Raw genomic sequence first — 60,948 nt, forward strand, 5'->3', positions numbered from 1 at the left:
TTTTTAAGGAAAATGCCAAACTGTCTTTCAAAATGGCTGTATCATTTTGCATTCATATCAACAATGAATGAGAGTTTCTGTTGCTCTACATCCTTGCCAGCATTTGGTTTGTCAGTGTTTTGGATTTGGGCCATTCTAACAGTTGTGCAGTCATATCACATCGTTGTTTTAAATTGCAATTCCCTAATGACATATGATGTTGAACATCTTTTCGTATACTTAATTGCCACCTCTATATCTTCTTTTGTGAGGTGTCTGTGCAGGTCTCTGGCTCATTTTTTAAAAATCTGGTTCTTAGTTTCCTTATTTTTTAGTAGGTTGGTGCAGATATGATTGTGGCTTTTGTCATTACCTTCAATGGCAAAAATCGCAATCATATCTGCACCGACCTAATGAGAGTTCTCAATATATGTTAGATAATAGTACTTTATCAGATGCAAATTTTTTCCCCAGTATTTGGCTTCTCTTCTCATTTTCTTGACATCATCTTTTACAGAAAGTAAGTTTTTAATTTTAGTAGATTCAATCTTCTCAATTTTATTCATGGATCATGCCTTAATGTTTTATCAGAAAAGTCATCTGCATACCCAAGATCATCCAGGCTTTCTCCTATGTTGTTTTCTAGAAGTTTTATAGTTTTGAAGTTTCAACTTAGACCCATGATTTATTTTGACTTAACTTTGGTAAAAGGTGTAAGGTCTATGCCTAGGTTTATATTATTGCATGTGGATGTCCAGGTTTTCTATCACCATTTGTGGAAAAAGGCTATCTTCACTTCATTGTGATGCTTTGCTCCTTTGTTAAGTATCAGCTGACCATATTTATGTTGGTCTATTTCTGGATTCCCTATGCTGTTCCACTGATCTATTTGTCTATTCATTTACCAATACCACACTGTCTTAATGAATAGCTTTATAGTAAGTCTCTAGGGTAGTGTCAGTTTTTGATTTTGTTCTTCAATATTAATGTAACTATTCTAGGTCTCATTAGAATTGGTTTGTTGATATCCACAGAATTGCTTGCTGGGATTTTTATTGTTTTGTACTGAATCTCATAGATCAAACTGGAAATAACTGCCATCTTGACAATACGGTGTCTTCCAGTCCATGACCACAAATTATGTTTCCATTAATTGGTTCTTCTGTGGTTTCTGTCATCTGAATTTTGTAGTTTTCTTCATACAGATTGTGTACATATTTTGTTATATTTTATTTTTGATGGAAGCTAATGTAAATGATAATGTTTTTAATTAGAAATTCGACTTGTTCATTGCTAGTATATAGAGAAGTGATTGACTTTTGTATATTAACCTTGTAATCTGCAATTGTTCTATAATAGCTTATTAGTTCCAGAAAATTGTTGTCATTTCTTTTGGGTTTTCTACCTATATTATCATGTTATCTGCAAAAAAAGAGTTTTACTTCTTCCTTCCCAGTCTGTATACATTTTATCTCATGTACTTGCCTGATTGCACTAGCTGGGACATACAATGTTTAAAAGCCATGATAACACAAGGAACTCATTGATTTGTTCCTGATTTTTGTGGAAATAGCGTCCAGTTTCTAAGCATTATGTACGGCATGTTTTATTTTTTTAGATGTTCTTTATCAAGTTGAGGAAGTTCTCCCCCTTTACCTAGTGTTCTCAGTGTTTTTTTTTTTATCATTAATGAAAGTTGAAATTTGTCAAATGTTTTTTCTGCATCTATTGATATAGTCATGTGATTTGTCTTCTTTTGTCTGTTGACATGATAGATTGATTTTCAAATGCTGAACTAGCCTTGCATACCTGGGATAAATCCAACATGGCTGTCATATATAATTTTTTTCATGTAATGTTTTTGTCTGGTTTTGATATTAGGGTAATGTTGACTTCATAGACTGAATTTGGAAATATTCCCTCTGCTTCTACCTTCAGGAAGAGATTGTGTAGAATTGATACAATTCATTCCTTAAATGTTGTCAGTGAACTCATCTGGTCCTGATGCTGTTTTGGAAGATTATTATTAGTTATTGATTCAATTACCTTAATATATATAGGCCTTTATCCATTAAAGAAAGGCAGGTATAGGACTATTTATACTGTTGATTTCTTCTAGTGGGAGTTTAACAAATTGTGTCTTTCAAATAATTGGTCCATTTCATTCATTTAACTAATTTGTAGACATAGGGTTGTTAATAACATTCTTTCATTTCCTTTTTAATGTCATTGGGATCTGTAGCGATGTCTTCCGTTTCATTTCTGACATTTGTAATTTGTGCCTTCTTTTTTCTTAACCTTTCTAGAGGCTTATCAATTTTGTGAATTTTTAAAGGAACTAGATTTTAGTTTATTTTATATATATAGATATATATAATTTAACTTGGAGTTCTTGAAGAAAAAATAGATCAGAACATATACGTAAGATTTTCAGTCAAGAAAACTTTTCCATTTATAGAAAATAACATAATAGAATCAACATACCAAAAGGTATACTAATCTTCAGAGAATAAAAATAATTTGGGTTACCATTCATTATAGTTGCATGGGGGAAAGAGCAACTGACATGAGATATCTATGCAGAAACATTTTCTAGTAGAAGAAAATAGAATAACGCTTTTAAGATACCCAAGGGAAGAAAATATGAGCCAAGGACTTTATGCCCAGCCAAATTGTACTTCACGTACCAAAAGCAATGCACAAACTATTAGAAACTGGCAAGAACTCAAGACACTGCTTTCATAACCACTTTTTGAGTAACTTAAGAGAATGGTGTCCCAAGCAAATAAGAAATAACTGGAAAAGCTTCACTATAAATTCTGGTGGATTTCACTAAACATACTTCATTGTAGGAAGCAAGTTTAATACAGAGATAAGGGAACAAGTGTATGTGTACTGCTTTATATTTTGCAAAGCACATTTATATACTCAATTTTAGTTTATATTTCCTAATAGTTTTGAGAGAAGGAAAGTCAAAGATTAGAAACATTACATTTGACAAATGAGTAAATATAGTAAACCAGGTAAAATGATTTTCCTAAGTTTATATAACTGGAAAGTGGCTGAGTCAGAGTTTGAACTCAAATCTTCCTTTTCATAAGTAAAGTTGTGAAGGCGAATAAAAAGTAGGTTCGGGGATGGTGAATAAACCACTTGGAAAGTAAGCAAGATTTGCACAGATAAGATGTAGGAAATTATTTTTTAAAAGTAAACTGAACCCAAATATTGAGAGCTTTGATAACTAGGAAAGCCCTAAAATATCTAAGCAGAGAAGTGATATGGTTGCAGGGATATTTGAAGAAATTAAGTCTAAAGTCAGCTTGCAGAAATAAATGAAAAGGGACATTAGAGAGAAGAAGTCTTATGAGAATGCTTTTACCATTGTGTCTATCTAAATGGCCCAGTTTATGGGTTAAAAAGTAGTGGTGTAAAAGGAAAGCAGAAACAAATGTCAGAGCCACTTTGTCATGAATTTATTAAATCTCTACCAAAATAATTCTCAATTGTGTGGCAGAGAATCTATGAACCAGAAACTCTTGGAGAAATGACACAGAAAAGGTAACTCTGATAAACACCTAAGTTTGAGAACCCATGAACTTTATATTGTGGCAGGAATAATTAATTTTAATGACTAATTGAACACAGAAGTAAGGATGCATATAAAATCAAGACGATTCCAAATTTTTAAGCCTGGGATACTTTATCCCAGGAAAATGAGAATAACTCTGTCATTATTATTATTACCAAAAATAATCTATCAATTCTGCGAATTCCTGTTGTGTTAAATTTAAAATTCACTGAAACATAATGCCTAGATGTTAGAAAGTTTATAACAGATGCAATTAAAACATTTATTGGCATATATAAACTCAAGGAAATGAGACATGGCAATTTAAGGGTCATGGCTGAGTAATTAAAATGGATTACTATATATCTACCTAAAATTACAGAAAAAGATAATTTTAAAAGTAGAAAAGATGCAATACTTGAAGAGGTAATAATTATAAATTTGTCAGGATTAATGAAAGACAAGAGTTCCTTTACTCACTGCAAACACCTATGAGGCAATGAACGAATACTCTAGCCATTAATTTCCTATTTCTGAAGTCTATGAATTTTTACCTTGTCAAAGCATATAACATTGGCATACCGTTAGCCTTGTTCTTATCATCTGAAAATAAAATGAAATAAAGTATAAGAACATGCTTTGTAAAACACTACACAATATCAATTCGTCTTATTTTAATATTTCTTTCTAATTCCCCTGTCATTCAAGGCACACTTGTTTTTTTCTTATAATAATATATTTAGTCCAACATATCCAAAATATTATCATTTCAATACATAACAAATACAAGATAATCATTAATGTGATATTGCACATTCCTTTTCTGTACTAAGTCTTTGAAATACACTATTTTACACTTAAAGTACATTTTATTTATTTTTTCTTATTTTTTTATTTTATTATTATTATACTTTAAGTTTTAGGGTACATGTGCACAATGTGCAGGTTTGTTACATATGTATACATGTGCCATGTTGGTGTGCTGCACCCATTAACTCATCATTTAGCGTTACATATATCTTCTAATACTATCCCTCCACCCTCCCCCTACTCCACAACAGTCCCCAGAGTGTGATGTTCCCCTTCCTGTGTCCATGTGTTCTCATTGTTTAATTCCAACCTATGAGTGAGAACATGCGGTGTTTGGTTTTTTGTCCTTGTGATAGTTTACTGAGAATGATGATTTCCAGTTTCATCCATGTCCCTACAAAGGACATGAACTCATCATTTTTTATGACTGCATAGTATTCCATGGCATATATGTGCCACATTTTCTTAATCCAGTCTATCTTTGTTGGACATTTGGCTTGGTTCCAAGTCTTTGCTATTGTGAATAGTGCCGCAATAAACATACGTGTGCATGTGTCTTTATAGCAGCATGATTTATAGTCCTTTGGGTATATACCCAGTAATGGGATGGCTGGGTCAAATGGTATTTCCAGTTCTAGATCCTTGAGGAATTGCCACACTGTCTTCCACAATGGTTGAACTAGTTTACAGTCCCACCAACAGCGTAAAAGTGTTCCTTTTTCTCCACATCCTCTCCAACACCTGTTGTTTCCTGACTTTTTAATGATGGCCATTCTAACTGGTGTGAGATGTATCTCATTGTGGTTTTGATTTGCATTTCTCTGATGGCCAGTGATGATGAGCATTTTTTCATGTGTTTTTTGGCTGCATAAATGTCTTCTTTTGAGAAGTGTCTGTTCACGTCCTTTGGCCACTTTTTGATGGGATTGTTTTTTTCTTGTAAATTTGTTGGAGTTCTTTGTAGATTCTGGATATTAGCCCTTTGTCAGATGAGTAGGTTGCAAAAATTTTCTCCCATTTTGTAGGTTGCCTGTTCACTCTGATGGTAGTTTCTTTTGCTGTGAAGAAGCTCTTTAGTTTAAGGAGATCCCATTTGTCAATTTTGGCTTTTGTTGCCATTGCTTTTGGTGTTTTAGACATGAAGTCCCTGCCCATGCCTATGTCCTGAATGGTAATGCTTAGGTTTTCTTCCAGGGTTTTTATGGTTTTAGGTCTAACATGTAAGTCTTTAATCCATCTTGAATTAATTTTTTATAAGGTGTAAGGAAGGGATCCAGTTTCAGCTTTCTACATATGGCTAGCCAGTTTTCCCAGCACCATTTATTAAATAGGGAATCCTTTCCCCATTGCTTGTTTTTGTCAGGTTTCTCAAAGATCAGATAGTTGTAGATATGCAGCATTATTTCTGAGGGCTCTGTTCTGTTCCATTGATCTATATCTCTGTTTTGGTACCAGTACCATGCTGTTTTGGTTACTGTAGCCTTGTAGTATAGTTTGAAGTCAGGTAGCGTGATGCCTCCAGCTGTGTTCTTTTGGGTTAGGAGTGACTTGGTGATGTGGGCTCTCTTTTGGTTTCATATGAACTTTAAAGTAGTTTTTTCCAATTCTGTGAAGAAAGTCATTGGTAGCTTGATGGGGATGGCATTGAATCTACAAATTACCTTGGGCAAAATGGCCATTTTCATGATATTGATTCTTCCAACCCATGAGCATGGAATGTTCTTCCATTTGTTTGTATCCTCTTTTATCATTGAGCAGTGGTTTGTAGTTCTCCTTGAAGAAATCCTTCACGTCCCTTGTAAGTTGGATTCCTAGGTATTTTATTCTCTTTGAAGCAATTGTGAATGGGAGTTCACTCATGATTTGGCTCTCTGTCTGTTATTGGTGTATAAGAAAGTTTGTGATTTTTGCCCATTGATTTTGTATCCTGAGACTTTGCTGAAGTTGCTTATCTGCTTGAGGAGATTTTGGGCTGAGACAATGGGGTTTTCTAGATATACAATCATGTCATCTGCAAACAGGGACAATTTGACTTCCTCTTTTCCTAATTGAATACCCTTTATTTCCTTCTCCTGCAGAACTTCCAACACTATGTTGAATAGGAGTGGTGAGAGAGGGCATCCCTGTCTTGTGCCAGTTTTCAAAGGGAATACTTCCAGTTTTTGCCTATTCAGTATGGTATTGACTGTAGGTTTGTCATAGATAGCTCTTATTACTTTGAGATATGTCCCATCAATACCTAATTTCTTGAGAGTTTTTAGCAGGAAGCATTGTTGAATTTTGTCAAAGGCCTTTTCTGCATCTATTGAGATAATCATGTGGTTTTTGTCTTTGGTTCTGTTTATATGCTGGATTGCATTTATTGGTTTGTGTATGTTGAACCAGCCTTGCATCACAGGGATGAAGCCCACTTGATCATGGTGGATAAACTTTTTGATGTGCTGCTGGATTTGGTTTGCCAGTATTTTATTGAGGATTTTTGCATCAATGTTCATCAAAGATATTGGTCTAAAATTCTCTTTTTTGGTTGTGTCTCTGCATGGCTTTGGTATCAGGATGATGCTGGCTTCATAAAATGAGTTAGGGAGGATTCCCTCTTTTTCTATCGATTGGAATAGTTTCAGAAGGAATGGTACCAGTTCCTCCTTGTACCTCTGGTAGAATTCGGCTGTGAATCCACCTGCTCTTGGACTCTCTTTGGTTGGTAAGCTATTGATTATTGCCACAATTTCAGAGCCTGTTATTGGTCTATTCAGAGATTCAACTTCTTCCTGGTTTAGTCTTGGGAGGGTGTATTTGTCGAGGAATTCATCCATTTCTTCTAGATTTTCTAGTTTATTTGCGTAGAGGTGTTTGTAGTATTCTCTGATGCTAGTTTGTATTTCTGTGCGATCGGTGGTGATATCCCCTTTTTCATTTTTTATTTGATTCTTCTATTTGATTCTTCTCTCTTTTCTTATTAGTCTTGCTAGTGGTCTATCAATTTTGTTGATCTTTTCAAAAAACCAGCTCCTGGATTCATTAATTTTTTGAAGGGTTTTTTGTGTCTCTATTTCCTTCAGTTCTGCTCTGATTTTAGTTATTTCTTGCCTTCTGCTAGCTTTTGAATGTGTTTGCTCTTGCTTTTCTAGTTCTTTTAATTGTGATGGTAGGGTGTCAATTTTGGATCTTTCCTGCTTTCTCTTGTGGGCATTTAGTACTATAAATTTCCCTCTACACACTGCTTTGAATGTGTCCCAGAGATTCTGGTATGTCATGTCTTTGTTCTTATTGGTTTCAAAGAACATCTTTATTTCTGCCTTCATTTCGTTATGTACCCAGTAGTCATTCAGGAGCAGGTTGTTCAGTTTCCATGTAGTTGAGCGGTTTTGAGTGAGTTTCTTAATCTTGAGTTCTAGTTTGATTGCACTGTGGTCTGAGAGACAGTTTGTTATAATTTCTGTTCTTTTACATTTGCTGAGGAGAGCTTTACTTCCAGCTATGTGGTCAATTTTGGAGTAGGTGTGGTGTGGTGCTGAAAAAAATGTATATTCTGTTGATTTGGGGTGGAGAGTTCTGTAGATGTCTATTAGGTCTGCTTAGTGCAGAGCTGAGTTCAATTCCTGGATATCCTTTTTAACTTTCTGTCTCGTTGATCTGTCTAATGTTGACAGTGGGGTGTTAAAGTCTCCCATTATTATTGTGTGGGAATCTAAGTCTCTTTGTAGGTCACTCAGGACTTGCTTTATGAATCTGGGTGCTCCTGTATTGGATGCATATATATTTAGGATAGTTAGCTCTTCTTGTTGAATTGATCCCTTTACCATTATGTAATGGCCTTCTTTGTCTCTTTTGATCTTTGTTGGTTTAAAGTCTATTTTATCAGAGACTAGGATTGCAACCCCTGCCTTTTTTTGTTTTCCATTTGCTTGGTAGATCTTCCTCCATCCTTTTATTTTGAGCCTATGGGTGTCTCTGCACGTGAGATGGGTTTCCTGAATACAGCACACTGATGGGTCTTGACTGTTTATCCAATTTGCCAGTCTGTGTCTTTTAATTGGAGCATTTAGTCCATTTACATTTAAAGTTAATATTATTATGTGTGAATTTGATCCTGTCATTATGATGTTAGCTGGTTATTTTGCTTGTTAGTTGCCTCAATGATCTTTACAATTTGGCATGATTTTGCAGTGGCTGGTACCAGTTGTTCCTTTCCATGTTTAGTGCTTCATTCAGGAACTCTTTTAGGGCAGGCCTGGTGGTGACAAAATCTCTCAGCATTTGCTTGTCTGTAAAGTATTTTATTTCTCCTTCACTTATGAAGCTTAGTTTGGCTGGATATGAAATTCTGGGTTGAATATTCTTTTCTTTAAGAATGTTGAATATTGGCCCCCACTCTCTCCTGGCTTGTAGAGTTTCTGCCGAGAGATCCACTGTTAGTCTGATGGGCTTCCCTTTGTGGGTAACCTGACCTTTCTCTCCGGCTACTCTTAACATTTTTTCCTTCATTGCAACTTTGGTGAATCTGACAATTATGTGTCTTGGGAGTTGCTCTTCTCGAGGAGTATCTTTGTGGCTCTCTGTACTTCCTGAATCTGAATGTTGGCCTGCCTTGCTAGATTGGGGAAGTTCTTCTGGATAATATTCTGCAGAGTGTTTTCCAGCTTGGTTCCATTCTCCCCATCACTTTCAGTACACCAATTAGACGTAGATTTGGTCTTTTCACATAGTCCCATATTTCTTGGAGGCTTTGTTCATTTCTTTTTATTCTTTTTTTCTCTAAACTTCCCTTCTCGCTCCATTTCATTCATTTCATCTTCCATCACTGATACCCTTTCTTCCAGTTGATCGCATCAACTCCTGAGGCTTCTGCATTCTTCACATAGTTCTCGAGCCTTGGCTTTCAGCTCCATCAGCTCCTTTAAGTACTTCTCTGTATTGGTTATTCTAGTTATACATTCGTCTAAATTTTTTTTCAAAGTTTTTAACTTGTTTGCCTTTGGTTTGAATTTCCTCCTGTGGCTCGGAGTAGTTTGATCGTCTGAAGCCTTCTTCTCTCATCTCGTCAAAGTCATTTTCCGTCCAGCTTTGTTCTGTTGCTGGTGAGGAACTGCATTCCTCTGGAGAAGGAGAGGCACTCTGCTTTTTAGAATTTCCAGTTTTTCTGCTCTGTTTTTTCCCCATCTTTGTGATTTTATCTACTTTTGATCTTTGATGATGGTGATGTACAGATGGGTTTTTGGTGTGGATGTCCTTTCTGTTTGTTAGTTTTCCTTCTATCAGACAGGACCTTCAGCTGCAGGTCTGTTGGAGTTTGCTAGAGGTCCACTCCAGACCCTGTTTGCCTGGGTCTCAGCAGGGGAGGCTGCAGAACAGCGGATTTTTGTGAACCGTGAATGCTGCTGCCTGATCGTTCCTCTGGAAGTTTTGTCTCAGAGGAGTACCCGGCCGTGTGAGGTGTCAGTCTGCCCCTACTGGCTGGTGCCTCCCAGTTAGGCTGCTCAGGGGTCAGGGGTCAGGGACTCACTTGAAGAGGCAGTCTGCCCATTCTCAGATCTCCAGCTGCGTGCTGGCAGAACCACTACTCTCTTCAAAGCTGTCAGATGGAGACATTTAAGTCTGCAGAGGTTACTGCTATCTTTTTGTCTGTGCCCTGCCCCCAGAGGTGGAGCCCACAGAGGCAGGCAGGCCTCTTTGAGCTGTGGTGGGCTCCACCCAGTTCGAGCTTCCTGGCTGCTTTGTTTACCTAAGCAAGCCTGGGCAATGGCGGGCGCCCCTCCCCCAGCCTCGCTGCCGCCTTGCAGTTTGATCTCAGACTGCTGTGCTAGCAATCAGAGAGACTCCCTGGGCATAGGACCCTCCGAGCCACGTGTGGGATATAATCTCCTGGTGTACCGTTTTTTAAGCCCATTGGAAAAGTGCAGTATTAGAGTGGCAGTGACCTGATTTTCCAAGTGCCGTCTGTCACCCCCTTCTTTGACTAGGAAAGGGAACTCCCTGACTGCTTGTGCTTCCCGAGTGAGGCAAAGCCTCACCCTGCTTCGGCTCACGCAGGGTGTGCTGCACCTGCTGTCATGTGCCCACTGTCTGGCACTCCCTAGTGAGATGAACCCAGTACCTCAGATGGAAATGCAGAAATCACCCGTCTTCTGCATCGCTAACGCTGGGAGCTGTAGACCGGAGCTGTTCCTATTCGGCCATCTTGGCTCCCTCCCCCACAGTTGGGTTTTTAGACTATTTTTTGTTAATGCCAATCATTAGGTCCTTTGTTCACTGATATGCATTTCTATTTATATAGACTTCAACTGTCAAAAATGGTGATGCATTTTTTGAATCAATTTCAATTTGTAATCTCTCCTCTTGTCACTTACCTAGAGAATAAATACACTAAGGTAGTGAATTTCACCTTATTACCACTCCTGCCAAAAAAGAAACTACATCTAACAAGTACCCAATGTTTGATGGCTTTATTGATTTTCTTCGGAACTGTTTCCATTAGACTTTCCCATAAAAAATGTGGCAGGATTTATGTCATTGTTCCAACTGCAGGTGTCACTGACTGACTTAGTTTGTCAGTTCTGTTCTTGGTTATTCTTTCTTAACCTGGAAGTGAACAGAATACTACACATCATGAATCATCCTGAAGAAAAAGCTGGATAAGTAGTTCCTTTGAGGGAGCAGTTTCATGTGGGAAACCATTTTCCCTTTTTATCTATTGTGCTCCTAGGAGTCCAGCCAGTACCACATCTGTTTAGTTTATTTGATAGATCTTAGTGTCTACCATGGTGATGTGAATATGTAGATATTTGATAAATAATGTATCATGATATCTGTGGCTATCATCATTAGGCTGATTATGTAACCTATTCAAGGGTGTTGAAGTTTTGACTTCATGACATGATTTGTTTTGTTTCTAGATTTCTCTTTATTAATGGAGGCCTTGAATGAATTACATTTGTTTAAGCATTCAGAAAGTCATAAGAAAGACCTATAGAGGTCACCAGTCTATATATATTATTTCACACAGGAAGGATTTTGAAGAACAGGGAGGTTTGACTTGCTCAATATAAAGCATGTAGTTAGTTTCAGTTCTAAGACTTAAAAAGTAGGTCTTCTGATCCTAAACACAGTATAATTTCCACTATACTAAAATTAGAAATTGCCTTTGCTATTACATAAATGGTAATGTACAGCTCTGATTCAAAATTGTGTTTTAGAATTTTGCTTTAGAATTCACAATGAACGACAAAGAATAGAGAAGTGAAAATCACTTGATGTATTTCTTCCCAATTTAGAGATTTTGACAGAGTGGGTGGGTCCATCCCATTTTATCAGGCATTATGGAATAGCAATAAAATCCTCAGCTAAGAGAATACAACGAAATTAAAGCTAGTTGGGTAGCCAGTTTCAACCTCAGCTGACAAAGGAAACTGACAGAATGTAAGTGAAGAGAACTTCAGGGTGTGTGTTAATACTGGCTGAGGGGAATTTAAAAAAAAAAGAGAGACTTAACTCCCTGTTGAGATGGCTAGTGTTAAAAGCGAATGTTCTTTATAGTGATCTGGATATCAATTTCTGTTGGGGCTCAGAAAAATGATTGGGGACTTCAAAACATACAATATCATGTATATTCTGACATTAATGATTTTCATCAACTGAGGTAAAGAGATGGAGTATAAGATTAAAATCCTATACATCCCAAAGTCAGCATGATGCACAATGCAGCTACCATAACAAACCTCAAAAGACATTTTTTCATGTGGTTAATTTTGTAGCCAAATGTTTTATTTCATAATTCTGGAAGTCAACCAATTCTCTGTTCCCTTACTACATTTCAACACTGAATAAATACAATGCTGGACCTGGCCCACTGAAAATGACCTGCTATCACTCATACAGGCAAAGCCATGATTACGAATTGATTTGGTCCTCCTTCTCGATTGTGGTAGGGAAAATAAATGCATGTGGTGACTTATGACTGTTTCTTCAGGTGACTTGCACCTTGGCTGACTTGATTTGTGCTGATGGGACCACAGAGAGACCTTTATCTGCTTCCCAGCCACCAAAGGTCAAGGTATTTTCATGCTTTGCCATCTCATTTTCCTTCCTTCTGGGATTGGTACTGTTTTTGCAGGCTCTATATTATTGTCACATCTACTTTTTTCAACCCATATTTACTTTTTGATTATTGTAAGTCCCTCTTATAGTATAAACCTATGTAATTATTTTATAAAGGAAGAATCATTATGTAAGGCCTTTACTTTCCCTCTGATATCAGCCAAGCTGAACTGCTTGCTATTCTCCAAAGGTATGACACCCTTTCATCTCTTTTTGCTTTTGTGTATGCTGCTTCATTTGCCTAGAGTGGTCATTCTTTTCTTCTGTTCCTGGCTAATTTCTATTACCCTTCAAGATTTAACTTAGCTACCACTCCACCAGAAAATCTTTCCTGACCCATTCAGTCTGAATTCAGCGTCCCTACATTGCACTTGCAAAGTAAATGCTATCTTGACTTATTATTCTATTTCTTGCACTATATTGTTATTGCCATTTTATTGCTCTCACACATCCCTCCAGCACTCTATAAGCCAACTCAGAGCAATTACTGGCTTCTTTTTCTTTTGCCTGGGCCAAGCACAGGGCGTGGGACACAGTAAGTATATAACACATGGCAGATGAATAAATGCATGGACATTTAGAACAAGATTCAGCTGTTCGTCACTTATTTTTAAAAAAATACCGAAGTTATTGGTATAGATAGAAGAAAATTATATTTAGAATCAGAAGACATGAGGTATGACCTAGACAAATCTTAGCTTCTCTCATTTTAATTTACTCATATGTGAAATAAAGCTATATGTGATTTATAATAATAAAAACAATTCTTAGATACAGATTGCACTTTTTTCATCATAAGAGACAGTGAAGTGGTGTGACAGTTTATCTGCAATTGAACACCACATATTAAATCTCTAATAAGTGTTTGTCAATATATAATGTTGATAGCACTTTTTAAAAATTATTCAGAGCTGAGCTAATAATAATAATAAATATTCACATAAATAATCACATAAATAAATGTTGTAACCTTAACAAAACCAGTTTGGTGGAGACCACAGGTGACATGCCAATGTCTATAGAGAAAGGAAACTATGACTCAGGATGATCCTAGGGAGAAGTGCTATAGAAAAGGAATTTAAGGGCTGAGGACCAGCAAAGGCTAATTTAATTATAAAACCAAATGGGTTCTTAGGGTCACCAATCTCCTTTGATTTAGAACAATTTCAGTTGAGGTTTGATGAAGTGTACCAAATCAAAGAACTCACATAGTCTTTCCCTGGGATTAAAGTTTCTCAATCTGATACTCTTCTCACTGTAACATCTGACCTGCAATATAATAAACTAAGGCTACAAGCTAGTACTAACAAAGCACATTCAAAGCCAAAGGTAGAGGGAAAAAAGTAGAGCACATGTGAATACTCCATACCTAAAGAGCACATGTAGCCTCAAAACTCCAGCTAGATATTTTAGACAAAATTTGGGCATATATTTCAAATGCTATGTGAAGTAAATGTCTACTTTTATTTTTTTCACCCAGTATCACTTTATTATAAGAAAACTCTAATTTTACTCAATAAACTGTCTCTTCCAGCCTCAGTCTTTATAGTAATAGCTTGGGTCAGGAGCTTCTTGATCTAGGAACAACCTTGTTGCTAATCTGTGTATTTCTAAATTTATTGCCCCAGATTCATGGACAGTTGAAGAGTAAATGTTCTAAAGTGGGTAAAAGAATATATTTCTCCTGTCTAACTTTTGGAAGCTCTGAGATCTGACCTATTGGTGATTATCATCTACTCTATAATAGATGATATTTATATTATAAATATAGCATGCTTATGTCAAATACAGTTGACCCTTGAACAACTCGGGTTTGAATTGTGTGGGTCTACTTATGCACTGATTTTTTCAATAAATATATTGGAATTTTTAAAAGATTTGCAACAATTTGAAAAAACTTGCAGGTGAATCTCAGTAGCTTAGAAATATTGAAAAAAAAGAGAAAGATATGTCATGAGGGCATAAAATATAGATACATATTAGTTCATTTTATCATTTACTACCATAAAATATGCAAAAGTCTGTAATAAAAAGTCAAAGTTTATCAAAATACATACACACAAACACAGACCATACATGGTGTCAGTTGTAGCTGAGAGAAATGTAAACAAATATAAAAATGCAGAATGAAATCATAACAGAATAAGATTAACTGTAGAACATATTATAATACTGTAATAATTTTGTAGCCATCTCCTGTTGCTATTGCAGTGAGATCTGTGTAAGATGCCATATGATGCTAATCATCTCCAGTAAATTGCATATCATAGAAAAAAATGATCTCACAGTTCTTGTGTATTTCACATTTTTCATCATGCCTAGTGCTGTACTGTAAACCTTGAGTAATGCCATTGGATCCCTATGAAGTGTCACTAGTAATGCTGGAAGCGCTGCCAAGAAGCAGAGAAAAGTCATTACACTACATAAAAAAGTTGACTTGCTTGACACGTGCAGCAGGCTGAGATCTATAGCTGCAGTTTCCCACCATTTCAAGAGAGATAAATTCAACATGTGGCACATTGTGAAAGACAGGAAGAGAGAAGAAGGGAGGGAAGGAAGAAGGGGAGGGGAGGGATGGGGTGGAGGGGAGGGTGAGAGAGAGAGACAGAGAGACAGAAAGGAAGAAAGAAGAAAGAAAGAAAGAAAAAGAAAGAAAGAAAGAAAGAAAGAAAGAAAGAAAGAAAGAAAGAGAAAGAAAGAAGAAAGAAAGAAAGAGAAAGAAAGAAAAGAGAAAGAAAGAGAAAGAAAGAAAGAATGAAAAGAAAAGAAAGAAGAAAGAGAGGAGGGAGGGAGGAAGGAAAGAAGGAAGGAAGGAAACAAAAAGAAAGAAAGAAGAAAGAAAGAAGAGAAAGAAAAGGGGAGGGAGGGAGGAAGGAAAGGAAGGAAGGAAGGAAGAAAGAAGGAAGGAAAGAAGGAAGGAAAGAAGGAAAGAAAAGGGGAGGGAGGGAGGGAAGGAAGGAAGGAATTCATGAAGCTGTTGCTTCATGAGTAGCTGTGTTAGCAAGTATAAAAACCTTGCACTTTTTGCAAAATACTTTTTAATCTCATACTGAAAATTCAGTTTATATGTGGGTGCAGGATTACTATAATAAAGTATACCTATAGTCTCTAAATTTATTTTTTTAAAGGAAGTCATTATGCAGCATCTTAAAATGAAAGTTTCTAAACCTGGAAAATTTAATGCCAGCAACGGATGGTTTGATAATTTAGGAAGAGGTTTGTCTTAAAAAAAAAAAAAAACTCAAGATAACAGGAGAAGCAGCTTCAGTTAATCAAGAGGCTGTAGATGAGTTCCCAGAGCTGTCATTAAGAAAATTATTGAAGGGGCTGGGCACGGTGGCTCACGCCTGTAATCCCAGCACTTTGGGAGGCTGAGGTGGGCAGATCACAAGGTCAGATCGAGACCATCCTGCCTAACATGGTGAAACCCCATCTCTACTAAAAATGCAAAAAATTAGCAGGAGGAGGTGGCGGGCGCCTGTAGTCCCAGCTAGTTGGGAGTCTGAGGCAGGAGAATAGCATGAACCCGGGAGGCAGAGCTTGCAGTGAGTCGAGATCATGCCACTGCACTCCAGCCTGGCCCACAGAGAGAGACTCCGTCTCAAAAAAAAAAATTGAAGAGAAATAATATTTGCTCAGATTTTTAATGTGGACAAAAGTGCTCTATTTTGGGTAAAACAATGCCATAAAGAAAATTTACTAGGAAGGAAAAGAAGCAAGTACCAGGACTTAAGGGAAGAAGAAAAAGGTTAACTCTACTGTTTGTTGTGCAAATGCAGTCAGGTTTATGATCAGGACTACCCTTATATATAAAGCCACTAAGCTCTTACCCTTGAAGGAAAAAGGGAAACACCAGCTACCAGTCTTCTGGTTATAAAAGAAGACCTGAAAGAGATCCTTTTACTGGATTGGTTCCATTGATTATTTGTCCCTGAAGTCAGGAAGTACGTTGCTAGTAAGGGACTGCGTTTTAAAGTTCTTTTGATATTGGACAATGTTCCTGGCCACTCAGAACACCATGATTTCAACAACAAAGACACTGAAACTGTCTACTTGTCCCCAAACACATCTTTAATTCAACCTCTAGTTCAGAGAGTCATAAAAACCTTTAAGACCAATTACACATGGTGCTCTATGGAAACGATTGTCATTGCTACGGAGGAGAACCCTCAGAAAGAGCATCACGAAAGTCTTAAAGCATTACACTGAAGATGTCATCATTGTTACAGAAAAAGCTGTGAAAGCCATCAAGCCTAAAACAATAAATTTCTACTGGAGAAAACTGTGTCCAGATGGTACACATGACTTCACAGGATTTATGACAGAGCCAATCAAGGAAATCATGAGAGAGATTGTGGATATGGCAAAAAAAAAAAAAAAAAAAAGACAGGCGAAAAGTTTTAAGATATGAATCTTCAAGAAATTTGAGAGCTAATAGATACCACGCTAGAGCAATTAACAGAAGACAACTTAATGGAGACAAGTGGCTTTGAACCAGTTCCAGATGATGAGGAAGATGTAGAAGAAACAATGCCAGGAAACAAATTGACATCAGACAATCTGGCAGGAAAATTCTGATTATTCAAGACAGTTTGTGACTTTTTTTAGACATGGATTCTTCCATGATATGAGCAACAGTGGAAGAAGGATTGGTACCATATAGAAAATTTTTTGAGAAATGCAAAAGCAAAAATATCAGGCAGAAATTATGATGATGATTTCTGTAAAGTTACAGCTATTGTAACCTGCCTCTTCTGCCTCCCTTTCCACCCCCCAACCTCTTTCACCTCTGCCACCTCTGATACAGTAAGACCAACCCCTCCTCTTCTTCCTCCTAACACTACTCAATGTGAAGACAATGAAGATGAAGACCTTTAAGATAAACTACTTCCACTTAATGAATAGCAAAAATATTTTCTCTTCCTTAGAATTTTCTTAGTAACATTTTCTGTTCTCTAGCATAATTTATTGTAAGAATACAGTATGTAACAAACAAAATATGTGCTAATCAATTGTTTATTTTCAGTGAGGCTTATGGTCAACACTAGGGGTTAGTTAAGTTTTGAAGATCCAAAAGATAATACAAAAATTTTCGACTGTGAAGGGGTCACTACCTCAACCCCTGCATTGTTCAAGGGTCAATTGTATTTATTGAAAATTTTTTCCACCTCTGATGCTTTCAATCTTTGCCTTTACCTGCTAAGGTCATCTCTAAGATATGTAAACTTCATTCTCAATTCCCCTACATGCAAGGTTTCCATCAAAAAGTTTCTGATAGACCATATTCCACTCAAACTCTTATTCACAATCCCAAATTACCAATAGTAATAGTCTGATTTTCCTCCTCCTTAATTGTGCTTTTAAAACATTGCCTCTCTTTACAGAAGAGTGCTGGCTCTACAGATGAACATCTTTGGGTTAGAATGTTGGCTGAGCCACATGTTAGCTATATAACCTTGGGAAAACTACTTAACACTTCAAAGCATAATTTTATTCATCTGCAAAATATATAATAATTTATATGTACTGCACATGAATTTTGTAGGGCTAATATAGGTTATGTAACACATTTAGCAGAGTTCATGGTACTTAGTAAGCACCCTATAAATATTAGATATTATTATCATTATTATTATTTTAAAGCAGTAACTTTGGATACTCTTTTCCACGTAAGAGTCTTACATACTTATTAATACTAAGACTCTTACATACTTAATGCAACTGTATTCTTTACTGGTCATTTGGTGATAAAACAAATATTTGATTATCCCTAACAACTCTAAGCATTTCAGAGAGAGAGAGAGAATGTTGGCATGTCTAGTCTATGCCACTAGATTTCACCCTCTTTCTTAAGGAAGAACTGAGAGCTTCTGCGTCTTATTATCCCTAGCTCCTAGCATAAAACCTGGCACTCAGAAAGAAAGGAGAAGAGACAACAAAGAATTTCATCACAGTATCTTACAATTTTTTCACTGTGAATTCTAGAAAACTTTTTAAACTGGTATATAAAATTATATATATTTCTCTATATAATCAAAATGTAAATAAACTAGCCAGATTTCTTACCTGATTAAACATGTCAAATATTTCTTTAAATAAAATTATCAACTGAGACTTTTTAAAAGGTGTGTCAAAACAGACATATTCCTTTGTGTAAATAAATTTTATTCATTTGACATAAGATTATTGACCACCTATTATGAGGCAAGTAAAATGCCAGATGCTGAGAATGTGAAGACAAATAAAATATAATCTCTGCCTTTCAGTGGATTGTGGATTAATGAAGTAGAATGACTAGTAGGTAGATACACTGTGATATAACATGGCAAGTGTGTGATATGGTGAAGTTGTAAGTTAGTATGGATCCTGAGGATAAGACAACACAATGGGATGCTGAATGGTTATCCGAACACTAGCTCTTGGTTCTTTTTGATGGAATACAATGTACTCATTTGTAAACTTAAAAAAAATTATATTTTTTCACACATCTGAGGTTCTGAAGGTGACTAGGTGTGTTCTCCCTGCCTTCCCTTTTCAGGGGCTCATATTTTCTTCTCTAACTTAACTCTCTGACTTTTACCTCTATTATTTTTCTTCTCCCAAAATTGGATAGTAAGGGCACAGCCAAGGACAAAGGCAGGACTGGAGACATAAGATTGTTGGTATACAAGTGGAGATAGTGTATATTACCCTTTTAGTGCAGTGACAGAAATTCAACTCAAACTTGCTTAGACAAGAAACGTGAGGTATTATCCTTCACTACAAACTGTTGCTGGGGACTACTGCTGCTAGGGAATTTGAATGCTGACAAGATTCTCTCACCATTTCACATATGTACTACTTCTATGTCTATTTCATTCTCTCAGACATTCTCCATACAACTGAAATGATGGTTGCTAGTAGCTTCCAGGCTTTCATGATACAGCAAGGGGCTGTACTGTTAATATCTATTTTAAAACATCTTTAGAAAAATTGTAATTGGCCAGCAGTGACCAGGAACAATAAAATGTATCCAGGGGAGTAAGCTCTAAAAGAAGACTTTGGCTGTCATTCAACCATGCAGTGGAGGGAGAGTAAGAAAAAACCCATTCTAGAAGAAAGGGGATGAGGGGGTAGGGCAAACAGAAGCAACCATACATAGATGCTGGCATTCAGCAACTGTCTACTGAGTTCCTAATGTGCCAAGCACTGGACTTGGTGCTATAGCCTAGTATAGGAGAATAATACTAATCAAATAATCTATAAACATATCCTCTCTATGGAGAACAGGAGCAGCTTCCCTGTTCCACCTGAATTCCACCATCTGGCAGCTTCCTGATCCTGACTACAGCCAGTGCTGTCAACCCAGAATCAGTCAGGAAAACAGAGCTATCCTAACTCTTCCAAGAATAAAAGGTTTCGCTCAGAAATTAGGTTGTACACAGATGTTGGAAGAGCTGGAGAGGGAAGGTCAGAGCATTGCCGTGGTAAAATTGGGACTGCTGAAGCTGGAAAGTCAGGGATGCTGGGGAAAATCTCTGCCATCTGCCGCAGTGTGGATGGTTCTCATGTGCTCACTGAGTAGCTGCTGTCTCTCATGCCTGCCTACAAGTTTGGTCACAACCATATCCAGAGAATGAGAGCTTTTTCTCTTTTGCTGTCTAAATCTCATGCAACTTCCTCTCAATGGGAAATTCTACCCGGAAAATAATAGGGAAGGGGAGTTTGGAGAATGCAATTTTCAGACCTTTGAAGGGTGTGGTAATGATGCCAAGTTGACAGTAGACAATCCAGCCCAGCAGCCTTACCCACTTTCAGATATTAGTATGTTGGTCAATCATTACATTGATGACCCATCCTGACAGTCCCTGTGCTCAGTATGTTGTATTTCCTTAGCCTTACAGCAACCCTAATGCTATTGCGTGTGGTGTGGGAAGGGAGCAGGAAGGGGAGGGAGCTTTTTTCCTGCATGTACAGATAAAATTAAAGCAAATCAGGGTAATTGATCCAGGGTTCCACAGCTGTAGTAACAGTGGAGCTGAGGTTCAAATACAAATTTGCCTGATATAAAGCCTGATTTCTGAACTATACACACTGTTGCCCCTCTATCTCTTCTATATAATGTGGGTTGAGACTAAGGGAGCCAAAGTCAGTTCATTTTCCCATGTAATTTCACTGTGGATGGTACTTCTAATTCCAATTACTCCTATAAAACAGTCTGGTATCCAGAATAATGTAATTTATAGGGGGCAGTGTTCAAAGGGCTTAAAGGAAGAAGCCTTCCATCTCTCTACAGTTCTTCTCTATGATCCCTCACTCTCCAATTTCTGCTTGCTAATTTGACTTCTGAATACTTTGATACTGGAAATGAGGTATTTTTTACAGTAAAAATGATTTTTTTGATTACTGGAAAGTTATGTTCCAATATAAATACATATATCTGAAAATTGCTTTATAAATGCATTTCAGATGCATATATAATCAAATTTCTCAAGACTTTACTGTATAACTAGTATATTAAAATCTTGGACATAGAGAGCTGAAAGCCACATACCAGACCACTAAGATGACTCCACTAGCAACTCCATGGATTTCATCATGATATGGCCTGCAGGCCTGTCTTCCTATGTCTAGAAGAGGAAAATACAAGGGTATTTCAGTCCAGCTGAAGTTGAGAAAATTGTCTCAAATATGTGCCAACTGGGAGTTAGGGTGCTGTATTTCTTGTTTCTTAGCTTGTGTAAGGAGGATGTTAAGAGTCTGCCTCCCTTTAGTATCTGTGAAGATTTAATACCATTTTTATAAATGGTAGCCAAACTACTCTTTAAGTGCAGGAGAATGTAGTTTTAATTAACGGTAAAGGTCATTTTGGGAAGATAGATTCAATAAATGAAATTAACCTTTTTTTAAAAAAAAGTCATGAGGCACAAACAATAAATTGACTATAATGAAATGGTATTTTTTAACCCTATTGGTCAAATTGACTGGTATTTGCACATTTTAAGCGATAGCATCATCAAATGTAAGGTAATAAAAATGTAATAATCTGCTAATTCCAAACATTTTTCTCTCTAAGTTTTGAGAATAGATAAGAATGGCACATTTAGAAGCGACATGCGCCATTTAGTGGCTCATAATAACTCTATTGAACTATTCAGAGTTCTCAAGGGAAAAAAATCTTTCATTATTCCTAGATATTTTCTTCAAAGACTTTAAGCTTCTTTCTATTCAACAGGTAAAGGCTGCATCATGCCAACCTGTCATCATTCTATCACCTCTCACCACCGAAATTCAAAAGAAAACTCTTGCTGAGGTGGCTTGGAAGGAAACAAAATTGTAAAATGCCTTCAGTAAATAAAGCCCCTAGCCAGCAGTCAGACAGCATGCATTCACTGTGAAACTCAGTGCACTTACAATCACCTCTGCTGTCTCTTCCTAGGTTGGCTTCTATGTGGTAGCTGGGAAAATGCAAAATATAAATAAACAGAAAAAACCAGGTGTCATGGGGATTTGGTAAAGCAACCTTTCATTTCTGGAAGTCTGTGTGAAAAATAATGCCAAAATCAAAATCCAAAAGTGTTGGGTGGAGTGAACCCAGTCTCTGGGTATTTGGCTGTACAAACTCAAAAGCCCTAAGCATTCTGGCCAAGAGGAGCATGATTGGCAGCTTGCAGAGGTGGCTGGGATGAAAACAGCAGGCATGTGGATCAGGGCTGAGGTGAGTGAACAAAAATGCCTGGATCCCTGGGGAAAGAGTGTAGAGGGAGGATAAATGATATTTTGGCATTTAGGGAAGTTTCTGGCATATCATATTGAATAAAAGATAATGTGCACTTGGCAATAGAAATGAAACTTAATGACTCATTAGTTGAGATAAATTTGATTCCTCTTGAAAGAAATTGTCTCAGGTTGCAGATATAAGTAATTATATATGTCATGAAGTGACTTATTTAATTTTAAATCAAAATGGGGATGACTTTGAATAGTAGCAAAAAGAAAAAAGAAAATTAATGATGATAATGTCTTTAAGCAATGTATTAGTACTTAGGCAGGAGTTATAAATTGCTGAGGTCTGCACATAACAGTTTACAAACATGTAATATACAGCCCTGATGCATTGATATCTATTTTAATTGAGTTGGTGTTTTTACCAGTAAATAATCTACCAGCCAATTCCAAAAGGAAAAAAAAAAAAACCAAACACATAAACCTAAACCTTCAGCCTGTATAAAAATTCAGGCTTTAACATTGAATCACTAATATGTGGTAACAAATAAGACAAATATGTAGGAGTATTAAATAGGATCCGTAGCACCCAATTACCAAGTTCTAAGAATACTCATTTATTCTGCCAATCTGGAATTTGACATTTATTTTACATATTCACAGAAAAATATCTTTGAAATGAGGAAGCTATGATGGAGAAAGGTGTTATATGGCACAATCCTAGAGCCAGAAAGACATTATAACATGTTACAGAAACGTAAGAAAAGGGGAGAGGGAGGAAAAAAGGAAGAAGGAACGGGGGAGGAAGGTAGGAAAGTCAGGAGGGATGGAGGAAAGAAAAGGAAAGAGGAAGGATACAAGCAAGCAAGCTGGCTGCTACTACTAATATTATATATATGGTATAATAATAATATAAAAATATATATTAGAGAACCCATATATTATGATTCAGATAATTAAAAGTTAGAACAATAGAGTGATAATCATAAAGATTTCCAAGATGTACATATTCCATAAATTTAGAAATACAGGGAAAATGAGAGAGGTGTGCTCTAGGGAATTATAGTAAAGTAAAGGTAGATAATCTGTACTGTAATGAGGTACCACAGAAAGTTTCTATGGAGTCAGTGTTCTAGTCACGTTGACATTGATAAGCAGTACATTTGTGAAACTGTGTAGAGGCTGGTGCTTCATATAAACCAAATATAAATGGACACATTTCAAAGTTCTACATGGATTATTTCTAACAGAACTGTTCAACTGTAGTTTTGTTTCTCATTATATAAGAAATATATCTTTGACCATAGAATGTGTTTCAATAGGCTTACCTAGGGTTAGCTGCAGTTTTCTGATGGCTGGTGAGCTCTTGTTCATTCCTTTTTATCCAACAAGCTAGACTGGAAAGCAACCAATGAAGAATAATATTGTTATGGAAATTATCTTATATTTGCTTCTCTTTTTTGTGAAGAGATACATATCATATTCCTTTATTTAATTTTAAGCCCTCTTTTAGTTTTGTTCCACACCATTTCTTTTTTTCTCTAATTTTTTATATTGTGGTAAAATATACATAACAAAATTTACTATCTTAATCATTCTTAAGTGTACAGTTCAGTGATATTAAACACATCCATATCATTGTATAGCCATCACCACCATCCAACTCCATAATACTTTTCATCTTGTAAAATTGAAACTCTATACCTATCAAACAGTAAGTCTCCATTTCTCCCTCTTCCCCATCCCTATCACCATTCTACTTTCTATGTCTATGATTTTGACAACTCCAGGTAATTCATATAAGTGAACTCATACAATATTTGCTTTTTTGTGATTTGCTTATTTCACTGCCATAATGTCCTCAAGGTTCATTCACATTATGGCAGATTGCAGAAGTTCCTTTCTTAAAGGCTGAATAACATTTCATTGTATGGATACACCACATTTGTTTACTCTTTCATCCATTGAAGGACGCTAGGGTTGTTTCCACATTTTTGCAATTGTGAGTTATGCTACTATGAATATGGATATGCAAATGTATCTTCAAGACCCTGCATTCAATTCTTTTAGGTATATACACAGAAGTGAAGATGCTGGATCATGCGGTAATTCTATTCCTAATTTTTTGAAAAACCACTCACTATACTGTTTTTCACAGCAATTACACAATTTTCCATTCCAACCAGCACTGCACAAGTGTACAAATTTCTCCACATCCTCATCAACACTTATTATTTTTATAGTAGCCATTGTAGTCTGTGTGAGGTGGTATCTCAATGCAGTTTTGATTTGCATTTCCCTAATGATTAATGATTTTGAGCATCTTTTTATGTGCTTATAGGTCATTTGCATATCTTGTTCAGAGAGATGTGTATCCAAGTAGTTTGCCCATTTTTGCATTTTGTTATTGTTGTTGTTACTGAATTTTAGGAGTTCTCTACATATTCTGGATATTAATTCTTTAGATGTATGATTTACAAATATTTTCTTTCATTCTATGGGTTTTCTTTTTACTCTGTTGATAGTGTCTTTCGAGGCACAAATTATTTTAATTTTTATGAAGTTTAATTTGTGTATTTTTTCTTTTGTTGCCTGTGCCTTTGGTCTCATATCCAAGAAATCATTGCCAAATCCAATGCTGTAAAGCCTGTGCCCCATGCTTTCTTCTAACAGTTTTATTTCTTTTGGTCTTACATTTATGTTTTTGATCCATTTAATTTTTGTATATGTTGTTATATAAAGTTCCAACTTTATTCCTTTGCTTGTTAATATCCAGTTTTCTCAGCATCGTTTATTGAAAACTGCCCTTCACCCAGTGGATGGTCTTGACAGTCATGTCAAAAATCATTTGACAATATATGTGAGGGTTTATTTGCAGGCTCTCAATTTTACTGGTCTGTATTTGTACCTACACCATACTGTTTTGATTACCATAGCTTTGTGGTAAGTTTTGAAATCAGAAAGTGTGAGTTCTCCAGCTTTGTTCTTTTTTTTAAGACTGTTTTGGCTACTCAGTTTCCTTTGAAGTTTCATACACATGTTAAGGTGAGTTTTTCTATTTTTATAAATAAACATTATTGGGAATTTATTACTGTATTGAATCTATAGATTTATTTGGGTAGTACTGATATCTTAACAATATTAAGCCTTCCAATCTATGGTCATGGGATGTTTTCATTTATTTATGTCAACAATTTCTTTCACCAGTGTTCTCTAGTTTTCATTGTACACGTTGTTCACCTACTTGGTTAAATTAATCCCTAAATATTTTATTCTTTCTGAAATGACTGTAAATTGAATTGTCTTTATAATTTCCTTTTCATATTAGTTATGTTAGTGTATAGTAATGCACCTAGTTTTTGCATGTTAACTTTTTGTCCTGTTATTTTGCTGAATTCATTTATCATTTATAACAGTTTTTGATTACTGAAGTTATATTAATTCAATCTCCTTACTCGTTATAGAAGTTTATTCAGATATTTTATTTCTTGATGATTTAGTTTTACAGGTTTTATGTTTCTAAAAATTTGTCCATTTCATCTAGGTTATCCAATTTTTTGACATGCAATTGTTCATAGAACTCTCCTAGAATCATTTATCATGCTGTAGAATCAGTAGTAACATCTGCACTTTTATTTCTAATTTTAGTAATTTGAGTCCTCTTACTCTTTTTCTTAGTCTAGCTAGCTAAAGGCTTGTTGACTTTATTCGTCTTTTCAAAGAACCAACTTTTCGCTTTATTGATTCTATTTTTTTCTATTATTTATTTCATTTATCTATGTTCTACTTTTCATTATTTCTTACTTCTGCTAGCTTTGGGCTTAGTTTGTTCTCTTTTTCTAGTTCCTTAAGGTGTAAAGTTAAATTGTTGACATAGGACCTTTCTTGCTTTTTAATGTATTTATAAATTTCTCCATTAGTACTGCTTTCACTGAGTCCTATAAGTTTTGGTTTGTTGTGTTTTAATTCATCTTTAAATATTTCCTTATTGGCCTTGTGGTTTTTCTTTGATCCATTGGTTGCTTGAGAGTTTGTTGTCTTATTTTCACAATTTGTAAAGTTTCCAGTTTTACTTCTGTTTTTGACTTCTAGGTTTATCTTACTGTGGTCAGAGAAGATACTTTGTATGATATGTATTTTGAAATATACTGAGACTTAACTTTTGGCCTGGAGAATGTCCCATATGCACTTGAAAAGAATGTGTACGACATCGTTAAAGAGAGTGTTCTGCATATGTCTTTTATATCTAGTTGGTTTATTGTGCTGTTTAAGTTCTATATTTCCACATTTTCCTTTAGTTCTTTGAATCTCTTTAAGACAGTTGTTTTAAAATTTCTGTAACTTAGTTCTGTCATTGGGTGCTTTTGAATGACAGTTTCTGCTGACTTATTTATTTCCTTTGAATAAATATTAGTTTCCTGAATCTTTATATGCCTTATGATTTTTTGATTGAAAATGGAATATTTGAATCCAATAATGTGGTACCTGGAAATTTGATTCTTCTTCTTCTCCTGGTTTGCTATTTGCTGTTGTTTTATATTGTTTTTGTATTTTAGAAAAATATTTGCAAATTGTCTCTGTACTGAGAATCAGTCTGAGACCCTTAAGGTCTTTTCAAGTCTCTTTGAGCTTGTGCCTTTTTCTGAGCATGCCCAGTACTTTCCAATTTTTCTCCTATATGCAGTTGTTTTTGAGTGTCCTAGCCTTTAAGATCTGGCTTCTAAAAGGGGGAAAAGAGAAAAATGAAAAGGAGGGGAAAGGGCACCAGCCCTTTAAATACTCTGGAAGTCACTGTAGCTGAGGGAGAAGCACTTTCATTGCTGGTGGATGGTGCCATAACAACGGTTATCCACCTTATTGTTTGCACCTCTGTGATCAGAGGGAGCAACCAATGATCATAGCACCGATCCCCAATACTGAAAGACAGGGTGCTTTTTGCCCACCCTTACTCCTGCAAGCTGTGGCAAGTTGCTCACAGAAGTGTGCACAGCTGGCTGCCCCTGGCTGGGGGTGGGGGATAGGAAGCCTATATTATACTAACAGCAGAGACTGATAAAAATTAACTGCATTTTACCATCCAAGCCTTCTCCTGAAAGTTGCAAGCCTTCAATAGCTCCAGAGTTTCAAAGTAATTATACCAGACAGGTATTGCCAGTGCAATTGTTGTCTAGGTAGGGATATAGATTCATGGTTGTTCCTACTCTGCCATCTTCCCAGAATCCTCGCATTTATTTTAAAAGAAGAAAAATAACCTGCAAATTTAAGTTATTTTCAATATCACATTGCTTGGACATACTTTATAATATACCAAGGTATAGCAAATTTACTCTTAGAACCACTGTAAATGGTAAAGGACTCTTTAAAAATTTAAAGATAAAAGGGCCAAAATCCATTAGAAAACTGAGCAAAGCACATAAATACAAAATTCACAAGGAGTGATATGTAAATAACTCAAACATATGAAAACATGTCCATATTTAGTTTTTGTCCAGGAATTCCATGTTTAGTAACTTAACCTGATGATATGTCCTCCCAAATACGAAAACATATGTTGAAGTTTATTCATGGCAGCATTACTTACAATATCAAAATATTGAAAATGACCTAAAAGTCTATACATACGGGAATGATAGAATAAGCTATGGTAATTTCCTATAATGGAAGGCTAATACATTATTTAAAAAGTGAGGAATATGTCTATGAACTGATATTGAGAAACTTCATAGGATGTATACATTAGATAAACAGAAGCAACAGGGAAAGGGCATCTATTGAACACTACCGTTTGTGTGAACACAAGCTCATATGTATGTTTGCATACTTACTTCTATATATCTATCATCACTCTATGCTCATTTTTCAAGACGACATGCAGTAAGGATAAATTAGCCACTAATAAAATTGTTTACTTACAAGAAGTGATTAAGAATCCAGAGAAAGAGATTGGGAAGGAAATTGGATTCTGAAACATGTTAATATTTTACATAAGCATAAAATAAAACTATCTCAACAAAGATAAGGGGAGAAATCCTAAAATTCAATATAAACAGAAATGGCCTATAACTATATATCAAGGAAATAACATATTCACTTAGATAGACAAAAATTTATCGAAATAAATTTTTCATGCAACAATTTAACTGTATAATTCCAATGGTATATATTCTAAGGACAAAAAATATTAAGATATCTTGAGCTTTCCTTATTAAGTTTATTATTTGCAGTGGTGCTAACACAGAAATTCCAACACTATTTTATATTTATTGTAGAACTGAGAAAATAAGTTATTATATATTGATATTGTTGATAAATTAGGATTTTTTTTGCTGTAGAAGAAGAAAGATACAATTATGGGATAGGAGAAAAAGAAGAAACATACTGTGGTGCTAGAATTGGAATTGGAAGTATCTGTCTACAAAAAGGATCTAACAAAATGGCACCCTAGTAGCAATAATAATTCGTAGCTTACCAATATCACTTTTGACATATCATTTTACACTAAAAGGAACAAGAGCTCCTTGGAGAAAAGGCTGATTCCATATCTAGAGCAGGAACGTTATAGTGTGACCCTGAAATATCCTGTTGTTCCAGGAAATAAGAAGAACCTGGAGAACTAATAGAGAAATATCCTGAGGAAACCGGCATTAAGAGTCTTTCACTGGCCAAACTTGGGACAATTTTTTGCTTCAAAATAAATACTTACAGAAATAGAATTACACACAAAAAAATCTACAAATTGATACTGATTTTAAAATAGATGAATTGGGAACGGATAATTTGAGTAAATGATTTTTTAAAGAAGACAGACTAATAAATGTTGAAGAAACTGTACTTATCAATTATAAAATGCAAATTAAATCTTTACCACGAAGAAATTGTATCTTAACTAATCAAACTTAACATAAACAGTTATGGCGAAGAGTGACATCATGTTCTCCCAATGTGATAAATTGAGAAAGATCAAATATTACTAACATAAAATTTCTGCCAAAAATGTTTCTGCTTACTAGGAAATTACCTAACAAGGCCAAAATATGTGTCATTCTGACCTTGATTCTTCAAAAATATCAGTTTCAAGAAAGATATAAAAAATGCTGATGTCTTCTAGATTATAGAAGATTACAGACATCACAAATAAAATGCATGATTCTTGACTGGTTATTGAATTAAATGAAAAAAAGCTTTTCCCTAAAAATTGGTGGAGTCAAGGCTTTTAGTGTGTCTCACCCAGTTGGAAATAACAAGATTATACATGAAGATCAACTCTTGAGTTTTAATTTAAGAAGAAAGACACGAATCCACCAGATTAGGGGTATCATGAAGATACCCCTAATCTCAGGGAGAACAACAGGGACAAAGAGCCCCTGTGATGGTATCCAGCTGATAAAAGCAGATCTCTAGGCACTGGCAGCACATTGTCACCTGGATCAGCGGCATGAGCCACCCCACTCTTCATGTGCATACATCGTGGTGCAGTGGGGTGCTCTCCACTACATGACCAGGAAGATATCCAGGCATTCAGAGCAACTACTTTCCTAGTTCAGCAGCCTGAGCCACTCTACCTATCCTAGACATATATCATGGTGTGGTGGAGCCCTTTCTGCTTCATGGCCAGGCAGATCTCCAGGCATTCAGAGTATCTGCTCACTTGGATAAGCAACTAGAGCCACCCCACCCTTCCTGTGCATAGATCATTGTGCAGTGGGGTCCACTCTGCTCCATGCCTAGGCAAATCTTCGGGCATTTAAAGGAGTGGCTTGCCCTACAATTCCTGTGCAGAGATCCTGGAGCCAGGGTGGGGTGGGGCGGCCCTCTCTTCTTCATGCCCTTGCAGATCTCCAAGCATTCAGAGTACCTGCTCACCTGGATAAGCAGCCGCACCCTTCCTGTGCATAGATCATTGTGCAGTGGGGTCCACTCTGCTTCATGCCCAGGCAGATCTTTGAGTATTCAAAGGACCAGCTTGCCCCACAATTCCTGTGCAGAGATCCTGAAGCCAGGGTTGGGAGAGGGGCCCTCTCTTCTTCATGCCCTTGCAGATCTCCAGGCATTCAGAGCACCTGCTCACAAGATTCACAGTCTGAGCTGCGCTACCTTTCCTGCACAGAAACTGTGGTGCACCAGGGCCCTTTCTACTCCATGCTCAGGCAGATCTCTAGTGATTCAGAGCACCCACCTGCCTGGATGAGTAGCCTGTGCCACCTATTTTTTCTGTCCAGAGATTTTGATGCACTGTGGCCCTCTGCACTCCACCCTCAGGCAGATCTCCAGGCATCTAGAGTGCCCACCCTCCTGGAATAGCAGTTTAGGCCACCCAACTACCTGTGCAAAGAACTAAGTAGGTTGCCCAGCTCCATGCCTAGACATAATTCTGAGTGCTTGATGGCACACCCACTGGATTCTCTCTCAGCACTGGTGCTTGTGCTTGCCGTGAGGGAATACGTAGGTGGTCCTGCCCAGTCTAACCCTTGCCATCTTGAGCCCCACTCCTTTGGGCTGAGCAGGGAGCTCAGACCTTTGTGCAAACCACAGATCAGCCTGTGGCCTGAGACAACAGATAGTTCTACCTGGTAAACAAGAATCAAGTACATACCTAGCCATGTTGGCTTCAGCTGGCTCTTACCCATAAATGTTATGTATTGACTTGCAGGATGAACCATACAGCCTAATATAAAACCTGCTGAAAAAAATACTGCATAGGGCTATAAAAGCAAAGCCAAAAGACCCTAATCAACGTTCTCTAAAGTCACCTCTCCCAAGGGAGGGGCTGGGGTGAAAGGTAAAGGAAAAAATATACTGAAAGAAAAAAAATTCTCCTCGCACAAAAATAATTACCAAAATTAGAAGGGCCAGAATATCCAGATGAAAAGGAATCAGTGCAAGAATTATGGCACCATGTAATACCTGAAAAAAAAAAAAGGATCATACTAGGTCTCCATCAGGAAATCAAGGAACTGATATATATCTTTAAAAGAAAGCAATTGGAGATTTTGGAATAGAAAAACTCATTTAAGGAATTTCAAAATATCAATGAAACTTTTATCAATAGAGTGGACAAAGCAGAAGAAAGTATTTCAGAGATTGAAGGCATGTCTTTCAAACTAATTCAGTCAGACAAAAAAAAAAAAGAATAAGAATAAAGCACTAAAAAAATGAAAAGTCTTCAAGAAATATGAGATTCTATAAAGTGACCAAGCCTATAAAGTGTTGGCAATCCTGAGAGAGGAGAAAAAACAATTTCAAAAACATATTTGAGGAAATACTTCAAGAAAATTTCCCTAATCTTGCTAGAGAGGTTGACATTCAGATACAATAAATCCAAAGAACACCTGTGAGATACTGTATAAAATGAACTACAGCAAGACATAAAGTCATCAAACTATCCAAGGTCAATGATAAAGAAAGAAATCTTAAAGGCAACTAAAGAAAAAGGTCAGATATGTACAAAGGGAATGTTATCAGGCTAACAGCAGAGTTATCAGCAGAAATCTTACAAGTCAGGTTGAGGTCTATTTTCAGCATTCTTAAAGAAAACACATTCCAACTGAGAATTACATATCCCACTAAACTAAGCCTCATAAGCAAAGGATAAATAAAATATTTTCCAGAGAAGCAAGCAATAAGGGAATTTATTACCATTAGACCAGCCCTACTTAGGGAAGTTCTAAACATGTATATGAAAGAATGATACTTGCTACCATAAAACACACTTAAGTACATAGTCCATAGACCCTATAAAGCAACTGCACAATAGAAACTACAAAGCAACCAGCTAACAACTTCACAATAGGATCAAAATGTCACATGTCAATATTAACCTTGAATGTAAATGGTCTAAAGGCCCCATTTACAGGCAGAGTTTCAAATTGGATTAAAAAAACAAGACCCATCTGTCTTCTGTCTCTAAAAGCCCCACCTCACAGGTAGGGACACACATACAGGATAAAATGATTGGAGGAAGATCTATCACATAAATGGAGAACAGAAAAGAGCAGGGGTCACTATTATTATATCAGATAAAAGAGACTTTAAACCAACAAAGAAGGAAGGGCATTAAATAATGATAAAAGATTCAATTCAACCAGAAGACTCGACTATTGTAAATATAGACACACCCAACATTGGAGCACCCAGATTCATAAAACGAGTACTTCTGGACTTAGGAAAAGACTTAGACAGACATTCAATAATAGTGGGGAACATCAACACCCCACTGGCAGTATTAGGTAGTTCATTGAAGCAGAAAACTCACAAATAAATTCTGGACTTAATTAGATGGCCAACTGGACCCAACAGACATCTACAGAACACTCCACCCAACAACCACATAATATACATTTACAGAATATACATCTGTATACAGAACATACTCCAAGACTGACCACATGCTTAGCCATAAAGTTTCAATAAATTCAAAAATATTGAAATTATACCAACCATATTCTCAAACCATAGTGGAATAAAAATAGAAAACAGTACTTACAACATCTCCAAAAATAGCACAATTTCATAGAAATTAAACAACTTGCTCCTGAATGACTTTTCGTCATCACTGGCCATCAGAGAAATGCAAATCAAAACCACAATGAGATACCATCTCACACCAGTTAGAATGGCCATCTTTAAAATGTCAGGAAACAACAGGTGCTGGAGAGGATGTGGAGAAATAGGAACAGTTTTACACTGTTGATGGGACTGTAAACTAGTTCAACCATTGTGGAAGTCAGTGTGGCGATTCCTCAGGGATCTAGAACTAGAAATATCATTTGACCCAGCCATCCCATTACTGGGTATATACCCAAAGGATTATAAATCATGCTGTTATAAAGACACATGCAAACATATGTTTGTTGTGGCACTATTCACAATAGCAAAGACTTGGAACCAACCCAAATGTCCAACAACGATAGACTGGATTAAGAAAATGTGGCACATATACACCATGGAATACTATGCAGCCATAAAAAATGATGAGTTCATGTCCTTTGTAGGGACATGGATGAAACTGGAAACCATCATTCTCAGTAAACTATCGCAAGGACAAAAAACCAAACACCGCATGTTCTCACTCATAGGTGGGAATTGAACAATGAGATCTCATGGACACAGGAAGGGGAGCATCACACTCCTGGGACTGTTGTGGGGTTGGGGGAGAGGGGAGGGACCGCATTAGGAGATATACCTAATGCTAAATGACGAGTTAATGGGTGCAGCAAACCAACATGGCACATGGATACATATGTAACAAACCTGAGCATTGTGCACATGTACCCTAAAACCTAAAGTATAATAATAAAAAAAAAGAAATCCTGGAAATCAAAGTGACAGGAAAAAAAAAATACATAAAATAAAATAAAATTAAGGCAGAAATCAAAAAGTTCTTTAAAATAAATGAAAATAGACATACAACATACCAGTGTCTCCCAGGTACAGGAAAAGCAGTGTTAAGAGGAAAGTTTATGCTTTTCCACTAAATGCTTCCCTCAAAAAGTTAGAAAGATCTCAAATTAACAATCTAACTTCACACTTAGAGGAACTAGAAAAACAAAGACAAACTCCAAAGCTGTAAGAAAAGAAATAACTAAAATCAGAGTGGAACTGAATGAAATTGAGACTCAAAAATCCATACAAAGAATCAATAAATCCAAAAGTCTGTCCTTTGAAAGGAAACAAAATTAATAGACCACTAGCTAGATTAACAAAGAAAAAAGAGAGAAGATCCAAATAAGCATAAGCAGAAACAACACAGGGGACATTAAAACCAATCCCACAAAAATACATTAGATCCTCTAAGACTATTATAAGCAACTCTGTGCACATAAACACGATAACCTAGAAAAAAATGAATAAATTCCTGGAAACACACAACCTTTCCATATTGAATCAGGAATGAACTGAAACTTGGAACAGACTAATACTGAGTTCTGAAATTGAGTAAGAAAAATCCTACCAACCAAAAACAGCCTTGGACCAGATAGATTCACAGCTGAATTATACTTGATATAGGAAAACAGAGTGGGTACAAGTTCTAATGAAACTATTCCAAAAAAATCAAGGAGTACAGATTCCTCCCTAACTCATTGTCTCATTCTATGAAACCATCATCACTCCTATACCAGATCCTGGCAAAGAAACAATGAAAAACAAACAAACAAACAAACAAACACAAAAACAAAACCAATATTCCTGATGATCATAGATGCAAAAACCCTCAACAAAATACTAGCAAACGCAATCCAGTAGCACATAAAAAACTATTTACCACAATCAAGTAGGCTTCATTCTTGGGATGTAAGGTACATTCAACAGATGTAAGTCAATAAATGTGATTAATCACATAAACATAATTAAAAACAAAAATCATATAATTATCTCAACAGATGTGGGAAAAGCCTTTGATAAAATCCAATAACACGGCCAGGCACAGTGGCTCATGCCTGTAATCCCAGCACTTTGGGAGGCCGAGGCGGGCAGATCATGAGGTCAGGAGATCAAGACCATCCTGGCTAACACGGTGAAACCTCGTCCCTACTAAAAATACAAAAAATTAGCCGGGCGCAGTGGTGTGCGCCTGTAGTCCCAGCTACTTGGGAGGCTGAGGCAGGAGAATGGCATGAACCCAGGAGGCGGAGCTTGCAGTGAGCCAAGATTGCGCCACAGCACTCCAGCCTGGGCGACAGAGCCAGACTCCGTCTAAAAAAAAAAAAAAAAAAAAAATCCAATAACACTTCATAACAAAAACCCTCAATAAACTAGGCATTGAAGGATCATAACTAAAAATAAGAACCATCTGTGACAGACCCACAGCCAATATCATACTGGATGAGCAAAAGCTGGAGGCATTTTCCTTCAGAACTGGAACAAGACAAGGATGCCCACTGTCCTCATTCCTATTCAACATAGTACTGGAATTCCTTGCCAGGGCAATCAGACAAGATAAAGAAATACAGGGCATCAAAATAGGAGAAGAAGAAGTCAAACTATCTCTGTTCACGAACAATATACTATACCTATAAAACTTAAAGACTCCACCAAAGGCTCCTGGAACAGAAAAAATACTTCAGTAAAGTTTCAGGATACAAAAAATCAATGTACAAAAAATAACAACATTTCTATATACCAATAATCTTCAAGTGACAGCCAAATCAAGAATGCAATTACATTTATAATAGCAACAAAATAAATAAAATACCTAGGAATTCGTCTAATCAAGGAGGTGAAATAACATATCTCTACAAGGAGAACTACAAAACACTGCTGAAAATAATAGGTGACATAAACAAATGGGGAAACCTTCCATCCTTATGGATTGGAAAAAGCAATATTATTAAAATGGAGATACTGCCCAAAGTAATTTGCTGATTAATTGCTATGCCTATCAAATTACCAATGTCATTTTTTGCAGAATTAGAAAAAGCTATTTTAAAATTCATATGGAATCAAAAAAGAGCCTCAATAGCCAAAGCATCCCAAGCAAAAAGAGTAACTCCAGGGGCATCACATTACCCAACTTCAAACTGTGCTGTAAAGCTACAGTAACCCAAACCAAATGTTACTGTTATATAAACAGACACCTAGGCCAAATGGAACAGAATAGAGAACCTGGAAGTAAAGCCACACACCTATAGACATCTGATCTTTGATAAAGTTGACAAAAATAAGCAATAGAGAAAGGATTCTCTATTCAATAAATGATACTGGGATAGCTGGCTAGCTACATGCAGAAGAATGAAACTACACCTCTACCTTTCACCATATATAATATTAACTCAAGATAGATCAAAGATTTAGATGTAAGTCTAAATCTCCTAGAATTCCAGAAGAAAACCTAGGAAACACCATTCTGGACATGGGCCTTGGTACATAATTTATGATTAAGTCCTCAAAAGCCATTGCAACAAAAACAAAAACAAATGAGAAGTTAGACCTAATTAAACTAAAGAGCTTCTGCACAGCAAAAGATATTATCAATAGGGTTAAAGTGACAATCTACTGAATGGGAGGAAATATTCACAAACTACACATTCATCAAAGGCCTAATATCCAGAATCTATAAAGAACTTTAACAATTCAACAAGCAAAAAACAAATAAACTCATTAAAAAATTGGCAACACATGGGCAGACACTTCTCAAAAGTAGACATACAAGTGGCCAACAAAAATATGAAAAAATGCTCATAAGCACTAATCATCAGAGAAATGTAAATCAAAACCACAATAAGATGTCATCTCAGAGAAGTCAGAGTGGTTACCAGAAAAAGTCAAAAGACAACAGATTCTAGTAAGATTGTAGATAAAAGGGAATGTTTATACACTGTAGGTGGGTATATATTAGTTCAGCTACTGTGAAAAGCAGTTTGGAGATTTCTTAAGGAACATTAAGCAGGACTACCATTTGACCCAGCAATCACCTTACTGGGTATATATACAAAGGAGAGTAAATTGTTCTACCAAAAAGATATATAGCTTGTACATTCACTGCAGTGTAATTCACAATAGCAAAGATAAAGACTTAACTTAGGCACCCATCACTGGTGGTTTAGATAAAGGAAATGTGGTATGTATACACCATGGAATACTACAGAGCCATAAAAAGAATGAGATCATGACATTTGCAGCAACATCGATGCAGCTGGAAGCCATTATACTAAGAAAATTAATGCATTAACAGAATACCAAATATCACATGTTCTCATTTATAAGTAGGAGCTAAACGTTGGGTACTCATGAACATAAAGATGGCAACAATAGACACTGGAGACTTAGAGACTGGGGAGGGAGAAAGGAGGCAAGAAATGAAAAACTAAGTGTTGAGTACTATGCATACTATCTGGGTTATAGGATCATTCATATCCCAAATATCGACATCACACAATATACTCAGGTAATGAACCTGCACATGTACTCCCTGAACCTAAAATAAAATATAAAATTACTTTAAAAATACAAGCTATAAAGAAAACTATTGTTATTATTGGGAATATACGAATACATATCATATATTAAATATACCATCCATATTCAATGTCAGATTTCCTGAGTTTGATCATTCTATTCTATTTAAGTAGAACATCTTTGTTCTCACAAGATACGTAGAAAAGTAGTTAGCTGTAGACTGCCACAATGTCTGAAACTATGTCTCAGTAAATACAAGCTTTTCTATATATTTCATGTGACATTTCTACTGGTAAAATAAATCTACCATCTTCATATCTCTGCGAAGTGGTAGGGCCGGCAAGAGAGCTGATGTGGAGCCCAGAAGGTTTGATGCAGTAGCATCAGTAGTGGAGCACAGCCAGGGACAGCCATCCCTCTAGGCTCAACTTGCTCCCATAGGAGACGTTAGCACTAGGGAAAATGCTGGACCTGATCTCTGCAGGGTAGTCTTGCCCAACAGATGGGGCTGCTCTGACCTGAGCACCCCTTGGTCTGCTGCCCACTCCTGGGGCCCTAGCCTGGCCACCCCTGCTTGCAGAGAAGTCTTGGGTGCCCTGGGGACCCACACCATAGCTTCTGCGCTGGCAGATTGTGCCTGACCAGTAGAGAGCTCCAGTGAGGCAGCCCTATGGACACACACCAGTCCGTCCGCTCCCTCCCTATAATGCAGTTTCCTCCAGGCACACAGCAACTATCCACATCACTTTGCATGTGCATGTCCGCACAGTCAGGTTTTGCTTTCCTTGCCCTGCCAGCAGTCCAGCAGTCTACCCCCTGCCGACTGTCACTGCAGACAGAGCCTTGGCAACACAGAGCCAGAAAGCCTCAACCCCACCAGCGCCCCACCCTTGCACTAACACTGCTCAGAACAGTGGATTCTCCCTCACCCTGAGCAATCACTTCTGCTTGCAGGGCACAGAGAAGGCACCCAGACCTGTATCCATGAACACCCCACTTCCAAGTCAACGCCACCTCCAGCATGACCACACCCACAGTCTCCTACCCCACCCCCGGCAGCATTGTTTCTGCCACTGTGGTGAATGCCCTCAGGAAGACAGGCACCTTGACACCCACTAGCACTCTGCCACAGCTACCGCACCTCCACTCCTTCCACCCACAGTTCAGTGGATTTCAGACCTCAAGCGACATAGAAACAAAGTTGGGGTCCAGTACAAGTCCCCCAGACTTATAGCATGCAGTCCAGGAGTTGGGAGCTGAGTGTTGGCCCCCTAAAATCTTCCAGAAACCAAGCTAGCTGAATTCACCTTATACCACAATCAAACCCTCAAGGTCATCAGATAGGATAAAAGAAAAAAAAATCTAAAGGTCAGCAACTTCAAAGATTGAAGATACATAACCCCACAAAGATGAGGAAGAATCAGCATAAGATTCCTGAAAACTCAAAAAGCCAGAGTGCCTTTCTTTCTCCAAATGACCATATCTCCTCTCCAGCAAGGGTTTTGAACCAGGCTGAGGTGGCTGAAATGACAGAAATAGAATTCAGAATATGGATAGCAATGAAGATCATTGAGGTACAGGAGTATGTTGAAACCCAACGCAAGGAAGATGAAAATCATGATAAAACAATGTAGGAGCTGACAGACAAAACAGCCAGTACAGAAAAGAATGTGACTGACCTAATAGAGCTGAAAAACACACTATAAAAATTTCATAAGGCAATCACAAGTATTAATAGCCATATAGACCAAGTGGAGGAAAGATCACAGAGCTTGCAGACTGGCTTTCTGAAATAAGGCAGTTACACAACAGTAGACAAAAAAGAATTGTAAAGGAATGAATGAAACCTTCAAGAAATATGGGATTATGTAAAGAGGCTGAATCTACGACTCATTGGTGTCCCTGTAAGAGATGGGGAGAATGCAGCCAATGTGGAAAACATATTTCAAGACAACATGCATGAGTAGTTCCCCAATGTAGCTAGAGAGGCCAACATTCAAATATAGGAAATGCAGAAAACCCCAGTAAGATACTTCACAGAAGATCATCCTCAAGACACATAATCATCAGATTCTTCAAGGTTAAAAAGAAAGAAAAAGAATGTTAAAGGCATCTATAGAGAAAGGTCACTTACAAAGGGCAGCCCATCAGACTGACAGCAGACCTCTCCGCAGAAACCCAACAAGCCAGAAGAGATTGAGGATCAACATTCAACATTCTTAAAGAAAAGAAATTACAGTGCAGAATTTCATATCCACCCAAACTAAGCTTCATAAGTGAAGGAGAAAGAAGACCTTTTTCAGACAAACAAATGCTGAGGGAAGTCATTACCACCAGACCTGCCTTACAAGAGCTCCTGAAGGAAGCACTACATATGAAAAGGAGACTGTCACCAGACACTACAAAAACACACTAAAATACACAGACCAGTGAAACTATAAAGCAACCACATAAACAAGTCTGCAAAATAACCAGCTAACATCATGATAACAAGATCAAATCCACACATATCTATACTAACCTTAAATGTAAATAGGCTAAATGCCTTAATTAAAAGACACAGAATAGCAAGGTGGATAAAGAACCCAGTATGCTGTCTACAGGAGACCCATCTCACATGCAATGACACACAGGTTTAAAATAAAGGGATGGAAGAAAATCTACCAAGCAAATGGAAACCAGAAAAAAAGCAGGGGTTCCAATTCTAGTTTCTGACAAAATAGACTTTAAACCAAAAAAGATAAAAAAGTAAAGAAGGGCATTACATAATGGCAAAGAGTTCAATTCAACAAGAAAATCTAACTATCCAAAATATATATGCACCCAATACAGGAGCACCCATATTAATAAAGCAAGTTCTTAAAGACCTTCAAAGAGACTTAGATTCCCATACAATAATAGTGGGAAAATTTAACACCCCACTGACAATATTAGGCAGATTGTTGAGACAGAAAATTCACAGATATTCAGGACCTGAACTCAGCACTGGATCAAATGGACCTGAGAGATATATATACAACTCTCTACCCCAAAACAACAGAATATACATTCTTCTTATAGTTACACGGCACATATTCTAAAATTGATCACATATTCAGGAGTAAAACACTCCTCAGCAAATACAAAAAAACTGAAATTGTAACAAACAATCTCTCAGACCCCAGAACAATCAAATTAGAAGTCAAGACTAGGAAATTCACTCAGAACCATGCAATTTCATGGAATATTGAATAACTTGCTTCTAAATGACTTTTGTGTAAATACTGAATTTAAGACAGAAATCAACAAGTTCTTTGAAACTAATAAAAAGAAAGTTACAACATACCAGAATCTCTGGGACACAGCTAAGGCAGTGTTAAGAGGGAAATTTATAGCACTAAACACCCACATCAAAAAGTTAGAAATTTCTCAAGTTAACAACTTAACATCACAATTAAAGAACTAGAGAACCTAGAGCAAACAAATTCCAAAGCTAGCAGCAGACAAGAAGAAAACAAAATCAGAGCTGAACTGAAGAAGATAGAGATATTAAAAACCATTCAAAAGATTAATGAATCCAGGAGCTGTTTTTTTAAATGAATAAAATTGTCTTCTAGCTAGATTAATAAAGAGGAAAACAGAGATTCAAATAAACACAATCAGAAACAACAAACGGGAGATTACCACTGACCACAGAGAAATCCAAATAACCATCACAGACTATTATGAATACCTCTATTTACACAAACCAGAAAGTCCAGGAAAAATGAATAAATTCCTGGACATGCATACCCTCCTAAGACTCAACCAGTAAGAAACTGAATCCCTGAACAGACCAATAATGAGCTTTGAAATTGAGTCAGTAATAAATAGCCTACCAACAAAAAAAGCCCAAGACCACATGGATTCACAGATGAATTCTACCAGATATACAAAGAAAAGCTGGTACCATTCATGCTGAAACTACTCCAAAAAATTGAGGAGAAGGAATTCCTCTCTAACTTATTCTACAAAGCTAGCATCACACTGCTACCAAAACCTGACAGAGACACAACAAAAACAAAAATTTCAGGCAAATAATCTTGATGAACATTGATGCAAAGTACTCAACAAAATACTTGCAAACCAAATCCAGCAGCACATCAAAAAGCTTATCCACCATGATCAAGTTGCCTTTATCCCTGGGATGCAAGGTTGGTTCAACATCTGCAAATCAATAAATGTGATTCATCATATAAACACCACTAAAGACAAAAACCACATGATTATCTCAATAGATGCAGAAAAGGCTTTTGATAAAATCCAATATCCCTTCATGTTAAAAACTCTCAATAAACTACGTATTGAAGGAACATTCCTCAAAGTAATAAGAGCCACCTATAACAAACCCACAGCCAACATCATACTGAATGGGCGAAAGCTGGAAGCAATCCCCTTGAAAACCGGAATAAGACAGGAATACCCTTTCTTATCACTCCTATTAAACATAGTATTGGAAGTCCTGGTCAGGACAATCAGGCAAGAGAAAGAAATAAAGGCATCCCAATAGGAAGAAAGGAAGTCAAACTATCCCTGTTTGCAGACAACATGATCCTACAGCTAGAAAACCCCATAGTCTCAGCCCAAAAGCTTTTTAAGCTGATAAACAACTTCAGCAAAGCCTCAGGATACAAAATTAATGTGCAAAAGTCAGTAATATTCTTATACACCAACAACAGTCAAGCCAAGATTGAAATCAGGAATGCAATCTCATTTAAAATTGCCACAAAAATAATAAAATACCTAAGACTATAGCTAACCAGGAAGGTAAAAGATCTGATCTCTACAAGGAGAACTACAAAACATGGCTCAAAGAAACCAGAGATGACACAAACAAATGGAAAAACATCCCTTGCTCATGGATAGGAAGAATCAATATTGTAAAAATGGTCATACTGCCCAAAATGATTTATAGATTCAATGCCGTTCCTATTACACTACCATTCAAATTCTTCACAGAACTAGAAAAACACTATTTTACAACTCACATGGAATCAAAAAAGAGCCCTAATAGCCAAGGCAATCCTAATAGCCAAGTCAATCAAAAGCAAAAAGAACAAAGCTAGAGTCATTGTGCTACTTGACTTCAAACTATATTACAGAGCTATGGTAAACAAAATAGCATAGTACTGGTACAAAAACAGACACATAGACCAATGGAACAGAATAAAAAATGCAGCAATAAGGCTGCACACCTACAACTAGCTGATCTTTGACAAACCTGATAAAAACAAGCAATGGGTAAAGGACTTCCTATTCAAAAAATGATGCTGGAATAACTGGCTAGCCATATGCAGAAGATTGAAACTGGACCCCTTCCTATACCATATACAAAAACTAACTGAAGATGGATCAAAGACTTAAATGTAAAGCCCAAAACTATAAAAACCCTGAAAGACAACCTAGGCAATACTATTCAGGACATAGGAATGAGCAAAGATTTCATGATGAAGAGGCCAAAAGCAATTGCAACAAAACCACAAAATGACAAATGGGATCTAATTAAATAAAAGAGCTTCCGCACAACAAAGGAAATTATCAATAGAATGAACAGACAACCTACAGAATGGGAGAACATATTTGCAAACTAGGTATCTGATAAAGGTGTAATAACCAGAATCTATAAGAAACTTAAAATAGTTTACAAGAAAAAAAATGAGCAATCCTATTAAAAAGTGTGCAAAGGACATGAACAGACACTTTTCAAAAGAAGACATACATGCAGCCAACAAGTATCTGAAAAATAGCTCAATATCACTGATCATTACAGAGATGCTAATCAAAACCACAGTGAGATACCATCTAACACCAGTCAGAAGGGCTATTATTAAAAAGTCAAAAAATAAAAGACACTGGTGAGGTTGCAGAGAAAAAGGAATGCTTATACACTGTTGGTGGGAATGTAAATTAGTTCAGACCTTGTGGAAGGCAGTTTGGTGATTCTTCAAAGACCTAGAGGCAGAAATACCATTCAACCCAGCAATCTCAGTACTGGGTATGTACCCAAAGAAATATAAATCATTCTTTTATGAAGACACATGCATATGTAAGTTCATTGCAGCGCTATTCACAATAGTGAAGACATGGGATCAACCTAAATGCCCATCAGTGATAGACTGTATAAAGAAAATACAGTACATATACACCATGGACTACTATGCAGCTATATAAAATGAGAATGAGATTATGCTCTCTGCAGGAACAGGGATGGAGCTGGAGGCCATTATCCTTAGCAAACTAATGCAGGAACAGAAAACAAAATACCACATGTTCTCACTTGTAAGTAGGAGATAATGATGAGAACACATGGGCTTATACAAGAGAGCACCACATGCTGGGGCCTATTGGAGGGTGGGGTTGAGAGGAGGGAGAGAGTTAGGGAAAAAAAAACGCTAATGGGTACTAGGCTTAGAACCTGAGGATAAAATAGTCTGTACAACAAACCCCCATTACCCGCGTTTGCCTATATAATAAACCTGCACATACACCCTGAACCTAAAATAAAACTCTTTGCAAATACATATATTGATATTTTGGCATACCCCTTGTAATTCTGAAATGTTTACTACAACTCTTTACATTCATTTACCACATATATTTTTTGTTTTAGCATTATTTCTCTCTTCCCTTACCCCTCTTATCTGAATGCCTACAGCTTCATTCACCAGGGCTATTTCTGGCTGCTCGTTGTAACCTTTATTCACTACAAAATCATTTCAAACTGCAATTTCTTTAAACAGATTCCCTTTAAATTTTTAGACATGAATTATCTGTTTATGAAGTTTCTCTAATTACAGCATGAGTTACTTGGAAATTCCCATCTGTATCCAATGTGCAGTTGGCATCATGCTACAGTTATTTTCTTAAGTTTCTTTCTTAGAAGAAAAAAAGTGGAAGAAAAATCATACTGAAAATAGCAATCATATTTCTATAAACATTAATGCTAGTGCAATCTTCCTCAATGTCTTAGATAGTATTTTTTTTCATAATATGTATTTATCTGGAGCCCAGCTCCCTCGACAGCTTCTTTGGAAACCCTTCTAATATGTGACAGGTCTGCAAAGGGATCAGCGTGTTTCAATATCATATACTCAGTGCAATTTAGAATAGTCTAAACCAACAGACAGCTTTGAACAGTATGAATTTCATGTCTATTTATATAGAAGACATTCACTGGAGGAGAACTAACATTATCTATAAACAGACATACTTACCCATACAAACATAATCAGTCAATGTTGTTGATTATCCTCCTGGAAAAGACCAGAGGGCTTACTGTGATTCTTTTAAACTCCTCCCCAGTTCCAATCGAACTGTAAAACAGTTGTGTCTCTTTACAGATCCTGAAAGCTGATATGAAATTATATGAGCAAGTAAGTATTCAACTACATATTTTCTAATTTTAGGATTTTTAGTATTCCTCTTAAAAATCATTGGTGGTTTTATACTCAGACCCTGGAAATGTTAAACAAACTAAAAAAAAGGCCAAGTCACCTAAGGAGTACTGTATGTAATCAAAAGTTTGTGATAAAAGTTAAAGCTTGTATCTACTCTGTCAGCCCTGTTGTTCAGTAGTCTGAATGATTATTTAAAATTCCAGTATTACGTATAATTGCTTGTTACTTCAAATGGCATAAGAACGAAAAAAAGGAGAAATTTGTGAGATTGTCTTTTAAGAAAAAATCCAGCAAATATGGTAGCCATAGTGTTCTTGTCAGTTACTAACGACGGAACAAATAGTAAAGTTTTCTACAGGAACTTCAGGGGATCTGTGCCTCCTACCTCTCCACAGTAGCAATCTCTTTCTAGCCTGGGTGGCAAGGAGAAAGCAATTCGTCCTCCCAATATGTCTAACAAGCTCCTCTCATAACCACAGGGTATAGAAAAACACTGATTTCACAAAAAGAATAGATGCATAATCACACATTAACAGCTAGCAGTTTTCAAAGCATATATTTGAAGCCTTCAATAGAAATCAGTTTATAAAATCTCAGTTCTTTGAGACTGATTAATTACATAAAGAAAACCTAACACTTAGGGCCCTGAAGCAGGAAGGCTTAATATCTATCAGTAGGTAGGATTAGATAAGAACCAAGAGAGGCACAGAAAGGAACTACTTCCCTGCCCAGTTTGGTTAAGGCTTCCTACCAGTTCCATGCTGGAGAAATTAGAACTGATACAATATTATCCTTTTTAAAAAATAATTTATTGCGATTTAAATACAAAGTAAACTGAATATGGGGAATCACTTTCAACATACCCACTTGTCAATTTCATCAAGTCCTAAATTTAAAAACTGCTATGAATTGCTGCATATAGGTTCCCAGACTGCATAGAACCTCCCTGATTATGAGAGTCAAGATGCTGGTGCTGAGTTATGACAAATCTAGATATGCAGTTCCTTTAAACGCCATTCTCGGAAGCATACTTTTGTCTGGGTGTACTCGCAATGACATTGTTTTGTTGCAAAGAAAAACATATCTGACTCCTGAAAAAAAGTGGGCAAATCATTTCATTTAGAGATACATCCTTAATAGAAAGAAAATAAAGAATCTAAACATAATAATAAGGCAAAATAAATGTTATTTATCATTATTACTACACCAAATTGCATTTGGTCTGAAATTTGTCCTCTAATGAGTCTTGACTTTATAGTTCTGGTCTCATCTCATTTACTATTCCACAGCATCTATAGTCAAAATGCCAGGCACAGTGTACATAGGCCCTTTCCTAGCATCTTACAAAGTTAAAAACAAGGCATCCATATGGCTGGAGTCTCACCTGGAATTTGGGGTACTCTGTCAGGTTTACTCAGGTTGTTGGAAGAAGTTTTCTGCAGTTTTAGGACTGAGGTTCCCTTCTTCTCAGTGGCTATTGGCCTGGGACCACACTCAGCCCCCAGAGGTCACCCTGAGCTCCTTGCCACATCCCTCAACCACAGTCTATTAACTACATGGTGGTTGCTCTTTCAAGGCCAACAAGGGAGTATCTCTGTCTCTTTTAATCCTTCTGACTTATTTGAAGGGTTTACCTGATTAGATAGGGCCCATCCAGGATAATCTTTCTCATATAAACTCAATTTGTATGAGACTTTCATTATATCTGTAAAATCCCTTTACAGACCCATCTGGATTAGTATTTAATTCAATAAATGAAAGAAAATGTGTATAACAGAGGGGTGGGGATATTGGGGTCATCTTGGAATTCTGCCTTCCACAATCATATGCTTAACTCAAAACTCATCATCATTATTGTCCCGTGTATGACTTTTATTAATTTACTTTTACATTTATTTAATACTATAATGAATAGCTACAAACCTCCTGTTCAACTCAAGAAGCATAGCATAGTAATAATTACCAATGTTTACCAAAATGTACTTCCACATTCTATCTTCCTGATAAGAGATAGCTTTCTACATTTCATTTATTATTCATAATATTTAACATTTTTACCAATATACATGTCCACACATTTCATTTCACTTATTCTGAACTTAAGATACACCATAAGCATTCTGCTGGGACTTGCTTCATCCATTGTGCTTGCACAATGTTACTACTTCCATCTCCTTGCTTAGTAAACAAAGGGGTTTGATTAAAAAGCCTTTTGTACATCTTGTAGATAAGAAAACTAAGGTATAAAAAGCCCTTACAATATTATTTTGTATTGGTGGACTTTTATCATCAAAACTCAGTGTCATTTCTACTGTTTAGTGCATTTCAATGAAATCACCTACAGTATATTAAAAGATGTTTATCTGTACCATTATAAATAAAATTTGAATAACTTTATTAATGAACCGAATTATGCTAAAATCAGTAAAACTCTTCCCAATGTGTCATGATACAAATAACAAAACACAAGAATATCTTGTCAGAGTGGTTAGAAGTTCTGCAGTACCCCTTTATAAATTATAGAAAAAGAAACATAGTAAGTAAAACTCTGGATTTAAACTGACTTTTTCAAGAACCATGCAAACCACTATCTGAAATTCTCAAATGATATTCCTGGTAATTATTGGGTATTTATTGAATAACAATGAGTGGTTAGCATCCCATAACAGGCATAATGGAAAATATTTGTAGAATGAAAAACCTCCTGTAATACATGTTATTATTGGAAGGAGTAACTTTAGCAGGATAAGCAATGCTTTAAAACAGGAGTTATTGTCATTTGATAGAGATGGTATAGTGTAGTACAGCTAAAAGACATAGTAGTGGGTAGTAAAAAAATTAGTATTTCTTAAACTTTTTGATCTATAAAGATGGGTTTCTTTATACAAGGTATTGGATGAAAGAGGAAAGAAGTTGACTATTTCCTTCAGCTAAATCTGTGTTTGGAAAGGGAGCCCCTTTAAGAGTCATGAGACCAGATGGCTATGGGATAGCTGCATTTATCAGGTCTATCAGCTACCTCCTTTTGCATCATCCATTCCTTGTGTTATTGCACCACCACCAGCGACATCAGTTATTAGAGAGTGGGTAGAGAGGAGTAAACATTGGGGTGCAAAAAGGACAGAACAGATCAAGAACAAGATACGACTATATGAAATATAACTTTAGGAATATCCCTTCCTTTTGCCTCGCCAACCCCCAAATCGTTTATATGGTGTTCTGTGTCACTTTAACTGTGCATAGTCAAATGAAACTGACATTTACTTTAGCAACAAAATGAACTTAACAGTCCTGAATCCTGCCTCCCATCTGTCATTTTCCTCTTCCTTTTATCTAGTGTTGCCTATGACTGTCTCTCAGACATTTGTGTAGTTCACTCATCTTAACTTGGTTGTCTCCTTAAACAATTAGGAGTCCATGAACTTTATTGTGAGGATGAATATTGACCTCTCAGGAGCATTTCATAATCCGCTGTGTCCTGTCCTGTCTTCCATAAATTGATTTTTTAGACTATTGGATATTGAAGAGATAATTAGAGAAGCTTAGGCCAATTGGGATTACATATAAAGGCCATAAAACAAATAAATAGAGTGAGTTTAATGAGCCAACTATAGACCACAAAATATAATTACAGCAGCAGCAGCAGCAGAGATTTATAAAACCAAAAATGTCTTCTCTTATTTAGTATACTTAGCTCTTACTATACTTAGCAGGAAAATTTGCTAATTACAATAAGGTAATCTTAAAATGACAATATATACTTCAAAATCTTAAGACACATTACGATTCTAAGTAATTATGATAGAATTTAACTTTTTGAAAAGCCGTTTAATTTACCAATAGTATTGGTACACAGAGTGAATAAGGAATTCAATAAGTAGCAAATGAAACAGATCCCTGATGGCCCCAATAATGAATATTTGGGGCCACAAGTCTCTATATCAGCATTGAGTGTTTTTGCTTTTGATCATATAGCAACTGTGCTCTGTCCACAAGATCACAGGCTCATAGAATTTTTTTTCAGTACCTACTAATTTGTACTAAAAAACTTATGAAAAATATCACCAGCTTTTAATAACACAAAACTTTCTCGTTAAATTTTCATTTAATTTAAAAGATAATTGTATATCCACATGCTATTGTAAAAAAAATAAGAGATTTCACGTATCTTTTAACCAATTATTCCCAATGGTAACATCTTGAAAACTGTAATCCAATATCTCAATCTGAATACTGACATTGGTACAGTCAAAATACACAGCATTTTCAGTATCACAGTTCCCTTATGTTGTACTTTCATAGCCACAGGACTTTCCCAACTTAAACTCTGGCAACCACTAACCTGTTCTCTATTTCTATAATCTTTTTCATTTCAATGTAATATAAATGGACTCATATGCTATATAACCCTTATAGCCTAATTCTGTGAGTCATTATTCTGTTTGTTGCATTTATCATTATCTTGCTCATTTTTTTGCTGAGTGGTATTTCATGGCATAGATGTATCACAATTTAAGTGTTCACTCATTAACAGACATCTGGGTTTTGTCCAGTTTTTGTATATTATGGATAAGACTAGCATAAACATATACAGATTTTGTGTGAACAGAAATCTTCATTTTGCTGAGATAAATGTCTAGGATTGCAATTTCTGATTGTACTTTAGCTGCATGCTTAGTTCTTTGTGAATGTACCAAACAAATTTTCCACAGTGGTTGTACCACTTTCATTCTCACCAGCAATAGATTCAGTGATCCAGTTTCTCTTATTCTCTCTAGAATGTGGTATTGCCACTATTTCTATTTTAGCCATCTTAATAGGTATACAATAATATATCAATTTGGTTTAATTTACATTTCCTAAATGACTTGCGATGTTGAAGATCATTTTATGTGCTTACTTCCCAAGTATATATCCCTCTTCAGTAAAATGTCTTTTCATGGTTTGAACCATTTTCTTTTTTTAATTAATTAATTTTTAAATTTTGTGGGTACATAGTAGGTATATATATTTATGGGGTAAATGAGATGTTTTGATACAGGCATGCAATGTGAAACAAGCACATCATGGAGAACGGGGTATCCGTTCCCTCAGGCATTTATCCTTTGAGTTACAAATAATCCAATTACACCCTTTCTTTCAAAATGTACAGTTATTATTGACTATAGTCACCCTATTGTGCTATTGGATAGTAGGTATTATTCATTCATTCTAATTTTTGGAGCCATTAACCATCCCTACCTCCCCACTACCCTTTAGGTTTAATTATGAGAGGTCTTTCTATATTCTAGGTACTGTTCTCTTGACAGATATGTGGTTAGCAAATATTTCTTCCCAGTCTGTACCTTATTTTTTAATATTCTGAATAGGGTATTTTGTAAAAATGTGCATTTTTTAGTTTTGGTTAAATCTAATTTACCAGTTTTTCCTTTTATGAATTGCATTTGTTGTGTTAAGTTTGAGAACTTATTGCCTAGACCTAGCTCTGATACACTTGTGGATTTCTCTATTAATAATTTTTCTTTCAATGCTGAGTTGTTTTCCTTACATATTTAATAACTCTATTGCTTAGTGCATATATATTTAAGGCTGCTACATCTTCTAACTTAAGCCTTTTATAATTGTATAAACTTCATCTGGTAATTTATTTTTTGCTCTGAACTCTATCTGATATTAACATAGCTTCTCCTGCTTTCCTTTGATTAATATTTCTATGAAATATATTTTCCATTCTTTTTACTTACAACCTGACTATATCACTATATTTGAAGTGACTTTATTGTCAACAGCATATAGTTGGGTGGTTAATTCAATGTGTCAATTTTCATTTTTTAATTGGTGAATTTAGACTATTCACATTTAGTGTAATTATTGATATGTTAGGGCTCGAGTTTGCTATTTTGTTTTTGTTTTTTCCGTTTTTCACTTCTTTGTCTTTTTCATGATCTCTAAGTAAACATCTTTTTAGAATTTTATTTTAAATTTATCTATGTAGTAGAGTATATCTCCTTGTAAAGATTTTGTCAGTGGTTGCTCCAGGTATTACAATATATGTGTATAACTTACCACAGTTTACTGATGTCCTTATTTTACCAGTTCGAGTATAGAAACTTATCTCCCTTTATGTCTCACCCATTTATAACATAGTTATCTTAAATATTTTCTGTCTCTCTATACATATTTGGCAAATTTATTATTTCTTTCTTCATTCATCAAACAGCATTTTGAAAACCCAAGATAAAATAAAAGCCTATTGTATGTACCCATATTTTTGCTTACTATGTTCTGTCGTTCTTCCTGGAATTCTAAGTTTCTTTCATTTGTACCTTTCTGTTTAGGGAATTTCCCTTAGCCATTATTTTAGGTTAAAACCATGGGACTAATTATTTTAGTTTTTCTTCCTCTTGATTTCCCCTTCATTCCTGAATGGTATATTCGCCGTCCATAGAATTCGGAGCTGACGGTTCATTTCCTGTAGCACCTGAAATATATTGTTGTCATTTTCTTCTCATCTCCATGGTTTCTGATTTAGAAAATCTTGTCAATCTGTTTAATCCGATACATAAGGCATTATATTTGTCTGATAGCTTTCTAGATTTGTCTTTAATTTTCAGTAGTTTAATTTTGATGTGCTTTGGCATCGATTACTTTGTGTTTATCATATTTGGGTCTTATATATAGTACCTTGAACTTGTAAGTTTATATCTCTTGCCAAATTTCGAAGGTTTCTGGACATTGTTTCTTTGGGTATTTTTTTCAGCCCTGCCCTTTCTCTTCTAAGACTTTGAAGGACATTAGATATTTTGTTATGATCACCAAGGTCCTTGAGGCTCTGTTCATTTGTGGTCAGCCTATTTGCTCTTTTTCACTCAGATTGGGTAATTTCAATTGTAGTGCTTTCTTCTGTCCCCGCCAGTCTACTATTAAGGCTGTTTATTCACTAGCCTTTTAATTTCAGTTATATTTTTCAGTTGTAAAATTATCATGTAGTTCTTTATATCTTCTATTTCCTTGTTGAGACTTGAATTTTTCATTGGTTTCAAGTGTGATTTTAATTGCCCACTGAAGAATTTTTATGACATCTCCTTTAAGATATTTATTAGATAATTCTAACACCTATGTAATATTTCCGTTAATATTTTCTGATTTTTTGTTTCATTCAGTATGAGACTGTCCTCATTCTTGGTGTGAAAAGTAATTTTCTATTGCAACTTGGATATTTTTGTGATATGTTCTAAGATTCTGGGTCTTATTTAAACCTTCAATTTTAGCACTTTCATTAGCACTTCTCTGGCAGGGGAAGAGGGACATCATTAATGTTAGTTGGTGGTAAAAGCAACATTCTCCACTCATCTTCCATTGACACAAGATGGGAGGTAGCTTCTAATTATGCTGCATGGGGCAGATACTGTGAAAGTCCTAACTCTCCACTAGATCTCCACTGACTCCACTCCAATGGGAAGGTGAAGGAGTGCCTTGTTACTGCTGTGTGAGTGTGGATGAAAAGGCTCTACTCTTGGCCTCTGCTGATACTGAGGCTTGGAGTGATGGCTCACTAATGGCCAATAAAGATGAAAGTCCCAGCTCTCTATGTGGCTTTTCTTGACATCACACAGTGGGGAGTTTTGGTGCCTCGTTACAACCGCAGGAAGGTGAATTCTAGGCACCCCACTTAGCTTTTACTAGTGGGGTTTGGGGTGATACCCTACTGTTTTATGTGGTTTTTGGCTGGAGTACTTATTATTTAAATGTTTTTTTTTTGTCATGGCTCATAGAATGTTAATGTTTAAAGGAACTTAAGAAATGGTGTCGTTTAATTGTTTAATTTTACTTATGAGGCCCAGAAAAATTAAATGTATTGCTTGTGATAAATATTTCTATTTAGTATGAGATATTGTATTAAAACATAAATATTTGGATTCCCACTTCAATATTGTTTTTCCTTTGTCAGGCACTTTGTACAACCTCAATTAATTCAAGGGATGGAAGAGTACCATTCTAGATATTTAAAAATTACTTTGCTCTTTTAGACAATTATGTATTTGTAAATTTAAGGATCCAAACATAAATGTTTCCCTTCATTATATCAATGTAAATATAGCAAAATCCCAAAACCTCTGGAGCTATAGTTTTAACAAAAATTGATGTAATATCATGGTCTTATAGTAAAATATTTCTTCCCGTTTCTTTCTACAGAGTCCCACAACATTGCCTTGGAATTTGTTCTTAGAATACTTCACTGTTTCAAGTTCATTAGAAAAGATGCCACCACAAGAAATGCTATTTTTTTCAAAGCTGACCTTAATATTAGTTCATTCTTCATAGCGGCATATAGAAGTGGTCATCATAGAAGAAAAGATGGGGCATATTTAGAATTTATGGTGTGCTCCTTGGAAGAGGTCTTTGCCCTAGATAGACACATTTATTTAGTCTTGGATGAGAGAACCAGTTTGAGGTGTTACTTTTAACATTAGGATTAGAGAATTGGTAACTATCCAAAGTGAAGGAAAAGGTTAAATCTACTAAAACCAAAACAATTTTTATAGGGGGATTTCCTTATTTAAAACTGTTTCTCAGGTCCATGCTTACTTTCCAGTGTTGGAGATTAGAGAAATTATAAAATTATCTTAGTCACAGCTTGACTGGGGAAGCAGTCAGGTTGACACATAAGGGAACCCCAGATAGCTGGCAAAGCATTATTTCTGGGGTGTTTGTGAGGGTGTTTCTGGAAGGCACTAGCATGTGAATCTGTAGATGGAGTAAAGAAGGTCACCCTCCCTGACATGGGAGGGCATCATCCAACCCATTGAGGTCTGAATAGAACAAAAAGGTTTAAGAAGAAAAAATTTGCTCTCTGCTTGAGCTGAGACATCCATTTTCTTCTGTCCTTAAGAATAGGCATTCCTGGTTCTTGGGCCTTTGGACATGGAACTGGACTTATGCCAGTGGCTGCTCTGAATCTCAGGATTTTGGACTGAAACGATAGCACTGGCTTACCTGGACCTCCAGTTTGTAGACAGTGGATAGTCTCCTCAGCCTCCATAATCAGGCAAGCCACTCCCTCATATTATAGCTTACTCTTTCTATCTAGTGGATCTATGTATATATGTATGTATGTATGTATGTATGTATGTATGTATCATCTATCTATCTATCTATCTATCTATCTATCTATCTATCTATCTTATTGTTTCTGTTTCTCTGGAGAATCCTGAGTAATACAATGGTGATTAATAACTTCATTTTTACTTTCAAAAATAACTCACCTTAGCCCATTGGAAACTTGAGATTATATATAAATTAATGGCACACATATTTTGAGATTTAGACATCTATCATATACCTTTCATAAATAATACATTATCCAATTTAAAGGCCCTCACTGTTTGCATGATAAAAGGAATGGAAGGATAAAAGCATTAAGCTACTACATGGTGTGCAAGAGAACAGAGTATATTGGATGTACAATAGTAGGAAAGTGTAAACAGTGTCATAAAAACAGAGTATAAAAATATAAATATAAATAATGTTTTATAGGAGCTTATAACAGTGATACATTAATTTGTATAAATCAGGTTATTACATAATATTTCTGTATATGTGTAATAATTTTAGCCTTCTATTATTTAGTGTTCTGTCGCATTTAGCTAATTTACTAGTTTTCATCTTAACACAACTTTTACTTTAACATAATCCTTATTAAGCACAAAATAATAATTTATTATAAATAATTATCTACTATGAATCAGACAGTAGACCAAGTACTAAACATTTTTAAAACTCAATAATGTCTTGCAGTTGTTTATAGTTTCATGACATGACATAGATTTGCAAACAAGTACAAAATTATAACCAACATTGTATGATACGTGTTGTAAGAGCAATATATATTATTATAGTACAGAAGATTTTAAAAATTCATTTCTTTGAACGTTGAAATTCAGGAACAATGAAACATGTAAAAATACTCCATAGTTAGAAAAACCCAGGAAGCCTATTTATAAATTTAAAGTATGCCATGAAAGAGGGGATTATTTTCTGAAATTTGCACATAAGAAAAAAATACAGTCACACGTAGCTGAAAAATGTTACTTAATGTTAATCTAGTTTGATAAAGATTTATATTCCCCTATGAAACCAGATGGTAAAAATTATATATTTTGATATAAAATGGGTAAACATGGCATGATGGAAAGAACACATTACAGGAGAACTTTGATCTATGGAGGTACTAGAAACAATTAAAGATATGAAAGCAGCAAGTACCTCCAGTCCCAGCTGGAGTCCCTGTGCATTCGACTAAGTGTTCCAAGACTCTGACAATCTCTCTGGCAGATGTTTTTAATCTTGGATTGAGGGCTCAAGTGTTACCTGGATCCATGAAAAGGCTACTTTGGGAGTCATGGCAGGAAGGGTATCCAGGATCTTGACACTGGCTCTTGGTTTTGAATGGTCTTTCTGATGTCAGTTCTATCAGCCAACTTCCAATCCTTGGTGATTTCTCTGTATGATGCACAAGAAAGGATGTGGGTCATTTGAGATCATTTGAAGGATATGATAGGAAGGAAACCAAACAAGAGTATATATTTCCTAAAAGTATCCAAAGTAATATTTTACAGTAAAATGAGCTAATTAAAAGAAATGTAGATTATTAGATTCTTTCAGTAAGAGTAGACTTGGAGGTAATATGTCACCCATTTAAATGGCAAAACAGAAGATATCTTATCCTGACATGGCCCAGGTATTCTGGACATCTTAATATTCAGTACAGAGGCTAAAGAAAAATTACTATCAGAAAAAAAATTGTTAGCATGACACCAAATAATAAGTTGTCTGTTGTAGCCTGAAGTTTAGATGCAACCTAAAAGTTCAAGAAGAAAAGACAGTTTTAAGTTCAACAATGTCTGCTTATTAGAGAAGAAACAAGAAATTAACAGTCATTTATTGACTTACTATTGGGTAATTTAAAATAAGTGTATTTCTGAAGAAACGAAGAATAATCAGTAGACTTTTCATTCACACTACTGGATTTTTCTGTTAGTATCTTCCAGTCTCACTTGGTAAGAGTCAAATATATTCTCAGGGAAATGCAAATAGGCAAAAGGATTTTTTCATGGGCATGGATACTACTGATTGAATTACAAAGCAAATGTAACATTTAAATGACAAACTTTAAAGTTGTACAATCGCCTTACTTTACTTTTGATAGGTAATAACAGAGTCACTGAATCAACTCTAATAATAAAAATTGATCATTGGTCAAAAATCTTTCTGTCTTCTTCTTTCCCCATCTCTGTCTCTCTTTCTCCTTTTTACTTTTGCTTGCATTCTCTTTTTTTTATTCCAGACACTTTCATTTAGAGTCCTAGAGAAATAAATATTTCAGAGAGGAATTCCATGCTTTCTTTGGAAGAAAAATTCCCCAAGAGTTCAATAATGCTCTATAGAAACAGTTAGTGGTGGGAGGCCTTCCCTACTAAATTTAAAACAATATTATCAGCATGTCGATTAAAACCGTTGTGGGATTGGGTGTGGTGTTAGAAGCAACTCTAGGTCACCACAGAACACAGAAAAAATGTTCAAAACAAACCTCTAAATTAAGTTGGGTCTTTTTTCCTTTTATTTTAATAGAAGGATGGTTCATTCTTATATTCATTCTGTTATTGATATAACCTTAATGTTTTGGCAACATGTCTCAGAAAGACTGACCGCATCCCTAACTTTTATTCCATGAAAGATGGGGAAATGCTGATCTGGGTAATTTCCTGAGGAGACAGAGAGAAGGTTTGTGAACCTTAGCATTATTATAGTGCTCAAAGCAGGACTGTTCCAAGAAATTCGGACAGTGGGAGAGCACAATGATTTTCATCTTAAAATGCTATTGTCTAAATTTCTCTATGGACCACCAATAATAATAGTGTTATAGCATAAATGGGTAACATAGATTTATGAAACAGTATTATGACAAGTCTAGCAAAACATTTGGTATGTAAAGAAAAAGCAAAAAAACCTCCTATATTTCCATGATTATAAACCATACCTATTTCCACATTTTTATATTTCTAAAATTTGGATGTATTTTATAATTTATGTATATGTTTGTAGTGAGACTTTTTAAAAAGCTGCTAGTAAATCAATGATACTTTTTCAAGATATCCAAGTATATTGTTTGTTATAAAATGGTACTGTTTAATTTCCTAATTTGGATTTTTCTTTTACTATGTGTAATATCTAAAACAAAAGACTATATGACTATATGAAAATCAAGCACATTGTAGATATTACAAGACAAGATTTGGAGAACCCTTGCTTACACACGTAACACATTCAAATTCAAATATAAAGAAATATGCCATTTTCTTCAAATACAGCTACTACACAAAACTTCCAATTATGAAAGCAGGTCGTGGGCCAGTGAGAAGCTAGGTTCTCATCTGCAGCATTTTGGACTACATATGGGCTAAGTGAAAGGTGGTGGGTCACTTCAATGTATGCTGTGCTGTTTCAACCCAAATGTTTTCCTTCTACAATGATATAAAATAGTTGAAATAAAGTTAAATATTTAAGTTACGATGAGGTAGTCACTTAAGGGGAAAAGGAATGCTGTATCTTATTTCATATGTGTTGAAGGTCATCATTATGTATGGCAACTCTCAATGTTTATGATTTCTTCTCTGAGAAGCTCATATATACTAAGTGATTGATAGGTAAGTCAACACTGCTTGAAGTTTAAATTGTCTTCCAGTCTGGAAGAGAATATGTGACACTAGTTAGTATTCTTAGAAAATGTGGAATAATGTACCACTGGATATTTTTTACATAGAAAAAAAAAACCTGTTCAACTTCAAGACAATACTATTGCAAATGAGAAATGCCGTGAACATAATTGATTAAAAGTAGATGACTGACATACCCAACCATCTTAAATACATGTAGAAACATGTATTTGCTTTAAAGTGAGTAACTTCACTGAAGATGCCAACCTCTCCCTCTTAGATAAGGGCTTTCTAATCCATTTTGCAAAAAGATGTCACTTCGGGGCAAAATGGCGAGTGGTGGGAGAGAACAATTTTGGAGGAGGTATAAATGCTTCTAGTTGGTCATCCTGGGTAAATTTTCTGTAACTATTTCTTTAATGAAATTATGTATATTCAAGCACATCACATAGCCAGATACACAAATAAAAGCCTCAATTAAGAAAGATTCGAGGAGTCTGTATTTCCTGCACCCACTGTAATTCTTAGACAGCATTGATGACCTAATATCTGTATCTTCTCCCTCTAACAAAAGCCCAGGTTGAGGTATAGTTCAGGTGTCTAAGCTATTCAGTGGAGATACAAAGTCCCTTGTTTGAAGGCACTTAATGAAAAGCTTCTGACTACATGTCAGCACTCATTTTCCAAATATTTAGCTAGTTAATAACTAGTCACCAAATATGTACCTTAGCTAGTTGTTTTGACTTCCACAAACATAAAATCCTGAAAATACAAGCACACCTCACAGATACTAGGAGTGAGTGGTTCCAGATCACCACAATAAAGCAAATACTGCAATAAAGCAAGTCACACAGATTTTTGTTTCCCAATGCATTTAAAAGTTACATTTACACTATCTTGTACTCTTTAAGTGTGCAATAGCATTATGTCTAAAAAAGTGATGTACAATCCTTAATTTAAAAATATTCTATTACTAAAAAAATGCTAATGATCATCTGAGCCTTCAGTGAGCTGTAAACTTTTTGCTGGCAGAGAATCTTGCCTTGATGCTGATGGCTTCTTCCCAATCAGGGTTGCTGAATGTTGGGAGGCTGTGGTAATTTCTTAAAATAAGAGAACAATAAAGTTTGCTGCATTGATTAACTCTTCCTTTTATGAAATATTTTTATAGTATGCAATGCTGTTTGATAGCATTTGGCCCATACTAGAGTTTCAAAATTGGAGTCAATACTCTCAAATCCTGCTGCTGCTTTATCAACTAAATTTATGTAATATTCTAAATCCTTTGTTGTCATTTCAACAGTGTTCACAGCATCTTCACCAGTAGTTTCAATCTCAAGAAACCATTTTATTTAATTTTCATTAAAGTTTTATCATGAGATTGCAGCAAATAAGTCACATCTTCAAGATTTATTTCTAATTCTTGTTCTCTTGGCTATTTCTATCACATCTGCATTGATTTCCTCCACTGAAGTCTTGAACCCCTCAAGTCATCCATGAGGGCTGGAAGCAACTTCTTCCAACTTCCTATTAATGTTGATATTTTTGCCTCCTCCCATTAATCATGAATATTCTTAATGGTACCTAGAATGGTAAATCCCTTCTAGAATGTTTTTAATTTACTAGGCCCAGATCCATCAAAGAAATCATTATCTATGGCAGGTACAGGCTTATAAAATATATTTGTTAAATTAATAAGGCTTGGAAGTCAGAATTACTCCTTATCTATGGCTTGTTAAATGGATGTTGTGTTGGCAAGCATGAAAACATTAATATCCTTGTACTTCTCTATCAGAGCTCTTGAGTGACTAGATACAGTGTCAATGAATGGTAACATTTTAAAAGAAATCTTTTTTTTTCTTTTTCTGAGTAGTAGCACAACAGTTGGCTTTAAATGTTCAGTAAATCAGGTTATAACCAGACACGTTTTCATCTAGGCTTTGTTATTTATAGATCACAGGCACAGTAGATTTAGCATAATTCTTAAGGACTGTAGGATTTGGGGAATGACAAATGAACATTGACTTTAACTTAATTCACCAGCTGCATTAGCTCCTAACAAGAGAGTCAGCCTGTTATTTGAAGCTTTGAAGCCAGGCATTTACTTCTCTTCTCTAACTATGAAAATCATAGATAGTGTCTTCTTCAAGTAGAAGGCTATTTAATCTACATTGAAAATCTGTTTAGTCTACCTTCATCAATTATCTTAGCTAGATCTTCTTGGATAACTTGCTACAGCTTCTCCATTAGCACTTGCTGCTTCACCTTGTACTTTTGTTACGGAAACAACTTCTTTCCTTAAACCTCAAGAACCAACCTCAGCTAGCTTCAGGCTTTTCTTCTACAGCTTCCCTTACCTCTCTCAGCCTTTATTGAATCAAAGAGAGGTTGGGTCTTTCTCTGGATTAGGTTTTGGCATAAGGGGATGTTGTGGGTCATTTGATCTTATATTCAGGCCACTAAAACTTTCTCCGTATCAGCTGCTTCTCCAAAGCAGCAATAAGTCTGCTTTTCTTTCTTATAGATAGTAACACTTTTAATTTTCTTCAATAACTTTTCCTTTGCATTTACAACTTGGCTGTATGGTGAGAGAGGCTTGATTTTTGGCCTGTCTCATGTTTTGACATGCCTTCCTCACTAAGTTTAATTGTTTCTACCTTTTTACCGAAAGTAATGAGAGATATACAATTCTTCCTTTCACTTGAACACTTAGAAGCCATTGTAGTTTTATTGTTTGGCTTAATTTCAGTATTGTCATGTCTCAGGGAATAGGAAGGCCTGAGGAAAGAAAGAGAGAGAGAGAGAGAGAGATGGTGAAATGACTGGGTAGTGGAACAGTCAGAACACACACCAAAATTATCTATTAAGTTTGCTGTCTTACATGGGTACAGTTCATGGTTCCCCAAAATAATTATACTGGTAAACATCAAAGACCCTGATCAGAGATCACCATAACAGATACATAATAAAAAGTTTGAAATATTGCGAGAATTTCCAAGATGTAAAACAGAGTCACAAAGTGAGCACATGCTCTTGGAACAATGGTGTATGCAAACTGTTCCAGTCCTCAATCAGAAAAGTATACCAGGCTCTTAACACTTTTTCTAAGACCTGACAGAAGTGACAAATCATTATAGCCATGTCTAAATTATCTTCTCAGAATTTCACACAGACCAAGTGGAAACCTTTCAACATTGTACTTCAGAAAATTGAAACCAGCTTGATAAATTTGTTTATTTTCCTCCAAGTGTGCCCTGGTTTTCGTAACACAGACAGTTTGTAACTGTGCTAATGAATGGTAACTACCCCATCTGATTCTCAATCTTCATACTCACTCTGCCAAGAAACTTGTTTTGTGAATCTTCAATATTTGTTTTTCTACCACCTGAAGCTAGCCATGGGACCTGGTTTAAAGTTCGTTCATGCCATTTTTTTTTTCCAAATTCACTTACTTTCATAACTGAAAATGACCTCAAAGAATGATTAATACCCTGTGGGGGTCCATGACATAAATCCGATCCAGTGTGCCTGATGCAAGCTCTCTCAGAAGGAATGTTACAGCTATATTGCCGTGGAAACCTGGTGACACTGAGCAGAGCACCAGATATAAAATCTTCAAAAGGCATAACTACTTAACTTGGATTCAAATTTATGTTTACTTGACTTGTTACCAACAAAATGCAGTGAACAATTTTCCCTAGAAATTGCATAATGTGTTGCAAAACTACCAAGAATAATAATAGAACAATGAATATAGGTCATT

At 35.9% G+C, this 60,948-nt stretch overlaps 1 long non-coding RNA gene across 1 annotated transcript; it reads right to left on the minus strand.

Moving 5' to 3' along the window:
* Window positions 1-20,998: 20,998 nt before the first annotated feature.
* LOC129478359 (uncharacterized) lies at window positions 20,999-60,725 on the minus strand. Its single transcript, XR_008656413.2, has 4 exons — window positions 60,638-60,725; window positions 54,841-54,972; window positions 23,488-23,556; window positions 20,999-21,063 (listed from the first exon to the last, which is right to left on the minus strand). It is a non-coding gene; the product is annotated as an uncharacterized lncRNA (long non-coding RNA).
* Between the last annotated feature and the right edge of the window lie 223 nt (window positions 60,726-60,948).

The sequence above is a fragment of the Symphalangus syndactylus genome, chromosome 3 (genome assembly GCF_028878055.3).
Source record: "Symphalangus syndactylus isolate Jambi chromosome 3, NHGRI_mSymSyn1-v2.1_pri, whole genome shotgun sequence".
NCBI lineage: Eukaryota > Metazoa > Chordata > Mammalia > Primates > Hylobatidae > Symphalangus > Symphalangus syndactylus.